Source organism: Camarhynchus parvulus, chromosome 7 (assembly GCF_901933205.1).
Source record: "Camarhynchus parvulus chromosome 7, STF_HiC, whole genome shotgun sequence".
In the NCBI taxonomy this organism is placed as follows: domain Eukaryota; kingdom Metazoa; phylum Chordata; class Aves; order Passeriformes; family Thraupidae; genus Camarhynchus; species Camarhynchus parvulus.
Genome location: NC_044577.1, coordinates 16,293,735 through 16,357,331, shown reverse-complemented (window position 1 = coordinate 16,357,331; position 63,597 = coordinate 16,293,735). Strand labels below are relative to the sequence as shown.

General features: G+C 37.3%; 1 protein-coding gene across 4 annotated transcripts; it reads right to left on the bottom strand.

Moving 5' to 3' along the window:
* Window positions 1-5,083: 5,083 nt before the first annotated feature.
* LNPK (lunapark, ER junction formation factor) lies at window positions 5,084-53,622 on the bottom strand. Of its 4 annotated transcripts, none has more exons than XM_030952129.1 (14): window positions 53,558-53,621; window positions 49,681-49,762; window positions 48,398-48,442; window positions 47,040-47,227; window positions 43,730-43,788; window positions 40,527-40,567; window positions 34,371-34,451; window positions 34,233-34,284; window positions 26,961-27,179; window positions 21,867-21,972; window positions 21,091-21,161; window positions 19,617-19,787; window positions 9,971-12,168; window positions 5,084-5,589 (listed from the first exon to the last, which is right to left on the bottom strand). In XM_030952129.1, exons 2-13 carry the CDS (start codon window positions 49,705-49,707, stop codon window positions 11,975-11,977), a joined length of 1,254 nt encoding a protein of 417 aa, XP_030807989.1. In that variant the 5' UTR covers window positions 49,708-49,762; window positions 53,558-53,621; the 3' UTR covers window positions 5,084-5,589; window positions 9,971-11,974. The 4 variants fall into 4 exon arrangements, with proteins under 4 accessions (XP_030807989.1, XP_030807992.1, XP_030807991.1 ...); XM_030952132.1 differs by having other exon boundaries at window positions 48,398-48,439; window positions 53,558-53,614; XM_030952131.1 differs by lacking the exon at window positions 53,558-53,621 and adding an exon at window positions 52,848-52,883.
* Between the last annotated feature and the right edge of the window lie 9,975 nt (window positions 53,623-63,597).

Sequence of the window (63,597 nt, the reverse complement as noted above, 5' to 3'; positions counted from 1 at the left end):
ATTGACTGAGAATCCTTACAAAAATAAATTTAAAGCTGATTTTAACCAACTCTTCAGAGCACTAAAGTCCAAAGCATACCAACAGTCATAAGACATTTATTACTCAAATGCAGCTGAAAGGACACCACCCCAACAAGCCATGTTTTGGAAGATGCACAGACACACCTTCCTCAGCCAGTCCTGGGTAACCAGGCATTGGTAGAGCCATGACATCAGGTTTCTCAATCCTGCCGCCCAAGGGAAGTTTTTCCATCTCAGCTATTATGCCAGTGATGGAAATTAGAGTGGCAGCAGCATCCTTGAACTGAAGAGTGCATTTCTGAAAGCCACAATATTTGGAGGACCTTCCCTTCAGCCCCAGTGCAGCAGCCTTTGGCAGAAGCCGAAGAGAGCAACAGCCAGACAACCCACATCTGTCCTGGACACACCCTGACCAGAGGTGGGAGCAGCACCTGTGCAAGGATCTTACAAGCACTAAGCCAAGTTTTCAGTGCAGCAGTACTGGCTCAGGGGGAAATCTCAGAGCTTTAACCAGAATACACTACTCCAAATACATAGCTGGATGCTCCACTATGAATATGAACTTACAGCTAGTTAACACTTCATAAACATGTGTTTAGCAGCTGAGCTTTTTGATATCCTGTATTTTTACCAAGCTATCTTCTAAGCCCAAAAGCAAAGATAATGGAGAATCAGCATTAGTTTCTCCAAGGAAAGGCAAAAGAGAACAAAATATATTCTTACACATTTGGTATGCATATTTCTGGGAGTTATAAAACTTAAGTTCTGCAAGGCAATTTTCTGAATTTTCACTGACAAACAAATCTGAAAAATCTTACATCAGCAGGGTTGGTTTGCAGATGTTATTTGTGCCATTTATTTATCAAAAATAACTAGAAAATGTTTTTAAAACATCATTCCAGACTGTACAAATAGGAATGTGACATGGGCTGTCTGTTTTACTTATACTGTTTTACTGCTTCATATTCTGAGCAAAAAGAGAGGCTATTTTCCCCAGGGGTTCAGGAGGGCATCCTATTTCATTTCTTCAGAAAATTGTTTCTCTGGATTTCAATCCTTTTAGCTAGATATGACAAAATATAATATCAAGAACACTTATGCTTTTTATCAGCTCTATTTTCAAAGCATAAATAATAGATCAGTATATATTTAAGTCAGGTGACCAAGTCTTATTTCTGAAATCAAATAAGCATTTTGCAATTTTTAAATGATGCTGTACATTTTCACTACAGCATCATTATGCCTTTAAAATGCTTTCAAAAGACTAATTTATAAGCATGAAGTGAATTTGAAGATATTTCACTAGTGTTAATAATACCTCACTCAGGTAGCATTCAATTTTCTGAATTCCTGGGTTAATGAGGCAAATAAATCAAAATTAAATTGGCCTAGGGAAAAAAAAATCAAATAAAATTGCATCTATTACATTATACATTCTGAGACTCCTCCAGTACTGTTCACAATAGCAAACAATATTCCAGTTCTCAGAATCATTACACTTACTCAGAATCAGAGATTAATCTCACAATCTGAGATTTAAAATCAAATAGATCAGACTTGCTGACTAGACAAACATAATGCCTTATTATGATGTATCAGGAGTATTCACAAGATGTTGTGCACAGTCTTAGCCAAGTACTTTCCATTAAGTGTCCATAATTTCAGCTGCCTACCATTTCTTCAATAATTCAACCAATTCCTTCCAGGAGGATTTTACCATTGCAACCTGCTAGGTCTTTTCTTTTAAGATAAGCCTTAAAAAGAAAATACATTCTGCAACCAGGCTATCATTCACCATTTTTTAAAAAGCCCCAAAATCACACAGATCTAGGCAAATAGCTGAAACAAACAAAAATCCTAGCATTTCTGAAAAATAAATACTTCTAGTCATACTGCTATAGTATGAATCATGGAAAAAATATTACCTTCACCCCCTTCTCTAAAATATGAAAGGAAATATTTTATAGATACTATAAAAAAGATCGTACTGTTGGGGAATACCAGTGTTGTCAGCTCTTTTTCAAAAAATGGTTAATAAGATACAATATAGAAAATTAAAGAAGCCAAAGTTGTTACCAGAAATAATAAACTCAGCATGAGCAAATAACAATCAACAAATAATGACATGCAAAGAGTAGTTGCCATTGCTATCCCCTTATTACTTCTAGTCAAGTAACAAATTCACTTCTCTACCCAGAGTCACCTACCTGCACAAGGGCAGCCTTTCAGCCTAAGGAACTTTCTACAAACACGGAGCCCCAGCTGAAAAACAAACTCCCCCACTGAGCTGTCATCACCTGCTAAGTCAGCAGCATAGACCCAAGACTTCCACATATACAGTATTTACATTTTTTAAAGGAAAACACTGCAGAAAAGGGGACTGGGTGGTTTTTTTCCAAAGTTACTACTGGTTGTTAACATTTAAAATTTAATAGCAGTAAAAAAACCCAACCCAACAAAGGAATTAAAGGCCCAAGTGCCCTTAAGTGGCACAGGGCAAAAGCAACAAGAAACAAAGCAAAACCACGGTTGCACGTTGTCCCGAGGTAGCACCATCCTTATGGCTTTGCAAAACAATTTGTATGGTCAAGAGCTTGCTTAGGAGCAATTTATATGGTGATCTAATAAATTTGTTTTGATTTTACTCCCTGGGGACAAACAACACCACAATAGCTACTTGCTAGAAAACAGTGAGCAAAAAAATGACACTTTTCCTTCAATTGCATTAGAATAGTTTTCAGTTTTACCAATCTATAACAAGGGCACATGTGCAGTAAGTGAGCAGCCTCCACAGGCAAGAATTAAAAGACAAAGCCAGCCTAGCAAAAGCACCCTCTCTGCTCATGGTAGGTTTGGAAGGAGTGGCTCCTTTCAGTCCCTATTCCACATCAGCCACTGGGATCAGCTGCCTCCTGTGCCCCAGAACAGCCAAATGGTTCTGGGGACTAAGCGTTTATATTTTTGACAGTTTAAAGAATGCCATTCCAAAAAGTGTTGATTTTACCTCAATATAAAACAAAATAAGCACTTCCCCAGTTCCTGAATTAAAGTTCAGTGCATAACTCTGGCACACCAACACCACTTAGTGCTTGGCTGCTGAGGAGGCAGGTCTTTTACAAGAACATGAAGTCCTACTTCAAATTATCCCTTTGAGTTTAGGTTGTGACAGACAACACTGACAGAGTCACTATCCAATGGTTATTCAATTGCTTGCTCAGAATGACACAGTAATTTTATTCTGATTCTTAGCTCACAGAACAGACACCACAATTGCTATCAGTCCTCTCAAGGCCTTATGCTCTTTGGCAAGGAGTACTGATTTGTGTTTTTATAGCACTACCAGGTAGTGCTTGTGCACTGTCATTATCCAAACAATTTATGACAACAAGTGAGAAAGAACATCTGGAAATAAACCAAATGCATTTTGATCTGCTCAGGATAAAGATGAAACATTGTTGGGGCATCTAAAAACAGCCTCTTAAATCAGTATGTGATGCACGTCTGAGATGCTCTGATGTTCTGAAAGGCACCTAAAAGCATGTAAACTTGCATGATTACCATGCACATAACCAACTCATGAGTATTATCATGGGAGCAACATGAACACAGTGACATCTCAACTGCCTGCAGGATCAGGCTTTGGCCATAAACTAGAATATGAAATTTAGATTATATTAGAATACAACAAAAATGTTTAAAGAAACTATTTCAGAAAATAAAAGTATTGTAAAAGCCGATGGCACCAGACTCCTTTCTACCACTAAAACAATGTTAATTTAAAAGCCAAGATTCATTTGAAAACATTTACCTGTAAATCAGAAAGTCCCCAGAGATTAATTTCTGCACTTATGCTATTTGCAAAAAATATTTAACTTAAAGGCATTCCTTTTTTCCTGAAATAATTGCATACAAGATGAGAACTAAAACACAATCTGAAGTGTAGTAAAGGTAATTGCTGCACTTACTGCTCGTGTCATGTTGATGTATTACTACGTATCAAAGGTCACAGTTCTGTACTCATACATTATCAAATTTGAAAGAGCAATATTCGAATCCGACCAACCTTTAAACTGCCCGGAATCTGTGTGAAAATGGATGCAGGCTAACTTGGATTTAAAAAAAAAAAAAAAGGAACCCATGTTTGGGAAGCTGAGGGGTCAATCAAGCCAGACTGACAGGGTTACGTGTCACTTCTGTGCATCTAATACCCTCTTAGATTATCAATGAGGTGCAGTACACTGATCACAAGCTAAAGCAGCTGCGCTAATGAAAATGAAACAGTCTGAAAAAGCTAGGTAATACAGGCCTGTGACACAGGGCAGTACCTTGTGGACAATAATGGAGGAATAAGGACATAAATCACCATTTAGATACAATAAAAGCTGCAATACCCACCCTGAAACATCTATGGAATCGTGGGCCAAAGTCAGCACCTTCACAACTCCACAATTCTCTCTGAAGCTGCCACATATTTTCAGTCCTGAGTCAAGGCAGGTTTTCTTGCCTCTACTTCAGCACACACAAAATTTTGCAGTCCTGTGCCAGGCTGACCTTTGAGGGTGGAGAGCTGGCTGCTCATGCCATGAGCCAGGAGTTCTCACAATTGGCTGTAGCACAGACAAATGGGTCCTATCAGAAACTACTCAACCTTGAACAACTTTCTTGTCCTACATATGCCAGTCCAACTGGGGGGCAGGGGCTGCATTAAAGAGGTAGGGGCCCCCTCATCCTTGTTTGGTAACATATGGGGTCCTCAAAAATACCCAGATAACTACAAAACTCAAGTTGATTAAGTACAGCCAGCACAGAAGGAACTATCAAACAGAATTATCACCTCAAATCATCAATTAAGCTCAGGCAAATAAATAGCTTTTTCATGATCAGTTTTTTCCTCAAGAAGTTAGATACACAGCAAAGACAGTATATATTCAAATAACAAGCTATAAAATTTCATTTCATATGCTTTAAAATTTGCTTCATTTGGTAAAATAGTAAATTTCAAAAGGGGAGCACAAGTTCAAATATCTTCTCAATTACAAGCAGAAAAGCTAAGACAGACATTTCAGGAAGTCTATTAGAGCCTAAGAATTCACACTAATTAATGTTTTTGCCATTGATTTTAATGGAATTTCAACTGCAGGTGATGTATAGTCAAGGCTACAGCTAGGATTAGAATGATTAAAGATAATATTTCTGATTAAAGATAATATTTATAGTACATAAACAAACATACCCTTTACTAATGCAACAAGGCTATTACAACAATAGCATCTATAAATATACAGGTACTCCTGTTTAAATAAAAGCTCACTATACAAAAAATGCAAGTACAAACATTCCTAAAGAAATAACTTTCACATTTCCTTTAAAACATAATTCAAACCAGTTTTCTTAAAAAGGAATTTTCTTGGTGGTTTTGTAAAATGTTTTTGAGTGCTGAACAAGTCAAAAATTAAGTTTCATCAATGGAGCAGAACTCCTTGAAGTGATGCAAGGAATTAGAGGGCAAACCACTTGAGAAGAGCTGGAAGGTCTTTGTTGCTTGAGTTTTCTACAAATCCAGCTTCTCTATTTTCATTGCGGCAGCAAAATGGAGAGAGAAAGAGAGAAAGAATGATTATTTCAATATAAGTTTACAAATTTAGAGATGACTTTGAATTTACAAATTGAACACCCAAAATTGTCAGCTCTCCAGTATCTGTACCCCTTATTTTCTCCTATATCTGAATATCTTGGGATTTTGCTGCATGTATTCTTCTCTGGCAGTTGCAATCTCCCTTTTGCAAATTATTTTTGTCACACAACAGAAGGAGAATACATGATTTCACAGTAGCAAAGGCTTATGAAGCCCTCCTGAAAAACATTAGTAATTGTTCACTGAAAATCCTAGCAGTAGTGTTAGGTACCTACAGTGGCAGTCCTGAAATAGCTTTATTGCCAAGACTTGGTCAGGACATCCCCTTCTACCCAAAAATTTAAGTCATGATCAAATTGATTTTATGCAACCTTGAAAGTTATATTATGATACAGTGCTTTAGATTTTTCACTGCTGCAAAGTTAAATAATCTACTGAGAATCTTTCAAGTGTTTGCTTTAATCTCAAAACCCCATGGTTTGGGAACAAATTATTGTATAATCAATACATTTCATTTTAAAGCTCTTCTCACTATCCTGCCTATCATATACTTCTCTAGGTCTTATTCTTCATAGAATCACAGAATCGTTATTCTTTCAGAGAAAAGATTGAATGTGACCTGACAAGACCCCAGAGAAGCCCACAAATCAAAAGCAACGGTGAAGTCGAATTCCTTGAGACTCGCAATCTTAAGGGACAACTCAATTTCTTATTTTTTTAAATGCTGGGGGGTAGCAGTTCCCATTGTTAAACACCATTAGAGCTTATCCTATTTGTTGTGTAAACAAACCTCTAGTAAAAATCCAAGGCTAGAATTCCCACCTACTCAGGATGCCATTCTTTTCCTACAAAGGCCAAGGACCCAAAGCAGGAAGTACACTGAATTTCAGACTACCAGACAAGCTCAACTAGGACACATTTCTGATGGAAGTTTACAGTCTGTCCTCTGACAGAAACATTGGTGCATGACTATACACCAGGATCTGGAGCCAGTCAACCCCACCAGCTGTAATTCCTTGCCTTCAACACCTTCCACAAACCTGAGATATATGAATTCCACCTAAAGACCACACCATGGAAGAGAGAAGCACTGCCAAAGACCAGTAATGATTTCATGCACATTTTCCTGCCAGTGAATCAAAACTTTCTGACAACCACCAAAAATCTCTGTCACCCATATACTGCCATTAAATACATTCTTAAGCAATTATAAGAAATTACATGCCATCAATCAAACACAATCCACTAGTCATAGAGCAATCTTTTATTGCCCTCTCATTTTAAATCTAATCCCTCCTGCAAGGCTATTTGCCCAAATTATTAGGAACTTTCAAACTTCCAGTCTTTATTCCTGGAAAACTTACTCTCCTCCTAATGTTTATGCACTTGATGTATCTGCAGCCTTTTTTTAAATTAGCCTGTATTAAGGATATGTGTTCTGTACAGTCTCTTTCAGAGGCTCACTACACCAGAAATCTGGACAGGGTTACATTTTACCAATTCTAGAAGGGAACTGAAACATGAAATGCTGACATCTGAGGCATTAACTTTCAACCACATGACTGGACAGGAAAGAACCTCTTAAGAGAGATTAGGGAAAAAAAAAACAAACTAAACCAAAAACAGTCTGTAAGACATGGAAGGAAATGAAGGCCTAAAGATTTTGCATGAGAACACTCAGGGAACTGGTCAAATTATTATTTGCCAAAGCCACAAAATGAATCTTCAAGGTTATTGTTCTAGTGCAACATTCACAGACAGGACATCCCTTGCCCCACCAACAGTTTTCCTCATTGTAGAATACCTAACAAAACCTCACTCCAGAAGCAGAATAAATACGGAGAAGTAGCTTATTTAAAACTTCTTTACATCCAGTACTCCTGTAGTGAATGTGTTTAGACTTAAAAAGCCTTTAATTTTTGTAAAGTTTTTAATAGCAGACTTAGCTACTGAATAATGAGTTTCCCCAAGCCTTCTCACTCCTCCAGCACCACAAAACCACAAGTGCACAAACATTGCTAAGTTCAGAACCATATACCAACAAAGAAGTGTTTCTCCCCAGCCTCTAGGTTAAAACACTTTGCAAGTCTCTCATAATAGCTAGACAGCTTTTTTTCTATCAAGTTTTTGTCATATACTTATTCTGGAATTAACTCCAAAAAGCAAACTAAATTCTCTAATAAGATTCCTTGTCAATTCCATCCTTATTATTTCTGACATAGGAACATGACAGTAACCTGAGTTATGTATTGCCATGTGGTAACAGCCAAATCGTACCACATTTTCTGAAAAAATCTCTTCAAGCTCATCTTTCTTATCTCTTGGTTAAGATTTGGTTCTAAAAGAAAAAAAACACTATTCCTTCTCTCCCCCAACTGTTTCACTCCATCATTAAGTCCTTCCATTGGCTTCTACTCATGCAACACATGGGGTTCAATCTTAACTTCAAGCCAACCATACCCACCCATAGTCACTTGCTTTTGAAAATCTCTAGACCATTCCTAAACCATCAACTTTTGCATTACCTTCATTTTCCATTCCTTGGGAACGTCTCTTTCCTGCATGGAGGCTAAACAGATTTCTTGAGAAATCACCATACCAAGAATCCACCTAATGTTTTAATTCAAATTGTCCAAGGAAAATCAATTGTGTTCTCCTTTAGAAGAGGTATTAGAATTCAAAATACTATTGCCTTTGTTAACTCACTTCTAAAGTAAAATGTAAATCTGACCACCTCATTTCAATTTATTTTGAAGTAGAACACTCATTTGTCTCTTGTGACAATTTTTACACAGTCAAGATAACTCCTCCCCAGTTTATAAACCCTAAGTGAATAAAAGGACATTTCTACAGTTATTCACAATATTCCAGAGTCAATAAAAACACTACATCAACAAGCTTGCTACGCATTACTTCACTATCCCACTCAATTTTCCTTTTCATCCTGGCCACAGAAAGAAAGGGGGCTCCTATGACATTGTAGAAGTCTAGTCCTGTGAAAAATCTCTGAGTACTTCTGAAAAAATTGAGGTTTGAGTACATGCCAAGACGTCAGAAGACAACAAAATATGGAACCACAGTACTTCTTTAATTTTTTTTCCCTCTACTTTCTTCTATTTCCTCATTCTTAAGAGTCAAATTGCAACTGGATTAAACATGACAATTACTGTACTTTTTTTGTCAACACACTCCTACTTCCAAGGTTTTTTTGGTGTTACAAAGACATGACTAAGTGTGGCTACTGCTGTTCATTTACAGATACTTTTGGATTCAATTCCTGTTGGACAGGTGCCTTTTACTATTGCCACAGTCACAGTACACAGAAGCCAAGAAGCAACTGCTGCAGAAACAGAATCCTCTTCCCATATTCGTATCAGGACTGGGCACCCACACTTGGCAGGAGTAACATGTGAATGCTTACTGTAAAATGAGAAAAGCTCAGTCCATAATGGTCATATGTATCATCATGAGCCTGAATTCACCCACAGATTAACCCTGTGCCCTCATTTACTAGAGCTGCTTTAAAACCCTGAAAAATTAAAAAGTTTAAAATAGATTTTTCTCTACCAAAATTCTAGGACATCCTTTACATAATCTTCAAGCCTTTTGAAGCAGTTAATGAAAACAACTGCTCATACACTTTTTAAGTCTTTTAGGACAATTCTACCATGCACTTAAAACAGAGCTAAATCTTCCTGTGCTCAAAGGTTGTAGGTATTTTTAGGTCACAAAGCAGGTTTTCACATTCTAAAAAGTATTTGTTTTCACATCAGGTTGACTGTCTCTACTTGATATATTTGATATATTCAGTGATATATTAAACAAAAAGTACCAATCACTTCTGTGGAAAGTTTCTCATGTCACATTTAAGAATCTTGGGAGAAATAATTGCCCACCCCAACCCCTCCAAATACCTTTTTTCACAAAATAGTTCATACTGCCAAAATCCTAAAAACATCAGTTTCTTTGGCAAAAGCAGGACATGTGAAAATATACATGTTCCAGGCTAAAATATTTTTAATATGTAGGTCCAATATCAAGTTTTCTCAGTCAATTCTATAGATATTACACACATTACAGCTCAGCCCCTGCTTGTCATGGAAAGGACCTGAAATTACTCTACAAAAGACCAGACACTTCAGATGCAGATTTTTTAAAGGAAGTAACATCTGTACCTAGAGTAACCTTAAGTTCTGAACTGACAGCAATTCATGCTTTCATCTCCCATATGATGGATCAGGATATTAAATTTTATTTCTTTTTAGCACTCATACTGTAAGTATATCCAACAATTTACTGTGCTGAATTACTCACATGGTCTGTCATTTGTTTTCTCTCCAAAAAAATAAGCCTTTAAGCAGATAAATCAGTGAGGCACAAAATGCAGTGTAGAGATTAGCAACCTACAAAAAAATAAGTAAGATTTGCCACCTTTCAGGCAAAATTGTTTCCATTTAAAATAAATTCTGTAATCTAAAATATATTCTCTGAAAGTATTAAAGAGTTAATTCCCCTATCCCTTTGTACCCTGTACTTTTCTCATACTGTAAAACATGTCCTGAAAAGGGACTATTTTCTTTGTATTCCCAACTAAGATAGTCACACATAAAATGCCCACTTGCTAATTGTTCATGTAAATATAGACAAACACCTATGAGTACTCATTTAATCACAGGCCTACATTCTGTCTATTAAGACTGCTAAATAAAATATTAATTGCAATTAATATAGTAAAACAGAAAAAAATTCCTTCTTAATCTAAACACAGACCACACTTGTTTCTGACTGATGCGAGGCTGAGCTTCTAAACTATCCCCAAAGAATCAGAAAATAAAGCATGTAGCTGAGAAAGAAAATTAACTGCTGTTGTTAGTGTAATAATTATGTCTTGTATAAAGACATTGATACTAAGGTTACATTGAGAAACATGCTTTTCTTGTAGAGGACTCTCAAACTGCTAAGACTGAGGGGTTTTATTGTCTTTACAGTGTAAAAAACACTTCCCTTTGGAACCAAGACATTAGATTAAAAATGGTTTTGAAATTTGCCTCTCTCTGTAGTGAAGTACACAACACTGTACAAAATAAAACTTTTATCGAAAAATTACTAAGTCAACCAAGTCACATATGTTCAGCATTTATTTCTAAAAAAATCTGATTGACTTAGGTACCTCACAGACACCAGAAAACTTCCAATCCAGGATCCCAGCTGTTACATTTAACAGGAAATGTGTAACAAATGTCCTTATCTTAAAAAGCAATGCAATTTAAAAAATTACATTTTCAGTAATCCAGCAGCAAATATTCATTGCAATTGTAACATTAAATAGTATCAACTAGCTTTAGGTACAGTTAGTAAAGCCTTTTGGCAAATTCACATGCACTTCCCCTTTTCATCAGGGACCCATTTCTATTCTATCAAAGCCACCTTAGCTACAAATAGACATGCTCCTTTTAAGGTGGCACAGTCCTTCTGAAGTTGCACAAAGTAACTGTAGAATAGCTGCATACAGCAGAACAGGAATTCTCTTCAGTTTTAGGAATCACAAAGCAAGTATTGCTGCTAGATGTCTTTATTTTCCTTTAACAAAATACACAAAGGCACAAAATTCACTTATATCTTGTCATTATAGTACAGGTATAAATAGTGCTTTGTATTCAAGTACAATCAAGTGCAGAGACTTCTTATATTTCATGTAAACACAAAACAGTTTTGCATGTAGGTGCCTCTGGTTCATCTGCAATGCAAACACCAAAGGTGATGCCATTTATCCAAGTGCCATTTAACTGAATTCTGTCAAGAAGTTAGACAATGAATAATATTAACACCACTGCATTGACACTTCCATATGCTTAAGTCAAATGTCGGATGACACTGTAGCTTGTAAACATCTGTGTATTAAACGTGTACTCAATCCATTTTAACAGGGCAGCATTAAAAAGCATCTTAAGTTCACTAGACCAAACCTGTTAGGTCAATTACCACCAGTAATTGCTCTTAATGTGTGACAGCTAAAGAGATGTCTAATTGTAAGTCACCCTCAGCAAAGCTTGTACTTTGAAGTTTTTAAATATGCAAACTGAACGAGGGCTACAACTGTTAGACTTCAACCAACTACACATTCTATGTGTTAACTTAAAGACACATGCTGAATTTACAATACCCACTTCTACACATAGCTTTGACACACTGTGGCAGTTGAGGCAGTTTAAGCCCAAGCAAGATTTTTAAGTTGTACCATTAAAAAAAGCTCACCTGAATAGTAACAACAGGCATGAACAAAGCTAAAAACTAGCTACAGAAGGCACTTGAAGTATTTTATTCTGCTTTTATTAAAGATTCTTCACTTTGTTCAGCTGAAGCAGACTCTGAAATAGCCTCTTCGGTTGTTGAAATGTTTTCTGCTTCTTTTTCAACTTCTTCAGCTAGCTTATCATTTAGATGCTCAGAACTTGGTGCTTTATCATCTGTGTCATTTGTCTCAACGAGCTGGGCCCCATCATCCTCAGATTCTGTAAAAAGAAAAATGACAAAATAGCCATTTGCAGAAATTAAGTGGCAGCTAATATTCTTATAAAGCAAATGAAACATTCTGCAATTGCGCACAGGTTTTGACTAGTAACTGCATGATGTTCTCAACCCATAAAAACTTTGATTTTTCTAAGACAGTCACAGGTAAAACAATTAAAATTTAAGGGAAAAAATACTATGGAAAAGACCTTAGCTCTCACTAAGAAAATACTATGTATTACTTGCATATGCTCATCCTCAACAAAAGCCTTCTAAACTTGTGTACTGAAGTGAGATGTTAAAAACACGATAGCAATTCAGTTTCTTTGTCTTTGGCAATGTCAGTTTCACCAATTGTTGAACTTTTTTTTTATAAGGGTTCAATCTGTACACAAACTAAAACATTCTTCTTGATTGAAACGACTTTAAACATAAGGAGTCGGATAATAAGGGGAAAAAACCAAACAAATACATCAAACCAGCCAATGAAAATTATTACATATTCTGTCTTCCCTGGGGTAGTGTAGGACAGTTGCACAGGAGTAGGTATACTTACTCTTTATCTAGGGTGGGAGTTTCTTTGATAACCAGCATATTTTTAAGAACAAAATCATTTATTTTAAGTACTGCCTCTAAAGAAGTATATTCTAGCTTCACAACAGGACTTTGGTAGCATATGAGAAGTAAGAGTCATATTTTGAAGTAAGCATAAGCACTGAAAAACTGAACACAGTGTTGCACTAAATGACACAAAGGTACTGTAGAATGGTGTTGCTGATGGCAGTTGATTCATTGACTAGTATTACTCAATAATATACAGTACTAATACATACTGTGAAGGGGAACAGTGTGCAAAATTGATGCGAAGTTATGGTTGAAAAATGTTAGCCTTATCAAATGTTTCTAACTTCATAGAGTGGTTTGGGTTAGACGCAACTTTAAAGATCAATCTAATTCCAATCTTCCCCTAGACCAAGTTGCTCAAAGCCCCATCCAACTGGGCCTTGAAAACTTCCAGGGATGGGGCAGCCACAGCTTCTCTAAGCAGCCTGTTACAGTGTCTCATCCCTCTTCACAGTGAAAAGTTTCTTCCCAATACCTAATCTAAACCTACTTTTTCAGTTCCTATCCATTCTGCTTTGTCCTATCACTACATGCCCTTGGACCATGTCCCTCTCCAGCTTTCTTGAGGCCCCTCTAGATCCTGGAAGGTGCTCTATGGTCTCCCCAAAGCCTCTTCTCCAGACTGTACAGCTCCAACCTTCCCAGCCTGTCATCACAAGACAGGTGCTCCAGCCCTCTGACCCTGTTTGTGGCCCTCCTCCAGACTTGCTCCAAAAGCAGAATGTCCTTCCTATGCCTTGTTGTGGTTTACTCCAGCCTGCAACTGGGTTGCAAACCAGACACTTGCTTACTCCCCACCCATCCTCCTGCCACCCTGGTGGGATGGGGAGGAGAATCACAATAAAAGTTAAACCCCTAGGTTAAAATTAGAGCAACATAATAATTCCACATATTAAGATAGTTATGACTATAACAAAAATAATTAGGGGGGGGTGGGGAGGAAGAGAAAGGAAAAAAATTAAACATATGTGATGTCAAATACAATGGCAGGACATGGTTGGCTTTCTGGGCTGCAATCACACATTGCCAGGTCATGCTGAGATTCTTGCCAACCAATGTCTTCATATCCTTCTCCTCAGGACTGCTTTCAATTCATTCTCTGCTCAGCCTGTACTTGTGCTTGGGATTGCCTTGATCCAGACTTAGACAGGGCCTTGTTGAACTTCATGAGGTTCACAGTACCACCTCTCCAGCCTCTCAAGGTCCTTTTGGATGGAATCCCTGCCCTGCACAGAGAATCCCTGCCCTGAACCACACAGCTCAGCACCACCAGCAAACCTGCTGAAGTGTGCTCAAGCCCACTGTCCACGTTCCTGACAAAGATACCAAGCAGCACTGGTCCCAATACCAACCTCTCAGGAAAACAGTGTCAGTCAAATGCCACATGTTCATGTTGATCAAAACATGCTGGGTGAAAGTCTGAAAGTAATCAGACTGCCTCAGGCTGATACAGAATTCAAGCAGAGCTGAAAGTTTTAGAACCATTGCTCTGGCTTCTTGGCCCATGACTGAGTACAGAAGCTGTTGCACACCCCTGTCCAGCAGACCTTGTACAAAAGCCATCTGTCACCAAGAACTGGAGACCCCTCTTTCCACACAAACCTCTCTACCTAGCTAGTTCCAGGCTTCATTTCAGACTGCTCAGAGCAGCCCATCGTTTTCTCAGACTTGATCTTTCATTTTAGCAAGTCTGTAGCTGACTCACCTCCTGATTCTTTCCCTGCTCTGTCAACCACAGGCTGCTCAACACCTGCCCTGGCTTCTTGTTACAAAATTTTTCAACCCTCGTACTTCTGCCCAAGCAAATGAATGTTCCCAGTTATTTTCCAAGCCATCCCACTCTCTCCTCCTGCTCCTTAATTTCCATCTTGATCCCATCTCTGTCTGTGCTCAATCTTTATCTCCCAACTGTCAGTTTTCTTTGTCTCATCTCTGCATTTTTTCTTCAGCCTCGAATTCTATGAATAAGTTCATGCATTTTCCTGCTCCAATCCCTCCACACTTCAGTTACATTCCTTTATTGCTGGACTTCAGGCTTGAGTCAAAGAAAGTAGAGACTGTTTGCTCAGTCTGATCAGAAGGATGTCAAGCATTTATAACATCTTTGATGTAAAACCCAGGGACGATCACAGGCATCAGCAGAAGCTTCTAATGGAAAGGAGAAAACCTGAAGAAATGCATATTCTAACTATAGCAAAAGAACAGGACAGTACTCTCATTTTTATATTCTACTAAAAGGTATGGAGACACTGCTTATTTAAACAAAAATTGTCAGGTATTTTATGAATTTTCCCTTCACTATGTTCTTGGGTAAACTAATTGAAACTCTTGAAACTCTCCAGAATATATAGTAATACAAACTTGCATGGAAAAATTTGGTCTTATAATGCAGACTGAGAAAGTTACGAGAAACTGAAGAGTAAGTCCCTTAAATGAGTAGCCAGGGCATTCAGAGTAAGTGATGCTAACTCCAACCACAAACATGATCAGTCTTCATTAAAAATATATTGTGATTCCATTTTAAACACAGCAACTACTGGAAAGCTTCCCTGAAGTCAACCTGATTTAAATAGTGAATGAATAAAGTCTTCGTAAGAGCAGCAGCCAACAAGTGAAAGTTCTGACAATAAACTTTAAAAGATGACAAAAGAAAATTTGAGTGTTCTTGATGAGGAATACTTAATCCATCATTGAACCACAGAATGAGGTTTCACCCACAGGATCTTAACAGCAAACACAGCCCTATACTTGCTGCATATTTAAGAGCTGCAACAATGCAACCTTAGAAAACCTGCTCCTGGCTACAGCAGCTTTTCCCCCCAATACTCCTGCGTAGTGCTTAGTACTCAGAAAGCATATGCACTTCACACTGTGAGAAGTCAGCCACTCTTGCTCTTGTTGCAGTGAGTATTTCACTGAGTAACCAGTGAAATCATAATACTGCATCACTATTAAATTAAGTAGAAAATATCTATTAAGTGGAATTCATAAAAATAGTGTAATTGCTCTAAAATAAAGCTGCTTGTGCAGCTTCAAGCAGCTTTGGAACAAGTATTCTTCACTACTACAGTTCCCCTTTAAGACAGATTTTCATATAGTGCCACATGACTGAAGTGCCTTTAAAGAACACGTGTCTCACAGTCATCTGTTTGAGGCTTTGGTGTCACAGAAAGCTATTGTGAAGCCTTTGAAACAAGTCAGATAATGGCACAGCATTCCCTCTACCCTTTATGTCCTACCAAAAAGGCAATTTAAGTTGTTCAGCAAAACTGAACTGTGGTTGACTGGAAACACAATACATTTTTAAATCAAAAGAATTTGTTTACAAGTTATTAAAGTCAAGGTGAGCTGACTTATGTCTGCTTGAGAAATCAAGTTCTAGACATATTAGTCCTTTGTCTCCCATCAGTTTTATTCCTAGAAAAGGTTTCTGCAACACTTGCCCAAAGCCAAGCTCCATTTATGGTAGAACTCACGATGAGCACACACTTGAAATGTCATTATTTCTGGCAGAGATCAATACTGTGACCCCTTCAGTTGAACAAGCCAAGTTTCTGCACCTGCCTTTATAATTCAAACATACTAGCAGTTGTTGTATTCCAAGAATCCTTACAAGTGACAGTATTAAGTAATCATAAAAATATTTGAGTAAGGCGATCAAGGAATTCCATACAAATCTAGAGACATGACATAAAGTGGTCCATGAAGTGCTTCACCACTGTGGTGAAGTCTGAAGTTCAAATCTTAATCTAATGAAGACCTCTAAATATCAGCACCAGACATTCAACACAAAAGACTGACGCAGTTGGTTTTTTTTTTTTTTCAAAATACTGTGAAAATAAATTTCTTTCAAAATCCTGTGAAATGCTAAACCTGAATCAAGAATACAGCATAACAGTACTAAATAATGGCAAGGCAAAATTAATCAAGAGGCTAAAAGTGCTTCCTGTTGGCTCCTTCAATATAATCCAAACATTGATACATTTAAGATAAGAACGTAAGAGAACCAAATAGCCTTTGATGGGAGGGAGAGGGGATCAAAATCAAGCCATTTATGGGAAAGGTAAGAAAAGAGCTGAAGTTTATTGCTTCACTCTGGTACTAAAATTTCCTAAATTAATCTGCTGAATAAGGAAGCATGATGTTTGTGCCAGTAATCTGCACCAGACTGACAGCTGATGACTTCCTTTTCCAGAGGTTTAAAACAAAATTCCAAAGTCCAGTGCCAATGGAACTCCCCATACGCATTCTTCAGATCTCTTATCCACAAGAGTTGCATGTAACATGCCTGTCACTACATGAGCACACAACTGGAAAAAAGATTCAGCTTCATGCTCTACCCATTAGCTAAAGTAGCTGACTGGTAAAAAATATTTATAGCATTTCTTTATCACATTATTTTGCTGTTTCCTTGAGCTACACAGCTATGGTATAAATGAATTACAGATAAGAGTTGTACTCCCCCGTGTTGCCAGCATTGTGGTGAAGTTGGTTTCCTGATGTTAATATTTGTCTACATCTGTAAGTGAAGATACAGTCTCTATTCTTGCTATGACAGCAGCTATTTCACTGTGGTGAACAAAAACCTTCCCCAGAGCTCTACCTTAATGATAGCTTCATACCTTAAAACTTACAATCAAAGAATGTGTTCATTTATTAATAAAACCCAACTGCATGTTAGCAGTTATGTTTCATATTACAGTTCCAGTGGAAAAAGTGATTTAGTGAAAATATTTTCTCATTGAGAAAAGATTCCTTTGTGACAAGTCACAGGCAGGCACTGGCCTCCTCTAAATCAACAAGACATGTCTCAGAGCTATGTAAAGTACTAAGATACACTCTATTTCTGGCTGCTTAGTAATTATCAAAACAGAATGGTTTGTATCGTCTTGGAGAATAAATATTCAGAAAAGATCTGCTATTTAACATTAAAAACCAAAAGTCTGTGTACCACTCACTTATTTCTTATGCTTCTTGTGCAAAATCTTACCATCTACTTCCTATAAGAAAAAGACAACTGGACAATGAAGCTTACAGCTGTTTCTTTTCCTGCTGTTTTTAAATAAAGCAGCACATTAATACAAGACCACATCAGAAAAAAACCCAAGTAATTTTCATTGCTAAAGGTAAATTGGTAAAAATCATAATTACTGCAATAAATCCATCCTATTTTTCTGCTGAAATATGGGCTTCCACAAAAAGCAACTTATCTCAGTTTTCATTCCTACATCTGAAATGGTTAATTGCAATCTCACAGTAATTCTTCAGATCTTACATTCTTTACAACAATTGTAGCCAGACTCAGCAGCTCAGACCTATTATAGGCATAGGTTCATAATAACTTCTTTCAATGATAATACCAGATTAATTAGCAAGCACATCTCCTTGCCTCTCTCTAAAAACCTGTAGTAATGAAAAATACTCAAAAACCCATGAGGCACATGCCTCCAAGAGTTGAATATCCCTCTTGAAGGACCTCTCTACTTGAGTCAGACAGAAGAAAGCAAGCACATTTAAAGATCTCAGTAACAAAGTATGCCTTTTTCTGTAAGAATCTTCTAAGTTCAAAAGTCCAAGAAGCTACCCCCCCTTGCTAAAAAAATGACACCAGGATTTAAGGGTAAATGAGATATTTTCATTGTCTCAGTTTCATCCAGTTGATTTCAGTCTTACTTTCATGCCAATAACAGCACTTTTACTGAGTTAAGAGTGCACTATAGTACAGGAAAAGAAAGCAAGTTTTCACTAAAATGCACCCTCATGAGGCCATGCCAAGAGACTGCCACCACTAAATATGACTTCCCTACTGGTTTTGTGTGGCCTTCTCATGCCAGAAAGTAACACCCAATGTTATTTTGTACTCCCTGTTAAAAATAATCAAGCAGAAGAACTCTATTACACTCTGACAGTTTCCCACAGTTGGTGTGTTTCCAGCCTGAACCTCAGGACTGCACGCTATCTGATAGTTTAAGCAGGGATCCTGGAGGAAAACTAACATAAAGTCCCATCAAGCACTCAACAGCACATCTAACAGGAGATCCTCTGGTCTGAAACTATGATCTCTGGAGTCTTTTAAAACACTGCATCTTCCTGTTGGCTGTACACCAGATGCCTACTGTATCTGTAGACTATAAAATGTCTCAAAAGGAACTATGTTAAATTAAAATTGACAATTTGTCTTTGAACTACCTGAAATTAAACAAGGCAGTTTTACTAGATTTTCCTGCCCTGAGGAAAAGAGCAAAAGGAACAAAGGCAGAAATTCCAACACACCTCAATCAAATGACCTGCCAAACACAGTGAAAGTTAACTACTTTGGGACATACTCCCTCCTTAACTATTTCTGTAATTTACATTGCCTTTTCTATCCGTTTGTCAGCAACACTAGAGTGAAAAAATTTGTTTTGCCATCATTTGCACAAGATAATGACAAATATGAAAAAATTTTAGGGTACAGGAAAGAAGACACTACTATCAACAACCTAAGCTAGGAGCAGAGACAAGAACTGAAAAAAAATACAAACTGCGCTTGTTATGAAGTCAGAATAAACTGTACTATTTCAATTAGAATGGACCAACAACAACCATCTAGACCAATTGCCTACCCAACTGGGGGTTGATCAAAAGTTATAGCATGTTAAGGGCATTGACCAAATGCCTTTAACACTGACAGACTGGTCACTGATCACCTCACCAGGAACCCTGCTGGAGCAGTGTTTGAGTACTTCAGCTGTTGTCATTCTTACCAGAAAATTTAGCTCAATAGAGAGCTGTGAATGTCATTAGACATTTGGAAAAGAGCAGACTTCATGAGATTAGTACTTACCTTTTGTCTGTTGAGTCTCCTGGGGCCTTCTCTCTCTAGGTTCTAGAGGCTCAGTTTCAGATTGCAATTCTGTAGTTTGTCTTTTTTCAAAACTGAAGTCTGGAAGTCGTGGAGCTTGAGGTCGAGTTTTTCTTGCAGGATTCAGGAAGAAGCAGTAGGCACATCTAAATGCTACACCACAAAGCACACCCAGTAAGCAGCCTCACTAATTAGCTTCACATTTCACCTTTATTCCTACACTATATTCTGATGGTTTAAAATACTAAAACCAGAGTTAACTAAGTGACTATCAGTACCAGACAGCACCTCCACCAAATTTACATAAGTTGGTCTATAAAAGTCCTTTATTAAATTCAGCAGACATTTGGTTTTTAAAAACCTGCTTGCTTTCAGCTCTGCTGAACTGAGTACTGCCAACACTGTGAAAGATTTGACCACAATGAACGAAATAATGCAATTCAGTAGCACCAGATGTTGCCACATGGTGTTGTTCTATTCTTTGCTACAAAATAATTAAGTTGGCAGATTATTTTTTTCCTCTACCCTTAAGACACCACTTTCCTCACACTCTGATGTTAGGAAGTGTTAGGAGATGTTAGGAATTCCACAAGGTATGTTTCACTTTGCTTTCTGAGGAGCATTCTGCTCCAGTGGTGCTTAATTAAGAAAAAGCAGTTTTGTTTTGCACAAGTACTGGATATCACTTAATACTTTAAATAACTCTTTTTGTTTTCCCCACTCTCACCAAGACAAGGGGAAAAGTGGCAGTTTCTGGTACAGTTGAGTTGTGAACTCATAAGAACTAAGATAACATATAGACTACTTATCTTTGGTTTCATAGGAAACATTTAGCTTATTCTTACAATGCAGTATATTTACTCATAAAAATAAACAAAACAAAATGAAATAGAAAATTTATCTAGGAATCCCTAGTTTCTTAAGTATCAGGCTTACACTTGTGGTAGAAAGCAGGCAATATACAACATCTGTGTTCAATAAAGAGCTGTGTCTGTCTTAAGTTATTGTCAGCCATAAATTCACATATAGGCCCCTAGGGCTTGTTCCCACTCTTTTTCCAATACGTCCCCAAGATCTTCTTGCCAAAGGAAAATTTAAGTTTAGGTTCTGGTAAAAGAGGCACACTTTAATGTCAGATAGTTTCTCAACATAAAACCCTTCTGAGAACCATTCATAGCCAGTAGCAATGTTCAGGGATGTATTGGAGGAAGCTTATTTCTACTGAATAGTTTTCTACACATAAAATCCATGACCTGAAGGTTGCAATAAAGTACTTCTCCAAGTCTTGAAGTAAATCTTAAAAAACAGAGTAATAAGTTACCAAAAAATGTTCCCACATGAAGTGGTACTTCACAATGTCAGCTAAGTACTCAGCTGCAACCAAAATGAAGTATGATGCATGTTTGTTATGAAACATTAGCCAAGTAATACAGTCTAAAAAAAGATTAGCTCTTACCTATGTATTCAAACTCCTCCTTCAAAGCCATACCATTGTGAGAAAAACATTGCTGACATATAAGAGCATACCTAGAAAACATGAATAATATACAGTAACATACCTTTAAGTAATAGCACACTGAAGGGAGATGTATTTTACCTCACATATTGACTAATATCTTAGACCTTTTCTTCCAAAAGGTCATTTCCACAATGAAATTATTAACCTTGAAAGCAAACTAAATCTGTAAATTAAATAATACTTTTTGAAGTTGCTTTCACCACAGTGAAATAGTCTCAGCTACACTTTAAACTACAGTTCAACATATTTTTAGTATCATCAGTGTCAGAAAATAACACCTAAGTTAAGCCTTTATTTCATTAGAATACAGTTAATATGAAAAGTAACTATAGTAAACATGTTAAGTTCTGATATGTTTGGACAATTCTGAAGGCAACCTGAAAGATATTTGTAACAGATATAGAGCTAAAGTGCTGAGGCAAATGTCTTCTTTTTTTTTAGTTCAAAATATAAGTCATTCACCCACTTCAGCACAGATCTTTCTTTGTATCACACAAATAATATTACTCAGAACAGAGGTTAGGTTTGCCCAAATATTACCAGCTTCCCTGCAAAGATATTTCAAGTGAAGCATTGAGAAAGAGCCATTTCTCCATTATGAAATTTTTGGACAAGTTCATTTACAACTCTTTTAACCTTGACATGGCTTAAACAAAAAGGTTAAGAAGCTTCCTTTCCCCTAAGGGTTTAGGTATTTCTTAAAGAACATTTACCTGTTCTGAGGACCATCACCAACCAAATATTCAATAACTCTATCCACAACTCCTCTTTCTCGAGGAAGAACAGGTCTTGCCAAAGGAGGGCCTGGAGGATGAAGACCTAGAACATAAATTATATCAAAATTATTTTCTACTGTATAAATATTATATTTTATTGCATGTGCTAGTGTAACAAAATAATTACATCTACTTAATATACATGGATATATTTCTTAGTCCACTAGGAAAGCTGTAAGATTCTTCAACCCACAGTAGCTCAAAATTCTTCTGCTGCTCCTTTAGCTTATAATTTTATTAAATCATTCCATTTTTACACCTTGGACATGTAATTAAATTTATAATTTCTAACAAACTTAACGTATCAATAGTATTCAATTGTTAACAAATAGAGGCTTTTTAAGAAAGAACAAATTAACTAAGTTATCTTCATGTACACTCAACTCTGCAAAATTACCGTTGTACTTTACACCAATAAATCTGCCAAAATCAGTGGCAACAGTAGAAGAACCAGAGATCAGGGCAACCTGGTGTGCCAGAAGGTGTCCTGTCCATGGCATGGTGGTTTCAAAGAGATTATCTTTAAGATCCCTTAAAATCCAAACCATTCTATGATTTTATGAAGGTGCCACCACAGAAACACCCCCTGGTTTCTGTGTAATTATTATATTACATGAGCATACTCTCAGTGTGCACTGAGTCTATACATTAAACCTGTCCAGCTGTTTGTCATGTTGGTAATCCCACATTTAATGACAAGTTGGATGCTTTCAGATTTATGCTTAATCGAAGAAGCCAGAAAGCCACTATAAACATACTATTTCTTCCATGTGTTTAACAAACTACTATCAAAATGGAACTCCTTAAAGAGCAGGTAAGAGCCACGGTTGGTTCTTTTTCACCTCTACATACAGCAGTTAAACCAGAACACCTGCACAAGTTTCTCCTTCCACAAAGTTTTGAAACATCTAGTTGTCCATTGTACAAGACCACTGCAAACTACCAATTTCCATTTCTATAGCTTTGAGTTCTTATATCTCCTTTCTCTTGCAGCCTTAAAACAGAATAAGCTAGGCCTAATGTAAGAAACTCCAGCCTGAGCCATTCCAATGAGACCATTCAAGTAACCAAGTATGGAGAGGAAACATTTTACATTTAAGCACAGGAAGTATTATGTTACAGTACTTTCAACAAACAGTCCTGACTGTAAGATAATGCAGCACTTGGGGGAAGAGAGGAGAACACTTAAAACCTATTCCCATAACACCTTTATGAATTACATTCAAAGTCCACAAAACTAACTAAACAATGTTTGAGTAGGACAATGAACCAGTCTCTCAGAACTCTCCAACTGGGACAAAATGGTTCGGCTTCAAGCCACTCCAAGACAAAATTGTGACCCCTTGCAAACAAGACTTGGTTTAAACCATTGACAAAATTACTTTTAAAAATGCAAAAGTCCTATGCAAGCTCAAGATAGCTAAGAAGGTTAGACAAAAAAAAGAAATCAGTGAGTAATAGCAGGTTTCATCCTGAGATAAGCATATGGCAACCTGAAGCCCTGTATGAACTAAGTATATGTAATTCATGGAAATGAAATACTGAAGGTGCAAAAAGAAACCAGTGCTTTCTCTGAGAAGAGTTCTGGCTTATAACTCTTCTCATTCCATCCAGTAAAAACAAACAGAGAAACATCATGGCTTAAAAGACAGCCTTTAGTGACTACAGAAGTCAGCCAACAATTCTCTTTTCAATTTGCTGTATGTTTCCAGTGTTCTTCTTGAGGTATGTTTCACAGAATCCCCCATAATGACCAATAAACAAAGAGGAAGCTAAAGGGTAACACAAACTAAAATCATTGTCTCAATATTCAAAAGTAAAACAGATTGAATACACTGTCTAAAAATTCAAAATAGGATTTTTTAAAAATCCAAACAAAGGACAACTAAGAGAGTACAGTTTGTTAGTATGTTGAATTAATTCAGAAGAACATTTAATTGAAAGCTACTGTGTTAAAAACAGTTGACTTCAAGCTTTTTGGGATTGTTTAGATTTCACTTTCTTATAGCAACTTAGCCAGAGACAGGATCAGGACATGCACAGTCCTAGCTTCCAGCACCCAGATAAACATACACAGAGAAGTAACATGTACCTCCTAGGCAGAGTATTCACAGAATATGCCGACTAGGAAGGGACCCATCTCAATCATTGAGTCCAATTCCTGGCCCTGCACAGGCCACCCCAAAAATCACACCATGTACCTGAGAGCACAGTCCAAACTCTTGAACTCTGTCAGGCTTGGTGCTGTGACCACTTCCATGGGGAGCCCATGACAGGGCTCGGGGTGAAAAACCTTTTTCTGATACCTAACCTAAACCTCTCCAGCTCAGCTTTGTGCCATTTCTTTGGGCCCTGTCACTGGCCACCAGAATGAAGAGATCCTAATCTTTAGGAGAACATGAAAACTCATCCAGAAAATACTGCAATTTACAACCCATCACTTAAGTACAAAGAAAATCCATACTCAACACAAATGTTTTTAAAATAGGCCGTACTTTCACAAACAAGAGAAATTAATCCAGGAGATAAGAATCAGTGAATGTATTTCCAAGTTATCCCTGTATTCTGTCCACAAGTGGGAACCTAGACCAAGAAAACTGTCCCAGCAGCAAGACAGAATAAATTCAGTGCAATATAAATTGTATTCTGCTAAAGCTATCCAAAATAGAGGTCAGGTAAAATTCATTTCCTAGAGATTTACAAAAACCTGAAAGATCCAATACTTCCATCAAAAAGGCTGATACTGCAATAAAATTAAAGCCTTAGAATAATTTTATGAATACCTGGTTTACACTCAAATATTAACTTAGGCCCTTATTCAGAAGACCAAGTTTTCATATAACTTGTAAATCACCAATATATGAAGTTTCTAAAAGTCAGTAACCAAAGCAAAAATTAAATAAAGTAGAATGAAACATCACAACACATTCCATCAACAACTCCAATTACCTGCCTACTAATAACTCAAACCAACCATCTTGGTTCTCATGCTGTTATGGACACCAGTAATTAATACAAACATCAAAAGCAATCATTGTAGAAAGACTGGTCACTTTTGCAAAGCTTGGCAAACTCTCAACTACCTGCTGGTTATTAATTTCCAAACATATGGGAGCTCTGTGGTAATACACGTTAAATTGATTCTCCCCTACAAAATATAGTATAACAAAAATGAATTATTAATCTTCTGTAAAATAGAGATAATTAAGGCTATTCATATTTGTTGCAGGCCAAGCATAAACTCAGATGCCATATTATTCTTATAGATACTGAATTTATGAACTTTTCACTACAGCTACATAACTGAGATTTTTATATGCCTCAAAGGTTTGGGGAAATTCAAGAAAAGAGAGAGCTTCCATATTGACTGACAATTGCAGTGGCTGCCATTGTTATCTATGGCAAAGTAACATGTAAGTCAAAATTCCAGTTATTTAGTGGGGAAAAGTGCCTGTAAGGCATTATCACAAACACTACATTAAAAAATTTAAATATTGGCAACTGTCCTTTCAAACGAGTCAGTTACTTTATTTTCCTTCTTCCTCTAAAACATTTATGCAGTAAAGGCTGAATTTCATCCAGCTTATTCAACGTGCCTGAATCTTCCCCTAAGAATAAAGCTATTATACAGCTAATACTTTATTCTACAGTCAGCTTCCTTAAAAAGGAGCATGCAATTTTAAACTCATTATGGAATTTTTGGTAATCAGATACCAGTAAATGTGGTTTGCAAACAAATGACCAATTTCCTGGTGCAAGAAGCTAATTTCTGGTACTTCAAGATAATCAAGACTTACTAATAACTTGCCTTTACAGTTCACTTCAGGGATAAAAACAAATTTAGCAGCTTCATAACACAGGTAAAGAATTACTAACATCAAATAAGCCTTAATGGACTCTACAGAGAAAGGAGATCAGAACTTTCCATGACAACTTTATTCCACTAGACTAAACAACAGGAAAAGGCATTTTAACATTCAGCTTCCCAGGAGCTTAGAGAGCACAGCTTTACTTTTTGATTGTATCATGGAGTTAGTAAGGAAGGACAACAGTAAGACTTAAGTAGTTTCAAGTAAAAATCAGGAACACAGGGCAGAGAAAAATATTCTTGATCCCTGTACATAGAGCAAAGAACAACTCCACGTTAAACTGGTGCTCATGAGATTCTTGGCAAGTTGCGTCCCTTCTATTTTCAAGACAGCATTTCATCTCCTTTCTTGCCTTGTGATCCAACTTGACAACCGTCCCACGAAGAATGAAAGGCTTGGCACAAACCCACACACAGCTTTACCACCCACAAGGAAAATGAGAACAGTGCTGCCCACCCAAAACTCTCAAATTTTGCAATCCTTCCAATGCAATTTAGTTCATATTCTATTCATTAGAAGTCCATCCCATCTGAACACCAAACAGGAAATCAAGGGAAAAACCAAATTTTAAGGACTACTCATTCCTACCAGATTTCAACCTGTTGCTAAACTTTGGACTCTTGTACTAAAACAACAATGCCTTTTAGTATTCAGCTACAACACAGACAACTTTTCTGTTGTATTTGGTATTCTACACTTTAATCTATGAGTATAGGCTGCATGACTATACCTTCTAGAGTAAGAATTTAAATAAATGTCAAGATCCATGTTAAAAAAAATATGTGCAGGGTTTAGTGAGAAGCATGAATGTATTCTGAAAGTGTTCTCCTCTGCACCTGATTTATACAAGCATAGAGCTCTTCTAAACTAAGAACATAAAAAGGTATGCTATATTGTTGCCTACAGAATACTGCAAAGTTTTATTGCCATTTAAACAAAGAAGCCATAACAGTTAAATGAGCTCAGGCAATAGGTTTCAGCATCAAAAGGTGCCAGCTGTAAAGAGTTATGGCTAATTGAATATGGAACTCCTGCTTAATCAGATAACTGCTCTGCTATTTCCAAATGAAATGCCATTTCCATACTGTCTGAAAATGGCCTCTTTTATTGGTAACCAGAGAAAACAATATAAACTGTAAATAACATTAAGTGCTGTGTTTACCCATTCCAGGCACTGAAGTAGCAGGGGATCCAGGGCGCCGTGGTAAAACATTGGATTGCAAGGATGGCGCAGCAGCTCTTTCCGGGAGCCCGCTCAGAGCTGGGCCCTCCTTCTGCAGGTTAGGAGATGCTGGAACAGGGGACTTAGGAGAGCCTTGTTTAGGAGTTGCAGGTGGGGGTGTAGAAGAATTTCTTTGAGCTGCAGTCCTCTGACGAATTTCTGACAAGAATATGTACATAATACATTTAATATCTAGCATAAGCAAGATATTAGTAAAAGTGCATTAATATTGTTATACCAATTAGCAAATTACAGAATCAAACAAAACCAGGAAGGTCTAAAACTAAACACCATCAGCTGAGCATTCAGCTTATAGAAGTAAATACCACACAAGTAAAAACCAGATAGAATACTATATTTCAATTATCATAACTGTTAAATACTGCAGGCAAAAATCTTCTAGAAGGAAATTAGAGAACAGAATCACAAAGTATCTGCTAAGGCAGAACACTGGACATACAAACAGCTAGACTCAAACTACAATGTATAGAATTGACCACTTTTTACTCCATGGCTTAAAAATGCTTTCAAGTATTTAGCTTTCGGTGGGACCAAAACTATTCGTTCACTATCTAATATGCTCAGGTTACATGCCCAGAGTTATGAAAAAAAAATTCAGATTGGATAAATGAAACCACTCTAAAACCAGAAGAAAAGGAAATGCTTCATTCAGGTGATATAGTTTCACTGACTGTTTCAGTAACCCCATTACCCCACCTGCATGGATTCTCACAAAGCAAGAATGGGCTCTGCCAGAATACGACCCTGCTTTTACCTCTTCTCACACCACTACCAGCTACTATTAAATCACAATCATGAAAAACTTAATACACTTTCTGAGTTGTCTTACATGAAGCCAAATATCACCAGAGTAACATACCATGGTTTGAATGCTGGCCTGAGGTTCACACACTATTGCGACAAATCAAACAGAAATGTAACCATTGCTTTAGGTCCACTGTTATTTACATGGTTAACAAGTAGCAGGCTAGTCTGTACAGGGGACACCCCAATAACACCCACAGCTAAGGCTGTAATACCCTATAGAGCTAGTGTACAGCACCACATCACTTTGAAGCAGCTTGCATGTCTTCTTCCACAACAAATGGAATTTAACACTACATTTGGACTTTAAAATCACTTCCACGAGTCTCAAGATTAGAGAGATTTTATCTGCTGACTTTGTGTCACGTTGGAAGAGTTTAAATGCTTAGCAGGCAGTTTCCAGGTCCGCTGGCAACCAGCCACTGAAGATGGGTGTGCTGAGTCTGAAGGAATGATCCCTGTTCCCAAAAGCAGAACACCAGCATGCTAAGCTCCTGCTGTGGCTGGAGGAGGTAAGCATGCGAAGTCAGCTGGCACCAGCTAAAAAAGAGCTGCTATCACTGAAGCACTAGGTCAAATGTAACAGTTCTGTGGGAATACAGCCAATCCAGTGCCATGAAAATTGCTACATACATAGGTTATCGTCTTGCCTACTTATCTGTACATATAAATAAGATTAATACGCAACAGAAGAAAGAATTAAAAATTCTTTGGAATTGCTACTTTAAAAACTACAAGTTTAAAAACTACAGTCTTACTAAAAAAACATCTAGTTAAGTTTCCTACAAGGCAGAACAAATCACCACTTTTCCCCTGCCACACTATGTGCATGGCTGCACTACTTCACACAACTTCATCAGCCAAATTACATCAGTCAATGAGTCTGAAGGTTCTGGATTTTAACTTGATTTTAACAAGTATGTTTGCCCCCTCACTATTTCAGCTGTTCAGAATCTGGCAACTGGGATTAATTGGTGAGGTAGTTGCAGAAATTCCATCAGCACTTCCTTAGTGACTTGCTTCTGGTTTGAAAATTGCTCCTGTATTGAGAGTTTTATATGAAGTAAGAATTCATTTATGATGAACCTCCCCATTCACATGCCTTCAAGATCTTTTTTGTGAGAGCCGTAAGAAGTAACCTTTCCAGTTTTACTACACTAGGATAACTGCATTCTCTCTATGCCATCTGACTAACAGGCATGGCCCATCTCCAAATACAAAATATTGATTAAAACCCATCATTAAAACCCAAGTTTGCATTATAGTTTCCAGTCATGTGTTAGTTTCAAAATTTAAGCTAAAAGGTATGCGATTTCTCAAATCTTCTCAGGTCCACATATGTACAAAAAATGAGTGAAAAATATAAAACCTAATTCCACTTGTTCCAAGATCATTTTAAACATCTGCAAAGACATCTCAGTCCATTCTTTTTTAATTATGAAACCTTCTTTAATATTGTTTCACACAGAAAAATGTCCAAGACCATTACTGTAAATTCTACATATGGATGTTACTTCTACATTTTGAAGGCTGTCTTTCTAGATCATGTGGTTTAAGCATATTAATTGTTTAAGAGTATTGCATCTGTTTCAATAGGTCATGGCTATATTCACATTTATTCTGAACCCATAATACAGTTTCTAAGCAATTTCTGTGCCGCCTGCAAGAGCTTTGCCCCTTTTGCCTACTCCTTCTGAGGGGTCATTTTTGGCAAGTCTTCTTTAAACTACTTTCAATTAAAAGATACTGCTACTTTAATGACTCTTTCCCCATATTTCTGTTCCTATAAAGATGCTGAACCAGTACTTTACAGTAAGTATTAGAGAGATATGCTTCAGTAGTTTTAGTTTCATTACAGAGTTAAGAATGCAAGACTCATTGCTAGTTTCCACAAAATACTGGGTTATTTACAATGCCTCTTTTCCCCCTTCACTTAGAAGTTCACTTGGCTTTCATTCTATTCTGTGATTCATACTTAAGAGAACTTGCCAACCCTCTGCTGCTCCCCAAGTAAGAGAAGTCACCAGAATCTGCATTATGAGAAAGTGAGAAATGCTCTCCTCGGCACAAGCAACAGCCCATCCATTCCAGTATTGCCCTTCATAGATTGGCTGTAGATGTTATTCAGTGACAACACACAAACCTGGATTTCTGATGCTTACATTCCTGATACCATCCCCAGGATCCATAAATGCATTATCATGGACAAGGAGAGTACAGCCCTGTCTCATCATTTTAGTATCACATACAGATCCTTTACCCACTAACTCCCCTAATTCCTGCCCTGCACTTCCACAGCCCTAATATTCTTCTGAAGTTACTGAATATGATCTATATACTTCTCAAATTGCCTTAACATGCAATGTATTAAAAATGAGCCTTTTGCAAAGTTCCAGATTTCCATAATTCCAAGTTGCACAACTTAGCTAAGAAACATGTCCACTGATCTCAACACTAACACAATTTACAGCTACTGCTGATGTAGTTTTAATGAAGTTTTGACATTTTCCAAGGATTTTCTTCAGTAATGATATTTGTGTATCCAGAAGTCAACAGCATGAAGACAGATGAATAGATTAAAAATAGAACTTTTATTCTCCAAACACACTACAGTTCAAATTCTGCAGTTAACAGCATTGGACACTTCAGACATAAGCAGACACATTACTTAAGAGGCATCTACTCAACTCATGATTCAGTATGAGCTCTTAAAGACTATTACACTACTGCAGTGGTGAGGCAGTGACATGTTTCATGTTTACAAGCATCACTATTTTATTTTTTCCTCACTTCAAAACACCTTGATTTTTGTAGAGAAACATTATTTTCAGAGAGCACTACATTACACTGCAAATCAATATATAGTTTACGTAACTTGTTGGCTTTAGTATTGAAGACCAGCCAAGCATTTTCTTCCTTCCTCCTCATGCCTATATCCATTCCCACAGCCTGCAACCATCTTCTATTGCATCATTTTTAATTCAGGTCACAGAGTGATCTCATTTACAATACACCCCTGCTAGCAGTCATAGTAAATGAAAGAGCAGGTACCAACAACAGAATATTGCTGATAAATATTTCACTGAAATTATACACTTACCCTATTTTTCTCTATGGCCAAAGTACTAAAGTATATATTCATTAACTGTACCCCTCAAAAAACATTTCTGAAGAGATAAAACTGCACTTAAATTTTCAAATTCCTTTCCTTCTGGATTTTGTGATGTTTTTTATGCCAAACACAAGATTGAGCTATTTCATCTGTTAAAACTACCATTACTTAGTTCAGCAGTGCATGTCAAAATCACAAAAACTGCAAGAAGAGCTAAACACAGGAAAATTGGGCTGCTACCAGTTGTTTTCCTGGGAATCAACTATTACGCAATACTGATTAAACCTTTGTACCAATCAGTATGATGTGCAAGCTTATTCATTTCAACCAGTAAGTAAAAACCATACAAACAAACTAACCTTTCATCAACTGCCTCATACACAACATTGTCCAACTTGATTATGTATCAGTAACTGTTTATCATCTTTTCAAAAAGACTCCATTACAGTGCTCAAGAAAATGAGTTCTGTTGCTTGGCTAGCTTGTGCCCAAAGCAAGCAAAGAGAAGATCAGGGAAGCTTTAATGTTACGTTACTTATAGGTATTTTATTATTCCAAACCACTCTAATTCTACCACATACTACATACAGCAAATTATACTACAACCACATAAAGGTGTCATCTAGTTACAGTAAGTTATATACTGCACAGAACACAAGCTAATATTCATTTTTGGCAGATATTTAGCATGAACAGCAATAAGCTAGTAGGTTTTTTGATAGCTAAAAATTGAAATAATTACTGAATATAAGAAGAATTATTTGGTAAGTAAACTCTATTTGGAAATTAAGCCTCCATAATTTCACAAACCAAAGGCAAGCACAGCTTGTCCCTCTTTAACTATAACGCACCTCCAAACTACAATAGTCTGACTAACTACTTAAATGGGGATAAAAAGCTGCACCAATTCCAAATTCAATGTGTTAGAGAACAGATCAGACAAATTAAAATAAAATTGTGCTGCATATGAAAAAATTTACATTGACTCATAGAATCAATTAGGTTGGAAAAGACTTTTAAGATCATAAAATCCAATCATAAGCCATGACAATTTACAAAATTTATTTTCCAAAATCCTTTCAATGCTAAACTACACTTTTATTCAAGATCAAGCAAGAATGTCCATGCACCCCAAAAGGTTGAATCTGTTTGAAAGGGAATTGTACATTTTCTCAGTTGTGTTCCCACTTAGAAGTTATTGGTTCACACACCATGACAGTCTCAGAGAGCACTCTTTGCAAATTAAACTGTACTGAAAGATTCCTTCCACCAACCCCATGAGACCAATTTACACCTAGCTCTAAATAAAAAGTTCTAAGCACAGATAGCCTGGGCAAACTCCTCAGGCACAACTGTTTCACATATCTGTTCATACCACACCTATTAACATAGACCACAGCCTACACTGACTGGCTCTCAGAAATAACTCTAATTCTCCCAGAACCTCTCCCTCCCAGCCCGTCTATTAACAGTCAAGACACAATCAACACAACACAGCATAGGCTGGATCCAGCTGATCTGCTTTTGTCTGACTGGATCAAAAGCAGGGGCACTACACTTTGGAAACCCAAACATGCACCAGACTAATTAACAGACACTGACCAACGCACTTCTCACCACTGCTCCTTACACAGCCTGGGTAGAGGGGAAGAGATAAGTCATGTACCTCCTAAGGAGTTTCTAAACTGGTGTTGCTCTCTCTTCATAAAGTCAGAGTGACTAAAGACTTACCACTGTTTAATTTATAGCCAATTATCTGCAGATTTCTATACAGAAACGCATTTCCAGGCAGTTTCATCCCCTGGTCAATGTTACTTGCATTCTGCAAACAGATCTGTCACCCTACTACTGGACTGCAGGAGTGATTTCTAACATAGCTCAACAAGGATGAATTTTATAAAGAGTTTAAAAAGAGCTAAAACCAGACTACCTACACATTACAGGTTTAGCAGAAAATTCTTGGCAACCACCCACGAGCTGTATTAAGGCAGAGAAAAGAACAGGGTGTCAGAATAGCCCTTCCGCCTGAACAAAACTATGAATGCTGCAGAAATGGAGCACAGGAAAGACAGGTAACTTGAGCAAACTTGAAAAAAAGCTGTTGTGTCTAAGACAACAGAAGAGATTAAAGCTTCACTATTGAGGTACTGCACTGCAACTATTCACTGTCAATGTCAACAAGTAGGGATAGTTTTAAAGTATTTTCATGGCAATTTAAAGCTAAGCAAGAAGAACAAAACAGAGCATTTGATGATGCAGCTTATAAGCACCTTTGTTAGTAAATCCAGGTGCTCTGCACTGAGCAAAACAAGTACTTCAAGTGAAAAATGGGAAAAATAGAATTTTGGTCACCCACAAGAGTTAAACACAAAGTTGACAATTCTAATACTAAATTCTAAAGCAATCTGTATTTTATGAAAAACTGTGCATAGCAGATTCTGCAGTTTATTTTGAGCATCAGCCCTTTCAGGTTATAACAGCAAGTTAGTGACAAAGATTGGTCTTAAAGTGTGAGTACAATCCTCAGTATTAGAGTACCAGGCAGCCTCTATACTCTGTTCATACAAGCATTTTCCATTCAACTACAGCATACTACACCCAACCTTAACAAAAATTAATAGTTGTCTGTCTGCATAAATATTTGCAAAAATATCACATTTTTAATGTAAGCATTCTACTGTGTGTGAGATCTGTTGAGTTTTGAAAGTTGTGTGGGCAATCTAGAAACAAGGCTTCCTTGAAACACATTCAAGCTTTTCTAGTTTATTTTATTCAATGGCACCTTTAAATGGAACAATGTAAAGCAGTAAAGAACTGTCCATTCTTTGCAACTAGAAAATAGTTGAATTATGCACCAGCTTCTTATTCCTCTCTGGGCAGCAAATAGATGTAGCTTAAGCATGGCATTAGGAAAGGTCTAACTAGCCATAAATAGAAACTCAATTGAAAAACGAAGTCAATGAACATTACACAAGAATTGAACACACCTTAGTATTCTACAAAAGCTGCAAGTATGCCACAAGAAGTTAGTTTTCTCTCAGCTTTAACATCAAGCAGCATTAAATATCCTGCTCTCTAGAACATCAGGCTTTAGTAATAGATCCCTTGCCTGAAAAATACAGAACAGTAATGGGCATAGCCTAATGAACAGTCTATTAACCCTAAATAGAGGTCAATTGATCTACAAATTTTATCATAGACAGACTTCTAGACTAGAAATTACTGTGAAAGATGAGTATCTATGCTAAAGAGCACCCGTTTTACAGGGCTATTACCTTGTCCAGGTCTTGGGGTTGCAGATGTTGCAGCAGATGGTAGCTCAGTCTCCTGCCAATTAATGATAAATAACATTATCTGAATGCTCAGCTCCATAGTACCTTTCATATTACATCAGTATCAATAACAAGACTCACCTTTGCACTTGATTCCGGATCAAACCTTTCAAGGATTAGTTTAGCATTCTTGTAGGTTTCCTTTTCCATTACTTCCTCAAGCTGGAAACAGAAAGGTTCCACACATCAATAGATAATTTTTCAAAGTATTTCCCCCCACCACAGCCTCCCATTTAGAAGCATCTAATCAACATTACCAAAAGGCAAAGCTCATCCATGAACCAGTAGCATTTTCAGATACCTGAGGATTTGCTGTATTCAATGGAAAATGAATTTTGCTTTCAAAAACAGTTTCCAAACTCTAATGGACTACTTGTACTTAACAGCCTTATTGCAAGGAAACACCAAATATTGCTAATTGTTTACATATAATGAGGAGAATAATTACAAGCACCAACTTCAATAATGGAATGTGCAAAAATCTATCAGCCATCATTATTGGAAGTTATTAGACATGACAAGCAAATGACAGGCAATTCCTTAGATTTATTTCCTCATAGCACTTAATGCTATTAATTTAAGGAAGGTCGTTAGCCAAGTGCTTTACAGAATAAAGTCCCTGTGCCAATTAACTGCTGTCAGCATCGATTTTAGATTATTTATTAGCAGAAGCAATTAGCTTGCTGCAAATGCTGTGAAAACTCACTAACTAGAGAATAGCCACGGAATTTGCTCAAATAACTTTAAAGGCTGGATCTACATCTTTACAGCAATTCAAACTGCTTTTCAGAAAAAAGGAACACGTTAAGAATTTAAATAAAAAATTTACTGAGAACTATGCATACTTTAGGGAGTGTAATTAAAGCACTTCATTATTACAGCGTTTTATTTACAATGCACTCAAGTGGCTTTATAGCTAATACATGGGCTTAATTTAAAAAAGTAATCACTAGTAAAGTATCATTTTAGTGGTTAACAGCCAACATCAGAAGCAGCTTAACTATGAAACTGAGATAGCTGAAGTTATGACAAATACCTAACATGGATAGAAATTATAATACATTTTACAGTATCTTAAGCAGACCTTTCTTCCCAGATATGCTGACTAATGGCCATGTTCAGCTAAAAGTGGCGACTTTGTTTGTTCTGAAGTTTGCTGTTGGCATAAACTGCAAAACTGAAAAGGTCAGTGGTCAAAAAATTAAATTCTCTCAAACTCATTTATCACTGCTAAAATAACAAATGGTGCAGGTTAACATGAATTTTATGCCATTATTTAGCTAGTGAGAAACTAAAGTTTCAGCCATTGTGCATACACAGACTGTGCAGGAGTTTTGCATTTAGACAGACCTCAGGATTGCAAATAGACCACAGAAGCTAAATAAAAATTCACCCTGTTTAATGGCTACTGTGTATTCATTTAACACTCACTCCTCCACATATTTCTTGAAGTTTGAGGCAAGGAATACTATCCAGGCTGTTAATTAAGGACTGTTGAAACAAAAGGGAGTGAAGAAGGAAGTAAAAATCAATTTCCTGGACTTGTATTTCAGCATCACTTTGGAGTTAACCCACTAACTTTGTAAAACAAATGCCACACAGTGCAATAAGGGCAGAATTAATGACCTAATAGGAAAAATAAAGTATTTATTGCTTATAGAAGTAAAAACTGTAAGACAGATTTTTATACAAAGGGGTAAGGCTAGTGAGGTGAAGCTGTAAAGTGGGGAAGCTTTAACAGTCAGTGCTAGTATTTGTCTGCCAAATCAAAATTTTAAAAACCCAATTCACTTCACATCAATGAACATAAAATGTATACTATTGTCTGTATAGCCAAAAAGAAAAATGAGTAATAACTTTCTGCAGGACAAAGTGACCTTTAGGGGAGAGAAAAACCAGAATGCTCCACCATCACTTGACACTTTCTTTATCTAAAGCACTTCTTGCCACAGAAGTATTAGATAGTATAGTAGCTATTTGTGGATACATAAGTTTTGCAAAAACAGTAACATTATTTTGAAACATAATTCCATTCTCACCACAAGATTCAGATGTTGAAGTTATCCCCCACATTACATAGTTTTTGGATAATTCAACGAGTTACTCTTCATATTTTGAAATTCATATATAGCTTTAAAATTCTAGTAAAGCTGAATCTGAACAAGAATTCAGTATCACAATTGAGTCTTTACAAATTTATTGAAAATATGTAGAAATTGTCGGGATTTCTACAGGCACATTCACATTTCTCATGCTTTCACTTAGAGAGTATACTTTTCTAAAGTAAATTGAAATTTGGCTGACAATACCAAATAAAGAATCAAAAAGGACCAGGTTTACTTACTGTGAGCAAAACAGTAAGTACCAGAAGAAAGTAAGAGCTTGTGTAAAATTTAAATACTACTTCTGTGATTGCATAGCAGAGAAAACTGGCTTTTGTGCCAACATAGGAAGCTCATTTATGAACACAAACCAAGACACTGACTTCTGGAACATTCACCATCCTGAAGCATAATCTTGAAAGGGTTAACTTGATCCTGAGCACTAACACAGCAAATTGCTCAACACCTTACTCTTTTTCCATAATAAAGTCTTCTCTGAGATCCAAAACTTCTCCTACAAAATCATTTTCTACTTTCTGCCAAGGGCTAACACATAGTCTATCCTTATCAATGAAATTATAATGCTGAGCAACCCAAATCACAAGTGAACTCCTAAGACAGTAATACCAGCCTAAGCATGATTTTTTCATGGAATTAATCAGATATTAATAAAGAAGCACGGTATCACATTCTCTTCCTATGAACAATTGTATGGATGAACTCCTTCCCAACAGGCAACCAAACAAAATTCCTGTGGGAATGACATCAGCTGCTTAAATTGCATAGTATGAGTAATGTATTTCAAGCTTCTTGTAACGGCAATTTAGCAACCAAAGACTTGAGTACTAGCATGGTGCAAACCACTCTTATTCACCATACTACTGCGCGAGTTCATAAATTGAGAATTACTTACCTCCAACTACGAGGAGGTCTTTCTTAATATTCACACAAAGCCATGAAACTCATCAGTCTACCATTTAAAATATACCAGTACATGTAGCAAAAGTTTCATTAAAATTGGAAATACATCATTTAAGTCACAGTAATTAAGTATTCTCTGAACAGATCCGTGCCAGTGTTAAAACCACCAAGGTAACTGACCCTTTGTCAGTAAATATGATTTTAAACTGTATTTTGAGTTTCCAGTCACCTATTTTCAGTACTCTAGAATTTACCAGTTAGACAAAACTGGGCTTACACAAGAACCAACTCCTAGCAGAGTTTTTATCACATACTAAAGTTATCAAAATATCAATGGTTGTCTACACCTAGAAGGCTGAAGACAAAGTTGATTAAAGAGTAATTAATTTGAGTAACAGAACTCATATGCTGCATTTTCTTCCCATTACTAACATAACTCCAAGACAGCCTTGAAATCAGAATAGCTGGGTATTTTTTCCTAGATTAACAGATGCAATTTCTAAACTCTTACCTGAAATGGCTTGGAAGTCTGTCAAAGTCTAATATTACACTTAGCCTAGTATTGAGAGTAGCTGAGCAAGCTTCAGCAAAGTTTAATTCTAAAATTAGCATGGTAATTACTATACTAGCTTCACAACTTTGTCCTCAGGCTAAGAATTATCCCATCTTTAAGACTGCTGTTCCAGGTAAACTCCCCACTAATTCCCAGTTATATCAGCTTAATACATGTCCTGTGCCCTTGCTTTAATATGCTTAACCCTCTGAACTTGCTCATCTACCCATGCTCAGGCTTAAGGGCTGACATCCTCATTAACTGAGAAACTCTGAGACAAAATCACAGCTAAACAGTCACGAACACAACCACAGCATCCCTCCTTATGATCGAGGAGGGAAACAAAGTTGTATCTTGAAGTAGTGCCTTGATTACAGCTGATTAACTTCATCCCTACCCCCAGTTAATAACTGAACAAGCTTTAAAGTATTCACTAGGAGAAAACCAGCATAGTCAGTTCTGTGAGAAATAAGTATTACACAAACTTTGAGTCGAAGTACAGGATAGACAATACTAATGGCAATTTCCAGATGAAGTATCTGTATTTGTCAAGTATTTTACCCACATGAGTATACATATGACTATGTCACCAAAGCCAGAAGATAAGTTAGACAGAAATTAATTTCTATTGAGCAGTCACTGCAAATGCACCAGGGCATTACAGCATGTGAGGAGCTCACACCATTTACAGGTAAGCCCTGTAACCACCTTATCTCCCTTCAGCACACAAGTAATGTCTGCAGGGAAAAGGTGGGCCACATGACTGTAAAACACAAGTCTACTGTAACATTTTTCAAAAGGACAATTGTCTTCAATGTAAGATTTATCCAGCAATTAGGTAGCTGACTGCAAAGTGAAAAAGCACAGATGTTGCAGCAGGCTCAGTGCCTAGACAACAATTTGCATTAGAAATAAACAGGAAACACATAATTTACTTATCCTAAATACTTTGAGAATCACAATGTACATTTCTTAGTAACTAATCCCATTTGGAAACTCACCAGCAAATCAGAATTCAACAAGAAAAAAAAATCCTCTCTCCCCATTATTTCACTTGATTTTTGTTTTACTAAAAATTAGCCAAAGGCACCCTTAAGGAAGTTAATCAAACAAAACAAAATCAAATCTGAGTATTATCAAAATGAAATTTTATAGAATGCAATTGATTGAGTGCTTTTATTTAAAACACTAATTATATTCTCTCTTGTTACCTGCATCTCCTTCCAGCTCATTTCTACATGTTCTGTTTCATATATAATTATCTAATTTTAATGCTTAATTGAATATCTTAAATTATGATGAACCTCCCGAGTCCATCTTCTGAGTAAAAAATACCAACACTGCACTGATTCAAGAGGTCAGCAAGTCCTCTGTTTCTGGTTCCTTGCTAGGAACAAGGCACCCACAAGATCAAGTGATAATCATAGACTCTAAAAAATAGCTGACTTACACATTATTGGACTTCCCAGAACTCAGTTTCACTAATCCTATTTAGAAGTTTGTCTTTAATGATTAAAGCTTGACTTGCATGGCAATTTATACTTCCAGACTTAAATTCTCCATGGTTACACTACAATTTCTTTCTCGTCTATGAAGTATTTATGCAGTTGTTTCATTTTTGTATTGTGCATTGTTTCATCTTGGTTCTTCTACAGTATGTTGTTTTGATGTTTTGCATATGCAAAATACACATTTAGGTTCTTCCTGACTAATCTTTTATTCAATGGCTTTTGTCCTAATTGCTTCTCACACACAAAAATTCAGTATTACTAGTTGTTCTATAAAAAAAGATTTTCATGATTACAAAAAACTAAACTTAAACTGAAACGAAGACTTCACATTTAAGATTCCAAAACCTCTTTTGTTCTCCACTGTGCTTTTCTGCTTCAAGAACTTTTCCTTTAAGGCTACCAAATGACTATGTTAATTGGAAATATAAACTGATTTCAGTTAAGCAGTTTTCATAAACTTAACATTGTTGTCATGCCTATGTCTTTAGTCCCTAGAAAATATAAGTCTCTCAAATCCATTTGTAGCACCACTAAAAGCAAAGGACACATCCATTTAAATATCAGCAAATCCTCTTTACCAAAGGACAATGACATAATTCGGTTACAGGTTATCTTTTTTACATCTACATTTTAAAAGTGATAAAACATAGATCATGACATAATAACAGACTCTCACCCAACTCATCTTTGGTACCTTTGTTCTGGGTTTTTTATTAATTTAGCTACCATGGCAAAATCCAGAAGGTATGAGGCGAACACTTTGGGAAACTCATTAATAACAAAGATTCATAATAGAATTTTTGGCATTTCTGGAGGGAGAAGGAGTTGCTTTGGCAAGGTAGGGTTGGGGGGCAGAGAGTGTTTGGGTTGTGGCTGTTTTAAAGTTTTGCCTTACAAGGCAGGTGAAGCCAACCATGTAAGAAAACAACTTCCTCTCTCAACAAGCTTCCTTATGGAGTAATAAACAGAGAGGAAACAGCTTTCAGTGCCACAAACTTCACTAAGAGGACAAGTTATCTAAGACTTGGAATCTTGTCCATCCTAAATTTTTCTTACTGAGATTAACTGTTGATCAAGTTTGGTGCAAATATCTGGCATACACCATTTGTAGTGAACCATAGCAACCATTTTTTCTTGAAGTTTTACTTACTATTTTTTTCTTTTGGGATTTTAAATCTTCCAGCGCATCATCTAAAAGAAGGACATTATACATTAGTTTTCAAATATAAATTCATTTCAGCACACTCCAAACATTGACTTCACCTTGAGATATCAGGAAAAATTATGCATTGACCACTATCAACTCTAAACATCAGTAAACCTGGTATAAAATAACTAGACTTTTTATGTGAAAATAAATCACTTAAAATAAATTATAGCCCACTGTTATCACTTTACAGTTATAACTATTAAAAATTTTTATGTACCATTTCCTCATTAAGAAAACCAATTCTAGCCAGTGCCCTGCTTTGACCTACATTAAAACTGGTACAACAATGGACCAAATACATTTAATCTCATGACTCAAAATACAGAAAAAATCTTGAGGTCTAAGCATTTGCATATCTGAGTACCAGATTTACTGGCTTCAGTATTTCACATAAACCTCTTAACACATACTAGTTTCAAACGCCAGGTCAATTCCAAGCTTCAAAGCTCAATCTATTTCCCCCTTTCTATATTCTCAGACTACAGCAAAGCCTCCAGTTTTGTAAGAACAGCTACCAGAAGGTCATTTTACTACTAAATGTTAAGAGACTGTTGAAACAGTAGGCACAACAGCTAACCTCTCTAAGAGGAAGAGAAAGAAGAAAGGCCAAAAGCATGAGGGATTTTCCTGAAAGTCAATGTTTGGAGCTTGACACACACAGAAAACTCACTGTAGTAAACCATCACCTAATGCAGAAGATATTCTCTCAACAAATTAGCTTTCTACTATCTCTGTTCACAGCAAGAAGATTTTAACAATAAACTGTACAACTTTTTACCCTTTCTCAGCTTTACTGAACACTGGCAGCTTACTTCCTGTAAAAATATACCTATTCTTACCCATTTTTAAAGACAGAAAAAGCTTCATAGAACTACAAGACACAAACCCAACCAAACACACTTTTTTTTTTTTTTTTACTATTTATAAATACATATTTCATACCATTCAAAGTTACTTCAGGAAAACTGTTACTTAAAATTAAGGGAACAAATAATTACTTGAACTTTTCCAGAATGCAGAAATCCATTTTGATCAAATACCCCTCTTCATTAAATGGGCAAAATACTAAAACTGGCATGCACATAATTGAAAGGTTATTATTTATACAATAAAAGGGTAACTACACCCATCCCCATTTGTTAATAAGACATGGAAAAAGACAATATTTAATCCTAGGATGGACCACAGAAGATGGACAATTCCAGAAAGTGTGCATCTGCAAATTACCAAACTACCTCCTTTCACTGAATGTTACATTTATATTACAACACATTGCCCCACACAGATTAACAGTTTAAACTGTATTGCAATGCAGTGTGGTATCATGAAACCAAATAAACAGCAGAATACAGCCAGCTATCAATGGTTACTCAAGAAACTTCAAGTGCTTTTGGTACAGAAATGCCTAGAACACCTTCAAGCATAGCCTTCCACAAAGCAATGCCACCAGTTTCAAGTGTGGGTGTTTCTTTCTGATCACTTTACCTCCTGTACTCAACAAGAAGCTCAAGAAACACCAGCCCCTTAAACATGGCCAAATGGCAATTACTGCAAAGTACTCTCAAGAAACCAACATCTCTCATCTTAATTAAACCTACAGAAAAAAATCATACTAGAGAAGTCAATATCTGCAATATACCTCATTTATTTTCTCCAGCTTTGGGACAGATCAGCCTAAATCTTTAACAGTCGTTTGCCTAACCAGTCCTAAAAACCGAAATTCCATCATCTCTCTGCATCACCTTCCCTGGAATCTAGCTAAAATTTTCTTCATTCACAGCATCATTCCCAAACCTGATGTATACTGATTATCCAGCACAGAGTTTTACTGTATTAAATAACCATCTCCAGTGTCTCAGTATGTTATACTAACTTATCCCAGAATAAAAATTTGGTTTTGAGCAACTTAGCTGATAGCTTTCTATTTTCTTTTCAAAATCATTCGATTTTCTTTTTCAAATATAGGACTTTTATCTCTGAGGTAAAACACTTCATTTTTATCCAGTCTCTGGAACCACACAGGAATAATCCTTTTTGGCATGTTCTATCATCTACTAAACCCTTTAAACACAGGTTCAACAAAAGCACCAGACTTGCCTGTACGCTCAAAACAGCAATAAAGACACTTAAGCAAAGTAGAAAAATGTACTTTTTTTCTTATTTATCCATGAAATGCAAATCATTCATTTCACCTTAGAAATGAATCACACAGCACCACAGAATATATGGACTATTTTATTTCTACATAAAAATATATGTTCTGTGCTTGCATATCAAATGCAAACATTCGGTTTAAGAAAAATTCTAAAAGTGATGTTTAACTTGTAAGCTGTCACAAATTAAATACATCATGCTGCTCTGCAAGTCATAAAACACAGTGCAACACTGAGGTTTGCCTGTATTATTGCTCACATCACCATGAGATATTGTTACAGGCTGGACTGCTTTCAAGGAAAGTCTCAAATGAATTCTAACTACTGCAGACAAGTGCCACAGATGCTGTTCTTAAATAGCATGCAGATTCATTCTAATGCAAAATTTAACAACTTTTTATATATATTTGAAAACCTCCATTACTTCTTGGTTTTGTTACACGACTTCCAATTTTCCTTAGCTCTCAAAAAAGCAGAAAAACACCCACTTATACCTTTCCCACTCAGGAAAACATAAGTATGCTTTGGAGAACTTGGGAGAGAAAAGATATCCTGACAAATAAATTAGACACATCTGCTATAAATCTCTTCCCTTTTGTATAAGGATAACAGATGACTGCAGGAATACTTATGAGATGCAAGTATCAAGGGAACTACTACTACTGTTCATACTTCCTTTCCCCTTGATCCTACTTTTACATCGTATTGTATTCCATTACACTTTTGACACATGCAAAGACAGGAGAAAGTTAGCACCATTTTATAAGTGAAGTGAAAGATTAAGCAGTTTCCTTCCTGCTCTTTCATGAACTATGTGGTAGAAAAAAGTTTAGCTAATACTACTAATTTCAGTATCAACTAAAAGGCTACTCTTGTCTTCCCGGAAGCCAAAAGCATTTGATCATGATCAAAAGCATTTACATTATCATAGCAAGCATCATCCTCAACTAGCTACATATTCAAAAAAAAAAAAAAGGAAAAAGTACTTACTATTTCTTTCTGTCCGTTTGGAAAAGAAAAAAATGAGCAGTGTTCTTATACACCAGATTCTTTAGAACAAAAAGAAGAATTATATTAATTAAATTATATTACAGTAACCATTTCTGAAGTAATTTAGCAAACAACACTTAGCATATGAGATTTTATTTCACAAATACAAAAGACAGAAACCTTCAAACACTATTCATATAAAAAAGTAATAATTAAATTATCATCTTGTCAACAAGACATCAAAATTGCTCTAAATAAAAGCATCTTCTCAATTGAAATTAACTGTTACTTAAGGCAGAAATACTAAGGCAGCAGCAGTAATATCATCACTTGCTAAAAAATCTTCAGCTGAAACTTACTTAGTCATCACTTCTTATTTGATAGATTAATAATGCATTTTATCCAAAAAAAAGAAACTTACCAGTTCAGACCCAAAATTAAGGCCCAATATATTTGTGGGAAGAATTCTAATACCAATGAAAACCATGTGATAGAACTATTGTACAAATGCTCTCCCAAGCAGAATTAACTGACCTGAGATCTGGTGATTTTAGAGAAGCCCCAGTCTACTCAGTTTCTGTAGGGTTTCAGCTGACCTAGCTGGAGCAGTTTATACTAAGATGAAGTTAAACTGATCTATGACCATTTTACATTTGAAAGGTCTCTTTGCAATCATCAGGACTTCATTTGTTTAAAAGCTTAGAATTGCTTCTAATATTAAGCTTACACTTTTCCTGGTAAGTTATTCAGTCTAAGCCAAGTGGCAAACCTCATCCACCAAGCCACTGCAAGCATCCAAAACCCTCCTAATGTTAATTAAATAATAGAGCCTAAACTAGCAATGCTTCATTTAAGAAAAAAACAATCTTAAAGGCTAGAAAGGTTATCTGACTAAAAGCATGCATAAGAAAGCAGGCAAAAGGCTTTAAGAGTTTTCATAATGACTTAATTCACATCTTCTGTATTTATACAGTGGTTGCCCAGTTAGAAATGCCTTCAAGTATCAACAACACAGCCCAAGTCAGGCAAGTTGGATGAGGCACCTGGAATCTGAGAGCAGCCTATCCAAGGTAAGAGCAACAAAGAAGTTTAAGTGTTCCATGTTCAAAGGTATGCTATAATAACTGATCTAATAATACAGGTGGATTTATCCTCCTACACAACACAAAATGTGTCTTTCTAAAGTACCAGAAGAAATAAATGTTTAGAGGGTTTAAATTGCCTTAAATACCTTGTTACAAAGGCAAAAGCATTATTTCTTTTTAAATGTATGTTTAATAGTCTTCTACCTAAAGCTGTATTCTAAATATGAAGTCAGATATCATGAAATAAAAAAGCATTTCTTCTATAAGAAATCTGAGACAAAAGTTTAATAGCAGATCATTTCAACCAATTCTACAAAAAAAAATATATTTCTTTGAAAATCAGAACATGCAAATTAAAACTATTTCAAATAAAAATCAGTTCAAGAAGAGCACCCTTCTAAAATGTTAACATATTTCTTCAATTTTTCAAGTATTTCAGTATACATTTAAAATTAATGATGTTATAGTCCTAAAACTTAACTTGCTCTTCCAACATCAGTAACTTGCTGAGACCCTGAGGGACTGACCTAAGGCAGAAATAAGTTGGTGACTGACTGCAAGCTGGAAAAGGCAGACATACTACAGTTTGATTAGATCTGAAAAATCTCTAGAGCTATTACTGGGTGGCACCAGGCATTCAGCATGGAGTCACCTCTTGACCGAGAACAAAGACAAGCTGGCAGCTGCTTGCCATTCATATCTGCCAAAAAAAGCTGAAGAGGAATAGCTTAAGGAAAAAAAAATCTGATAAACAGCTGCAAGTCATAAGAGAACAACAGACTGATTTTAAGTGCTAGTAAGCTGACGTCTAAATCAGAACTTTACAGAGAGCCATCTTGAGAAAAATAAGCATAACTGGAAGACAAACCAGAGAATAAACGTCCAACATGTAAATTCAAACCATAGCACAAGAAGCCATCACCTTCAATAATAAAAGCTTCCATTTCTACACTAATTCTAACACACCTATGTGAAAGGAGGCTGCTAATACTTCCTCTTTTACAAGACTTTCCTATGAGCAAGAACAAGCCTCACACACTAACAACAAAGACTTTAAAATGCTTCCCCTTAAGAACAAAATTAATTCATATTGCTGCCAAAGATTAATTTGAGCTCTAATTTCTATATTAATCCTTTCCAGTCAAGATCCTGCTGCCCATGAATTTTCTCCACAGGAGTACACAACAGCAATACATGAGTATATTACAAATAATGCAGTATGACATACAAACACCATCTTCACCTGGGGGGTTTTCGACATGTTACATTATGCTCATCAAACTTGCAAAGCCTCAAATATTTACTTTGACTTTGCCTTTCCAAGTCTAAAGCTAGGGCATGTACAAACCATGCCTTCATACAAAGATGCTGTACAAATGGAAGTACTTACAATCATTTCAGCAAATTAGTCAATGCACTGCGGTCCCCATCATTAGGGAAGATGCTCAGTAGGCTGCTCTCACCTCCCTGATGGTCTGGAGGAAGGGGAGGCTACAAAGCAGCTGTTCAGTGAGGTGGGAGCCCTTTTTATTACTTTCAGATAAGTGGATTTCTTAGACAAAAAAAGCCACTCATCAGGATAAGCAGCCAATCAGCTCAGTGGAACAAATATGTAGTAATACTTTCTCCAGTTCACATACAACGAAGTTTGTATATTTTCTTGTTGAAGAAAACAGTCAGTGATTTTTCAGAAAAACAGCTAATTATGTAAAAGTAGTTTTCAACACACTTAGGGTGATGACTTTTCAAGTCCATTCTGTGTTAAAAATCACCTAACACAAAGTAAGTTTCTCTATTCATTCTTGTATTTTTCCCAGGTTATACACTACATTTTACATGAAGATGACATACCTTTGGTTACCTCTGTATACTAATGTTACTTCTTAAATTGCAATAAAAATAAAACCCTTGTGCATATATTACATTACCTTACAGCCTCAGAGACAGCTCTCTAGCCCCAGTATAATTTTGATAAGCCAAGTAACTTTAGATGCTATTATCTTTTGATGATAAGACCTAGTTCTATAATAAATCCAGACCCACAAGAGACATTCCTCTCAAAGTGCCTGCCTACCTACTTGAATCTATTTTAGAGGAAAAAAATCTGCAAGTTATGACATCTCAAGGATTGTCAAAGCAAACCCAAACCCCTGCTGAGATGTATTTTCCATCTCCTTTTATCAAAGAGACAGCAGTTAGAAAAGAAAAAAGGCATATTTACTTACATCAATGGAAATGCAAAAAATGGAAGTGTCATTGTCAGCCTTTTTGTCCATTCATCAGGAAGACACCACAAATATACAATTAAGCAAGTAATAAGGTAAAGAACTGAGGAGTAGAGAAGAAGCCTTCCAACCCATAGTTTCTGTAGTCTCTGATTTTTTTCTCTAAATTCTTCCAATGTCTGTATTTCCTGCAAATAAACAGAGTTCAGCCTTATTAGTGCAATTAGTAAGAGGTTTTTACTACGCTGCCTTTAAATGTTTGCTAAAATCAGCCCTATCAGTCTGAGACTTGATTAGAAAAGTCAAGCAGCTCTTTGATAAATGACAACATTTGCCCAAAGATAACTTTCATAGCATAAATACTCCATACTAATAAGGCTATGATATGAGCCACTTGCACCTTATTAGCAATTGGTAAGAAAAGTTAAAAATCAGCACTTTTTCACATTTGTAATGCATTAGTATATTTGGGGGAAGTAAAAAATACCAGTATCTTATGCATGGCAGTCTTTACTATCACATAAGTCACTACTAAGCATACTTAGCATTCTAAAGCTTTCATCAGGTACCTGTGGAATGTTAAATGTCTCTGACACTTTTCTACTAACATGGCAAATTGCTGGAACCTCTCCACCATTTTACTTGTTTTCCTTTCAGTACTTTCCTCACATTAAGAGTGAAATCATGAACATCTCTATGATGGTATACTAATAAGTGATGGAGCAATGCTCTGCTATGTTAACCATTCTGACTGTATTTCAAGTGACAACAGAAGTACTCACAGCTTCATTAAAAGGAAAACAAAAATATCAACAGTATATTTCAAAACAGTTAATTTCCCCACAGAGTACAGACATCTGTCACAAATGCTGGCAAAAAATCACAATTGATTACCGAACAACCTATCCAGTTATTCTGCCCCGACCTTACTTACTACCACTACAGTTAGAACTTCTACACATAAAACCATACATTGAAGCTTTTCTAATCAACCTGATGAATTTTGCATTAGTGACATTTTCCTTTACAGGGGACTTTAACAATTAGTTATAACTGAATTGTGTAATCAAGGCAGCTTCATATTCATTCCCATTTCAGGCTCTCCAAATAAATACTTGTCCTGTAGCTTCTCACTATCTATTATACAGTATTGGTATTCTTTAAATTACTAAACAGTAAGGGGAAAAATTATAACCATTTCTCTGATACGCAGAATCTCTACTACTGGAATAATTACCAAAATAATTTAAAATTTCATGAGAGTATTTTACCTAATGTGAGAGAAATAGATGGCCAGAAAAAAGGACATAAATTTCTAAACAAAAAATCAAACAAAACACCAAAAAGCAAACACATACCTTATCTATTTTCTCTAATACTTCTACAGTAGAAGGCTTTGCCTGCTTACAAGGGAAAGAACAAAGATATTAATCTCACTTTTAAAAACTCAGTATTTTGTGGATTACTGTACATTAACAGTTTCCTAACAAAAAGACATATTCATAATAGATTAATAAATTATCTATTTTACATAAAGGTAAGAAGTTTTCCTACTTTAGTGTGACAAATAGAAAGGACTGTAATGAATCACTATATAACAGCTGGCATTACTCTAACCTGAAAGCTCCTCTCCTACATCACAAAAAATGAAAATCTATAATGCTTCTACAGCAATAATGAATGTGTAGGTGGAAAGCAAAACAAGAACAGAATTGATGAGTGGCAGAAATAGGCAAAACACAGAGAATATAGAGAAGAAGCCCTAACCTGAGTACTCCAGCTTTTTACTACTATTCATTCCATATAAGGACACACGGTGTAAATAAATCATAAGCACCTGCAAATAAGGGCTGTCATCACCAGTAAAATTCCCTATAGGAGCACCTGGAAATCCACCTTCTAGGAATCTTTCCTAATTTCTGAGAATTATCAAGCCACAATCTTTCCCCACCCTTCACACTACAAATTCAAAAGCCATAGCTCACACTGCATCACCCTGAAAGTGAGTTTCTACTACACAAAACTGACACTCCATCTGAAGTTTCACCTTTAATGGAGTTTTGTATGGAAGACTCTACAGTCAATTGCTAATGAGCAAAGGCAAACCTAGACTCAATCAACTCACACCTGCCAGGAGAGTAGTCAAAAATCCCATGCCTCTTCTTCCTCATTAACTCAGTACACCACTCAACAATCAATAAAGCAGATAGGAAGACAGACTTGTACAGGAGTAAGTAGCTACCAAACAATTTGTTAAAACAGCCAGAAATGTATTCTGCACATACCCATTTTTATCTAGGTCACCAACCTGTCAAGTCACAGATGCTGCAGTTTCTATCCCAATGATGCACAACAAAAGTATTTAGATTTACAGAAAGAGTTTAAACTGTATTTTTTTTAAGCTAAACAAGCCAGTGCAAGACTGGTACTGCAAAGGAAATGAAGGACAACAGCAGAGTTTCACAGCTTAGTGATTTAGCAATGAATATTTTTGGTCATATCTCTCACTACTGGACTTTCAATGACATACTCACAGGAAAAGTTCAGCACTAGCATTCAGCCAGCATTAACAGTCAACATGTCCCAGATACTCCCATCTTCTGGACTAAAGGTTATTACATTGTTACACAATGTTACTTACCCTCCATCTTGAAATTAATCCACCCATCTTCTATCGTGGACAAATGTTGGCAGAGTTATCAATCTTCTACAAGAATTCACAGCTAGAAATAAAGCATTAAGCACTTAGGAGCAATCTAACAACATAATCAAAGATTCTCCAATTCATTCCAACATCTTAAGAAACCAAAATATTGTATAAAGCCATTGTCACACTATCTACCTGTGTGCTATCTTTAAATTCAGTTTTCTGATTCATAAGCCACACTCTAAGTCAGTTGATCAGCTCAGATGTGGCCAAAGTTATTTCTATTTTGGAAATACTTAACTAGCAGGGAGTTCTCAAAAACACAGGCACAAATGAACTGCAAAAAGAGACACCAAAATACTCCAGCATAAAAACAATTTTAAAAACTTAGTATTGGGCACAATTATTTAAGATACTGATTTCCAGTTAATTCCTCTGCTGCCCCTAAGCATAACTCAGTATTCCTTTTTAGTTGCAACTCTAGGCATTCAGCATTAACACCCTGTTAACATCTCATCCTGTTCATGAGAAAATTTCTCAAATAAATCTATTTCCTTTCCATGCTCTCACCATCAAGAACATGCTGTGTGCTCAGTTTTAAGTTCAAAGAATCAGTTTCAAAGATTTCATGTGCTGTACAAAAGCACTACACTGGTCTTCCCTGCACAATTCACAACCCAGTCATCAGCACATCGAATGACTCTAAAACAACTCCAAAGGGGCAAGAGCAGCTCACCTCACCCTACACAAACCTGGAACCCACGAACAACACTAATTTGATGATCTGGGTCTGAGCTCCTAAAACAAAATTGTAGCAACTTCCCATTAGAAGATAGTTGAATTAATTGAACCTTAGGATGGCAGACTTTCTCTCCATCCATTTAATATACAAGTTTTTTTACCTATTTAACAACAAAGTAATCAGTTCAAAACAACCCTAACAGTAAACTAATGCTCAATCCCAACCAGGACTCAAACCTTTTTCATTCTGGAATGAAACACTAACACTTATTAAAACAAAGCAGTGATCTAGATAGACAGAAATATAAGTGATCATTATCTTGCTTATTAAGTTTCCTTTGGCCAAAAATGGAAAGATACATTTCAATCCAAATTTGTTCTCAAATTGTCTGAGGCCTCTAGAGCAATTTAATATGTACAGAATATGCACTGCTCACTAGCACAAGCACTGCTGTAGTCTGGTAACCTCCCCGCCTTTCAAGAAAGCCAAGGATTTCAGAACTATAGGCCCTACTAGTTTCAGAAACCAACCCTCAAAGATAAGGAAATCCATATCAGAAATGCCACGAGAATGAAGCTAGAACAGATGGGCAAATTAGCTCTGCTGCTGCCAAATGAGTAGCACACCAAGGGCTGAGATACAGAAAAAGCAATTACCCCTTGGACTCGAACAAATTCTCAAAATAATCACTACTGCAGCAACTCACCTCAGTAACACAGCAGTCTTTTTTTTTAAACACACAGTCTAGCACCAAGAATTTTACACAACTGTGACTTTGCAGATATAGGCGAGCTTTTGCATGATGGGTATTGCAGTAGATCTGAGCCTACACTTTCTACCCAGATATTTCTACAGACACCTATAGCTTTTACATTGTTTTGCAATAAAGATACTGTGTCAAATAGCCAATTGAGAAGTCTGTAAAGCCAGCACAAGGCTCCCAAATCTAGCTTGTGTCCCTAACATTGCCACTGCCCTTAGGAGCAATGCTGGCTCTCAGCATTGAGGACACAGAGAGACACAGAGATGCTGACATGGCCTTTGTGTGTGCCATTTTCCTTCAAACCACAGTTTGAGAACCTCTCCCCTGGAAGTGTTAGAGGATCTCTTGGGAACAAATTATCTATGAGCTACTGGTGACTCTGACTTATAGCAATGACACATTCATTCACTGTGCTACTGCTACACAAGGTTTTTTTAAGTATCTGGTAAGCTTGGAAGAGAAACAGGTTCGACAAGTGTCCCTATGCATCTGATTTTACAGGAGCTGTGATGATAGGCTTTACAGATGCTGCTCTGCAAGTCTGCAACACTACCAAAACCCTTCCCCAAAGAGGTATTAAGGGATTAGGGCCACTAGAATTGTAAATTCACATTTACAATTTAGTCACTGAATCCTCAGTGAGGAGGTGGAAAATTTTCTATGATTACAATGGAGTGCCTCAGATGTTTTCCTTCTTTCCCTCTCTTCTTCTTGACATGACAACACAAATTGTCTTCAATTTGTCTTCAACTGCTTCAAGCTCTCCTCCTTCCTCCTCAGCTGCCCCTCCACATACCTACCACTAATATCTATCCTACTCTTCATAGCAAGAGATCATCCACAAGTTACTTCCTTCCCATGCTCTAAACAACAAATTATTGCACAGGACTTTTCCCTTCTGAAGACGGCACTGTAGCACAGAGCTGTGCATTTCACTGACTAAGCAGTAGAGCAGTTGAACTTATTTCCACACACATTATCACTAATGCAATACACAAGTAAGATAACTGCAACATGTCCTAAGCTTAAAACAGACAAAAGAAGCACTAAAAACACTGAACAGAGAAGCTTAAGAAAACACTACTATCAATTTTATTACCTGATTATCTCAAAAAAATATTTATAACAGGTCCTCTACTCCCAAAACATTTAAGTTATTTATTAAAAAGCAGAAGTGCCAGACTAAGACACCAGAGCAGAAAAAGCTTCTCCTTTGAATAAGGCAAAAATCCACTAAGACATCCACGCCCATCCACCCAGGTGGAGAAAATAGCTTCACGATCTCATTACACTTTTATCAAGTCAGTCTCAAATTTCTTCAGGCTTGTTAATGTTTTACAGGTTAAAAGTTCTCCAAAAACTCAGTCTCCCAAGTAAATCTGAATAACTGACATGCTGAAATCCAGTAACATAAAGAGAAGACATACTACGAGGAAAAAAAGTAAGTCAGAAACTTGTAATCAAGGCCTTGCATACAGTCATACAGATCTCTCCCCTTAAGGAATGGGCAATGCTTTTGAAATAGGTACCTCTTGCAAACTTACTCATTCCACTTTCTGTAAGTATTTTTAGATATTTACCACTACAAAGAACACAAATTCTACCATTCAAATTGAATCTCTAGTTCTGCTCACAGTTTGCCCAAAATTTACTGACCTCAGAAACTTCCACTGTGACCATAAAGTTTCTCCAGCTGAGCGCCGCGGACAAGGAAACAAGCAAAACCAAACCAGGAGCATCACCCACCACCTACTGCTAGCCTGTCCTAGGACGCCTCAGTTACAACAAAATACTAAACTTTTTTCCATTCAAACTTCATTTTCGTCTGTCTCCGTCGGGCAGCATCCCCTAAAAGTCCTATGCTTTGCAGAGCCTTAATTGAAAACGCAAATTAGCTCCTACACGGACCACACAGCGCCGGAGCGAGAAGTGGGTGGGTCGGGCGCTCTTTTTTGAAACCCAACCCCAGCGAGCTGCGCGAGGGGCGGCCGGCGCGGGCCCGGCGGGCCGGAGGGCGCAGCCAGAGGTCAGCCGAGCCCCCGGCTCCCCGGCCCGCCGGCCGCCACAGCCGCGCCGCTCCCGCTTCCGCCCAGGCGCCCGCCGCCCTTCCCGGAGCCGGGGGCTTCCCGCCCGAGGCTGCACCGCGGCCCGCCCCGCCCCGCTGCCCGGAGGGAGAGGGAGAGAGAGCGGGAAGGGGCACCTGCCGCCCTGCTCCGCTTCGTGCCCCGGGGCCGGTACCTGAGTGCTCCTATGGGGAGCGCCGGGCGCCCTTCACCCGCCACCCCGCGCCCTCTCCCACCGCGGAGCCGCTCGGGGCCGGGCCGGGCCGGGCCGGGCCGGGCCGCGCATCCCCCGCCATCGCGTACCTGCCGCGGGCCGGGCCGCGCATCCCGCCCGCCGCCAACGCCGCCGCAGGAGGAGCGCGGCGCCCGGGTGCTGCTCCCACCAGGCCCCGCGCGGCCGCGGCAGCCAATCAGCGCCTGCTGCCGCGGGGGCGCGCTGGAGCGGGGCGGGGCCGGGCCGGGCCACGGGCGGGCGGCGGCTGTGGCGGGGCCGCGCCGTGCGGGTGCTCTCCGCGCCGCTCCGTACAGTGCCGTACTGGACCCGGCCGTACTGTGCCGAACCCGGCCGTGCCGCTCCGTACCGTACCGCATCGTACCGCATCGTACCTGACCGTGCCGTGACATGCCGGTGCGCCGCTCCTGCCGCGCTTCGCGGCGCGGCCCGGGCGGTGTCCCGGGCCGCTCTGCCCAGCCAAGTCGAAGCGGGCGGTGTCGGAAGGCTCTCGCCGTCTCCCTGCGGCTCTCGCTGATCTCTGTTACGGAAAATAAAGGTGTTTTAAGGAAAAACCGGAGGAACGTGAGGGCCAAACTGTCATGTGGAGGTTTGCAGGCCTCCCGACGCCGGTGCTCAGCCAAGGAGGCAGTGCTGACAAAGGGGCGCCGTGCTGCGGGTGTGCTCTGCGGGCAGAGTCCCCTGAGGGTCACAGCGCAGGGCTGCTCTCGCCGACCCCTTCCTTCCAGTCGGCATGTGTTGAATATCTTTGGAGAGAGGCTGAACTCTGAATGTCTTTAAATCCCTTTACTGTAATCACAATGCCCTCTCCCTTGGTGCTGTACTTCCATCAGCTTTCTGAAGTCGCTGGCGCCCATCCCTTGCCTCATGCCGAGAGGACACAGGAACAGAGAATAAATACTTGCTCTGTTTGCACTATGTTTCTGAAATGCCGTGCTCAGAAGTTTTTCCACTACAGTAACACAAGTGCATGCACATAAATGTGGAAGAAAGTCCTTCCAAGTGCCTTGTTGTAAAAACTCCTATGCAAAAGCTGCATATCTTCAGCTGATCCTGCATTGTTGAAATTCTTGTATGTAACAGTGCATCATAATACAGCCTATAAATGTTGGGGTTTTTCCAGCTGTGGTAGGTTGACCCTGGTCAGGAGGTCAACCTCCTGCTCCTTCCCCCTCTGGAAGATGACTAGGAAAAGTCAGAGAGCTCATGGATTGGGTTAAAGGAAAGTTTAATAAGTGAATGAAAGAAAAATAGAAGGTGATGCAAGGGAAATAACTAACCACCTCCCACAAGCAGACTGATGCCTAGCAATTGATGATCCTGGAAGACAAACAGCCCTCCCACCTTCTTATTCTGCAATCCCAGTTTTATTGCTGAGAATGACATTATGTGGTATGGAATATTCTCTTGGACAGATTGGGTGTGCTGTCCTGGCTGTTTCCCCTCCCAAAATTGTTGCCTACTCCCACCCTACTCTCTGGGGAGCAGAGCATGAGAAAAGGTAAAGCCTTGATGCTGTGCAAGTCCTGTTCAGCAAAGGCCAAAACATTGCTGTGTCAGCTGTGCTGTTCTAGTCACAGAACACAAAACACAGCAGAATGTGGGCTGCTGTGAAGAAAATTGCTTCATCCCAGCCAGACCCTGTACATGAACTCAAAAAGAATAGGAAAAGCTTTTAGGCCAGGAAAGGACAGAAAAGATATCCCACCAGCTGTCCAGGTAACACAATCAGCTTCAAGCTTGAAGTGGTAGAGCTGCTGAGTCTGATCATCTGCAAGCATTCATTCCTAGTCTGGACATTGGCAAGGTGATCCCTTTAGTTCCCGCCAGTGCTCAGTGTGAATCTTGCTGCTCACAAGATTACAGTATCAGGTAAGTGACAACTTTGGCTGTGAATCATGGTTTAGAACTGGCCTCAAGACACTTCATTCAAGTAAATCAAAATAGTGGGGATCAATGGAGAGCCCCTGACTCTACTGGAAATACTCTGCTATCAATTACATAGCTCACCTACATACACAACTTTATGTTTCTCATTGAGGCCTGGACTATTCCTTCCTTTCCAGTGGAAAAAATACTCAATGACTGAGCCTCTCCTACTCTTCAGGTTGCACTCTAGAGCCATTTCTACTTAAATCCTTGTAACAATGACTGTCACTTTGCTGAGAGGATATCTTTCTTTTTTGTTTCAGATCAATAATCCGCTTCTCACTTTGTTACTTTAAAGTGGTGTGTTGCTGGAGAGATGCTGATTTAAATCTGAATTTTAAGCTAACACATTTAAGTGTGCTAACATCTTTTTCCATGGTCTAGCATCATATCCACTTAAAATAAATGCAAATAATGAAGACATCATGTTTGGAAATGCTGCAGGCAATACTAGTATCTCCAAGAATCCTCCGAGAATCTGTTGCCTTTTTTTTTTTTTTTCTTTTTTCTTTTTTCCAGAAATGTCATAAATACTTTCAAGTCACAACAGAATTGATTCCTAGTTCAGGGCTGAACCAGAATTGTGAAGGAGATCCCAAACTCTACTTCTGTCCTTGGGGCCTTTTGCAGAGCTGGCTTTTATGCAGGCCTCTGCCATGAAGTCCTAATCATTGCTATTCAGTTATGGATCTCTGTAAGAGGTGGTTTAAAAAAAGCATTGTTAGCTACCATTACTGAACCTTACATGCAGATAAGCCTCTCAGCTGGGTGATGTTATATGATGGCATGCAGCTCCCTGTTTGCTTAAGCACCAAGATCTACCTAAAAAAAAAAGAAATTATGCCCATATAGCTGCTGAGGATAATAAAACTGAGTATAAAAACATAATTTTGAATCAGCCAGCTTAAAATTTTCATTAATCTGGTTCAAAACTGCCCCCTACAGAGTATTTAAAACTCTTAAATAGACTCCCTTCAAAATTCTTCATTATCAGTGGGATTAGTGTTTAACCTGACTTTGTATAACCACTTTAGCAGCAGAGTACATCTTCAGAATTTTCCCCAGCATCATAGGCAGCATTTACCACTTTCAGTCCCTCTATATACAGAACAGTGAACAATCAACTTATTTTAAAAATCAAACAATAAGCTTAGTTTAAAATGTTTTGGTCTCTCACCCTAACACAGCTACTGAGAGGAGTTTTTCCATGATAACATTTGTAGCATTCCTATATTTTATCAATATATGTAGCCTAGTAGTCCAATTTATTTTTCTAAAAAACAGACCCTTTTGGTCTTCTCTGGCTGGTGAGGCCTCGTGGATGCTGGGGAGTTTTAGGTGGGAAAACAGAACCTTTGTTTACACTGCAAGTGGATTGCAGCAGATGAAGTTATGTATACAGCCTAAAGATCATGAGCTTCACTACCCACACTGTGGCTGTACTCTGTGCCATCTCACCATTTCTTTCACATCCCAGTTTTTGGGGATTAGGTGCTGCTGTACGTTGCATTGCCCAGGCTGAGGCTGGGGTACCGAGTTACCTGGAGTGCCTTGGCCATTCTGGGCTCATTGCTGTGCACCACAGAGGACTCCTCAAGGGCACAGCTTCACTCCAGGCCTGAGGTGCCACCTGCCCTGTGGGCACCTCAGTGATTAAAGCAAGCCCCAGCTGTTAGGGACACAATCCAGGCTCTCCTCAGCTCTGCTCTCCACCTGCAAAGCCACTCTGCCACCACTGGTGGAATAAAGGTGGTGCCGGGTTTGGTGGCTGCGCCATCCTGACGTGCCATCCTCAGTGGGAGGTACCACAGCCACTGGTGTTAGTAGGCACCAAAATTTAATCTGGTCAACAATGGACCAAGTGCCTTGAGGCCTGGAACCTGTTTCCTCTGCATCTTGAGCAGAAAGGGTGCTTGCTGGTATTTCATAAATGACACACACATAGTAACTGACACACATTTTTTAATGTCCTATGTAATTCAGCTTCGGGAAAAATGTAATTATGTTTATGTATATTTTATTTATAATATATTTGGAAAAGCAATATAGGAAGAAATTCTTTTTTATCAATGCGAGGAAATATGTATGCAATTCATTAATTTTGTGTGGGCATATCTGTAGTAAAAAACCCCTCTACTTAGCTCTTAACTGATGTAACTGATTATGATGATTCCAAACTATTTTCTTGTCATGTTTTGTTGCATGTTCCAGTTAGGACTGGGACTGTGAAAAGGGCAAGAGAAAATTGCTTATATTACAAGGGACAGATAGAGCCCTAGTAGAAGGAATTGCTGAGCTGGAAGCAGTTGAGGCCTGAAGGCCAATATAAATTGGTAGCTGCAAGAAAGGTTAAAATTGGATTAAACAAATACATGGTGCTTCATTTTTGACATTCAAATAATTTCAGACCATACAAAAAGGGTGGCACTCCTAAGGTGGGGTGACTTCAGTGACATATTTTGACAAGATGTTCTTTAAAAATATGTTCTACAACAACAGCACTGGGAAAGATATCCTAGTTTTGATTTAATTTCTCATATGTAATAGTATATGCTTCTTTTGATGTTCTGATCCAACTGTAGCAATTGGAGTACTCAGGTGTCTGTATTCTTACAGTTGCCTCCAGTTCCCTGAGCCTTTTGGTATTTCATCACGTAGGGCATTTGGATGCTCCATCACTTTCATTAAGTCCTTTGCTTGTGACTCTTGCCAGAAAATTATTACCTCAAAAAAGAAGTATATAATCCATCGGGTCAAAAGGTGTAATATCAAGTGAAAGGCTCATATAAAAATCTCTTAGCAGTTGCATACAATCATCAGAAAAACCAAGATCAACTTTTCCACTCCATAAAGTTCTTGTTGTGATTAAGGTCTCTGCTTTTGGTTAATAAAATTGCTATTACTATTAGTACTTACTTTTGTTATTGTCATGGCAACTATTACTGTTGCTGTTACTGTTGGTATTGTTACATAACATTTAATAACTATGTAGTTACTTATTATTACAATTGTTACTGGGGTTTTTTTTCTATGGTTATTTTACTGATTATTTCTCTGTCACAAATGTAAACGTTTAAAAGTATTTAATTAATTAAATATATTTTGTGTCTTAAACCTCTTGGTTGATACCATAATATACTTGGAAGGCAATCAAACATAAAGTAGAAATGAGAGGCTCTTCTTAATTTGAGTACTACACATCTCTGACAATGTGTTTAGGAACTTGGTTAAACTTTGGATTATTTTTTTAGCACAATGAATTAGGCAAGTGATTTCTCATAAAATACCAGAGTGAATATGTTCTGCCATTAAGATGTCATGAACAAAAGAAGAAGCCTAGTGTGAAATTGTCACATGAGAAGCAGAAAGATGGTTTTGCCTCTCTTTGAGATAAGTCATGCTTCAGATAATGTATGAAATTTTAGAAGCAGTTGTTATATACATGTAAGTACCTCCCCTTCTGTGACAGGCACGACTTCAAGCTTCTGACTCTTAATGGCTATAATGAGTAATTTATATTTATAGTTATAAAAATGACTATATAAACAATAACTCAATGTTCTGTAAAAAAAAAAAACACCTAAATCAATTTTACCTAGTCTCTAAATAAAAGCGTGATTATTCTCACTAAAAGTATTTGAGCTGTACAATACCTAAGTCAGTTACATTTTGGTTTCCTGGAGAAGTTTGCTCTTTCAACAGAATAGAGTTCTGATCCAACAAGATTCCTCCTATTTAATAAACATGTAAGTACATCCTTAAATTTTATTAACAGCTATTTCCTTGAAGCTAAATGGAATAAAGAATACTTTCCAAAAGGCTTTTTAATATGGTTGTGCCTACTGGGCAAAGTTGAAACTACCCCAACAAAATGAGGGCCAAATTATGAAGTAATTTGAATGAAACTTCTGTTGACCTTAGCAGAATTTTTACTTGATTAAGAATAATGGAATTTGGAACCAAGCAAATGTGATTCAAGGGGTGAATGAGAATGTGCTGTTGTTACTGCAGCAAGCCTTCCTTCCAGGGCACTGCCTGTGTGTGCAGAGCACAGGCAAGTGCAGGAAGGGTGTCCCATTTCTGCTCAACCTGACTGCATTTTAATGCTTTCTTATTAGTCAAGCTGGAGGAGACAGGCAATGAGAAGGAAAGTTCTAATTAGTACATATATTTTGCTTTTGATAATTGCTCAAATGGTAGATAGAACATTACCTACATTGAATGCATTTCATACATACTCCTGATTGTTACAAGAGCTTGCTTTAATGAAGTATTAAATTTACATATAAAATTGTTTTCAGTAAAGTATGAAGAGCTGGATCTGCTAATAAGCCTTGTTCTGGTTGGAAACCAAACGGAACCAAAGTCCCAGAATGCCAGAAATAGGACAATAAATATTTCTGGCACAATTTCAAAGGTGCATAATGCCAGACACAGACATGTAAAAATAATGGCAAGCTCTACAGAGATTATAAAAGAAATAAAATCACAGTTCGTAATTCATAGAATCATGTTAAATAGCAGGCTTATAAACCAATTCTTATAATAAAATCCACATGTAAAAGTATCTGTGATTTCATTCAGTTAAAGATGACAAATATTAGGGCTTGCCTTGAAAGCAAATATATATCTTGCAAGCTGAAGGACAATGAACAGTTGCTTTGTGTCAATATTTAATGGTATAAACTCTGCTCTTTTCATACGTGATTTTCAAATAACTTTTCAAAGAATGTGAAATTTGCAAGTGTTCAGAATATTGCAGCTACTGAGTATACTTTGCTACAACTATTACTGCTTCGAGTTTAGAGAATTTAAGATCTGAAATTACAGTGCTGTCATGTGCAAAACTCCCAGGCAAAATTATTTTCTCATGGTATGTCATACTAATAAATGTCTGAAACAAAGCCTGAATTAATTATATTAGAAAGATGTCCAAAATATTCCCTTTCTCAAAATGAATTTATTTCATTAAATGCATTTAGAAGTAGGACAAAAAGCAGAGCTTCTACTGTAATCACTCCAATGACTTCAAATGATAGTATTCAAAATAATTTCAAGCCTCTTTGACTACATAGAGGTGCTTAGATAAAATTAATGTGTCTTGAGTTTTAAAAACACAGTTGGGAACTGGCATTTTGGAGCAGTGTGTGTTGGGTTTCATTGCACATTTTGGGGTATATCTCCACCTTCTAGTTGCAAAATAACCCATAATCAACCAATGAAAAGCAAGGCCAATGACAAAGGTGTAATGAGTCAGAGGTAAAATGTAGATGAGGCGTGGGGAAAGAGAAGAATTTGGAATAAAACTTTAGGGATTTAGGCAAAGTAAACCAGAATAAAATACATTAGAAAAGGCTGATTTTCCAGCAGAAGCAGAACATTAATTTGAGTCTTGTCGAGAAAAAAAGGAGTTACTAGAAAATACAAATAGCATCTAGTGAAGTCTAGGAGTTTTGTTTTAGGACAAAATATATTTTTTGTTAGATCTGTGTTATTTTATTAAGTGATATACATTTATCAATACTAGATCAGTTCTTTCATGCCAGAAAATCAGAAAAAATGGTGTAATACATTTTATGTTTATCAGTGACTTAAATTCTTTATAAGGAATAGTAGTTTTAAATAGTAGTTTTAAACATTCTTTTAATTATCCTCATTTTAAGAGAGATAGGTGTTAATCTGAAATCTATTTACCTAAAGTACAATGAAAACTTAGTTACTCTGTTAGCTGCCTGTTTAAGCAGCTTGTTCTTGAAATCATCACAAGCTCCTTTCACTTTCACAGGAGTTCTAACATCACAGTACACTGAGAAGACCTGTGAAAAATAGCACATTTGGCACATTGATAATTTAGTGGTATTGTCTTCTTGATGTCTTCTTGATGGATGCTTTTTGTTTCTTTCCACGTATATAAGATATATACAGCTTGGTGCTGTCTTTGTTTTATGCTTAAATGACCCATGGCTAGCAAATCAGATCCCAGGATTCCTGGAATCTTCCACAGCACAATTATCCCTCTCCTATTTTATAATGTACTAAATTATACCTCTCTGATACATGCATTGACAAATAATAGGCTTTCCTATTTGAATTGTTTGCTTGTTCTTTGATATACCAAGAAAACTTTCAGAAAGGCTTCAGGTGGGGTACTGCAAGGGATCTGATTTTCAGCAAGCGCTAATTGTCTAACCTTTGAAAATCAAGGAGGTTTAAATATCAAGGGCAGAGGAATTCATCCATACTTGCTAAATATTTTTTAAATCTTGACCTATGCACCTTCCTATTTTTTCCTAATTTTAGGAAAATAACTTCTGAGGTATGTAAATTATTTTCCCTTTTTTGTTATGATATAGCTTAAAATTAACAGTCAAAATAAATCATTACATTATTGCTGAGAAAAATGCAGGCACCACACATATTTCTAATCATCTATAAATGCATTCCTACAAAGTCGTTTATTGGATAAGTCTGGCCATAAATTGGCCAGGACACAGAACTTTATATGAAAAAAGCAGAACATTGAACAAAAACATTATATGTCCATGATATTAGATTTAAAGTAAGGTAACCACAAAGTCCTAAACATGAATCCCAAAACTCACAATCTTTATAATGAAAGGAAAAGACCACATCATATAACTGTCTTAGCCAGGCAATTTGGCATTTAATTTGTTTATTTTTCAGTTAAACAAAATCAAAATATCTCCAGGGAAGACAATGCTAATAACAAACATAACCACATAAGCTTTGTATATGAAGTTCAATTTTAGCTTTAGTAGGGCCAATCAAATTGGAAATTGTAGTAAAAGGCCAGTAAAACTTAATCAAATTCTGTCACACGGATAGATTGGGCATTTTGGTTTTACCCGGTTTGCTCCAGAATTTCGGGTCTGATCCTGAGTCCTGAAATACTTGCATATTCCTTTGATAATAATCTTAGCTTTGTAAATAATTTACCGTATTCTTTGTAAGGAAATTCTATCTTAGTAGAATAAATCCTGCTTAATGAGCCCATTAGAGAAAATGAAGTGTATTTGCCTATTGTTTTTCTGGTGATGTTAAGAATTTTCTTGCGTATGTGATTCCCTACTGGTATAGCTTTTGTTGATTTCCCTAAGAAAAGGAGCAGCCTGCTCATGGAATAGCCACCTGCAGCTTACTGATTTTAAAACTCTCCTGAAGACACTTTTTTTGCAGAAAAAGTATATGCATTAATAAATTAATTAATTAATGTATCTCTATAATAATGACACTACATAAAAATCTATATAGCTATAATAATCCTTTGCTTTTTCACACGGAACTTCAGTGCTTTTATTACACTGGCATCATCTTTTGTTCTTTAACACATTCTTTCCTCAATTCTTTCTCTATTCTTTGAGTGTTGCATGAAATTATACCCTAATCTCTCATCAGTTGTAGTGGGATATTTAATCTGCATACTTCCCCAGAACTTGTTAGGGTTCTACACAGTGGTAGGGGTCCACCCCTAATACAGGAGTGAAATCTGCTAATTCTATGACACACATCTTAATTCTTTGAGACTTTTAATCTGTTCTTTCAACTCTTGCCCCTCACAGTTTTTGAAGACTAGCACATTTGAAGGATGGCATGTGCTTTTATCTTTGCTGCTGCATTATCTGAACTGTGCATTGGTCTCGGAGATTATCCCATCAATCTGATTTTGTAACAGCCATGCCTTCCAAAGCAGCAGCTTGTGTTGGGTGTCATAGTGAAGAAATTCCAGAGATTCTGACTTTTAGGAGTAGACTACTTGAAGCCTTAAATGGAGGCCCTTAAAACTGAAAATGTTAAACATGTCAAAAATGGAAGACTCCTCTGCTCTAAAGTCATCTTAGGACATTCAGAACTTTCCTCACTATCTCATTGCTTTATTGAAAGGTTTTTTAGTTATTAACTTATATCCCATTGCATACATTTTCACATTTTTAACTAAATTTTGTCTTCAGATGAGCTCTTTGACTTCACCAGAATTTTGTGTGAGGATATCTACAACCTCTATGGCAGAGCACAAGGCTTCTCTCTTGACAGGAATCCCAGAACAAGCCTTTCTAAGTTTCAGAGAGACCCTAGAGTAGGAGCTACCACCCTCATTCTTCACCCCAGATCTCAAACAAGAGAAAGGACACTTCACTGGTGCTCATAACTGTGACAGCACTCA

Bases quoted from the DNA above. Each gene is read 5' to 3' on its own strand.
- LNPK (XM_030952130.1), bottom strand. From the start codon at position 49,707: ATGGGTGGATTAATTTCAAGATGGAGG. The intron at 40,568-43,729 runs GTAAGTACTTTT...TCCTTCTTTTAG, and splicing joins CAAACGGACAGAAAGAAATA to ATGATGCGCTGGAAGATTTA. The intron at 34,452-40,526 runs GTAAGTAAAACT...TTCTGTTTCCAG, and splicing joins AATCCCAAAAGAAAAAAATA to CTTGAGGAAGTAATGGAAAA.